The sequence below is a fragment of the Salvia hispanica genome, chromosome 1 (genome assembly GCF_029641045.1).
Source record: "Salvia hispanica isolate PSC_SH4W2 chromosome 1, Shi_PSC_v1, whole genome shotgun sequence".
NCBI lineage: Eukaryota > Viridiplantae > Streptophyta > Magnoliopsida > Lamiales > Lamiaceae > Salvia > Salvia hispanica.
The window spans coordinates 59,881,994-59,952,067 of record NC_142692.1 but is presented as its reverse complement, the minus strand read 5'-3'; the positions used below and the strand labels follow the sequence as shown (position 1 = coordinate 59,952,067).

Sequence of the window (70,074 nt, the reverse complement as noted above, 5' to 3'; positions counted from 1 at the left end):
TTGGGTTGGGTTATTTTTCCTTTTTGTCCTTTGTTTTTGCTTTGTTTTGTTGGGATGATCGGATTGATCAATTGTGCTTAGATTAAGCTGAAATTTGGTGTGTATGATCTACATTATGTGACCTACGTACCTGAAAAATTTCATCAAAATATTCCTTCGTTTGCCTAGTTAACCGTGGAGATTAACATCATTGCCCTGTTTCGGCATAGTTGGGGAAAACCATACAAAACATATCCAATCATCAAATCTGACTATATATGGCCATTTTTCCCTTGATCTAGACTTGTTTGGGAATCTATCCACCAAAATTCATCCAAATTGGGCACGGGAATCAATACCAAAAAAAATCATAAAGATCAGCCAAATTTCAGCAAAAGTGTCACCCCTTGTTTGTTTTTCTTTGACTTGCATCTTGCTAATATGTGTTTATGGCTTTGTCTTCTTGATTTTGTTGACCAAGTAGTATACCTTGATTGATCCACCTCAAGCACTTAAATATTGGAATTGGATTTGTGAGTGTGAGTGAATCCACCTTTCTCACAATATTCTAAGCCTTTGTCGAGAGTTATTGGGGAGTGATTTGAGGGGGGTTTGGGACATCAAGGTTGAGTTCATCTTCTTAAATTTTACTTTCTTTTATTACTAACCTCTAGGACTAGTTCCTAGTGTTTGTTTGATTTGTAGGTACTTACTCTATGCCTCCTCGCACCCGGTCCAACAAAATGGCGGGGACAAGTGCGGAAGGGGAGGAAACAAGCATGACTCACCCTATACCCGATGGGGACCTTGTGAGCATGATGGCCTGCATGATGAAGGAATTCAAACAAGAGATGATGATCCAAATGGATGTGCGAGCAAAAGAATCCATTGTTCAATCAAAAGAATCCGAAGCCCGCATGCCTGCCGCCCAAAACACTTTATTTGAGGAGTTCAACACCTTGAAGGGAGGCCGCACATCTAGGACTCCTACTTCTAGGGGTAACAATCTACCTAATGTTGCCGAGGAGATGATGGAAGAAGTGGTGTATGAGGGATGGCAAAGGGGGAATGATAGAAATAGAGTCAATCACATGGAGAATGATCGGTTTGGGGGAAGAAATGGTGCCCGTGGCCGTTTTAAAGGTGACTATGAATCAAGGTACCATGGAGATGGGCTTGATAGAGGATATAGTGGGAAAAGAGCTCCCAAGTCTCATGGAGAGTGGTATTTTAGGAGGGTGAGAGATCAAGTTAGCCATAAGGGGTTTGAGAGGCCAATTGAAGAAGAAGTCTCATATAGAGCTCGATTGAGGCCTACCTACCCACATGGTGGTGTTGACACAAACCAAAGAGGTAACTCATCAAGTAATTTGGCTACACCCTCTTCTTTCCATTTATCACATAAGTCTCTTGATGTATATGGAAATGTCTCCTCTTCGAAGAGCTTAATCCAAATTAGTAGAAAAAAAGAACGAGAGAGAGAGAAAAGGCTTGAGAGTGAATGTGAGTCTAAAAAGCCAAGAGAGCGTGATAAAAGACAAGAGTGTGAGGTGCAAAAGTCAAGAGAGAGTGGTGGGGGTGAGAGAAAAGAAAAATATCAAATGAGAGAAAAACCACAAGCACAAGTGAGTAAAGGGTGCTTGTTAGATTCTAAGGTCAACCTTGGGTGGGCACCAAATGATCCTTTGCCTCTTGCCCTTGGTGAGGAAACTAAACCCTTACCCACTAACACTTCTTCTATGTCTTTTTGTGTTCATGAATTTGTAGGAAATTTAATTGAAGGCATGGAAGTGAGGCATCATGTTGTACATGGCTTGGAAACTACTCACCCGGAGAAGGAACAAGAGGAACGAGGGCAAGTGGATGAACTCCTTGCCCAAGGTTCAAGTGCACTATCCTTATCTCCTTGTGATGTTTCATTGAATGAGATTATATTAGAGAAACCCCTTTGTGTTGATAAATTTGTTATTGATGTCTTGTGTAAAAAGTGGTCTCATGAGCTTGAAACTTTGAATGCTAAATCTACCTTTGCACCATATATTGATCCTTTCTTGGTAAAATCAAGCATTGAGAGACATGACATTTCTCTTGTGGCTTCTACCTTGAATGTTGGAGTGACTTCCTTGTATGCTAAGATGCCTAATCTTTCATTTGTTGGTAATTTTGAGCTTCATGTGTATGTGGGTGAGGATAGTAAGACCAAGAAGAGTAACGTGGATAATGACTTTAGAACTTGGTGTTTGCTATATCTTCATTGCAAAGTGGTTAAACCCTTCAATGAGATTGGAGTGTTCTATGGCCGTTTTGTGAAGGATTTTTCCACTCATATGTCTCTTGTGGATGGTGTTGTGATTAATGACATAAAATTGCATCGTTCTCATGTTTGTGATATTATTTTAAAATTGTTGGAGCATTTGTGTGGGGGTAATTTGGAAACATTTCTCTTGATACTTGATGTTGCTTCTCATAAGTTCCCCATGCATGATGTTGTTCTTACTCTACATGTTGTGCATGAAGGTATATGGATGCATTGCTCATATATTTTTGATCATTTCTTGAAATTGTTGGGACAATTGAGTGAGATCCCTTGTAATAAACTTGGTTTGTTGGTTGAGACACTTTCTTGCAAACTTAATGTGAATTATCATAAACCTCCTCTATATCCTGACCTAGAGTTTGTCAATTTATGGAAGAGAACTTCTTATTTGAGCAAGAATGGTGTGTTAATGATTGAAAATGATTGTTCGTTGCATGAGCATGAGAATAAGATTTTTGTGCTTAGGCCTCTCTTGATAACTTTCCATTTTGCACCATATGAGGACCCTTTCTTGTATATGCCTTGTCTTGATGAGAATGTCAAATCTTTTGTGAAGATGTTGAAGGACATGGGTATAGATAATGTGGAAATGTTTGAGGCAAAAAGAGTCAAATTGTGTGAAGCTTGTGTCTGGCATAATACTTGTTTTCATTGCATGACAATCAAGCCGTTTAGTGGGGTTGGTATCTTTTATTGTCATTTTGTCAAAGACTATGCATCACATGGTTTTGTTTGGGACTTCAATGTAAAAGATTGCCTGGGTATTTGTTTCAACATAGCTTATGTATTAGTTTTGAGCATGTTAGAGTGTGTCCACCGTCGTGGTATGGTGACTTCTATTAGAGTAGTTAGTGGTCTTAATCTCAATCATCCTACATGAATATTTGATTTGATCTCGTGCTATTTTATAGGTGTACGGAATCCGGATTTGAGGGCAAATCATTTCCAAGAAGGGGAGAATGATATGACCACGGGTGCTCGACGTCAAGGGTCCTCCCTTCGGCGTGAACCATGGGTTGATTGGGGCCCAAGGATGAAAGAGAAGACATGCCAAGGATCCAATAAAGCTAGAGGGCCTCCCGAGGGTGCAAGGAATAGAGAAGGCTCGGATTTGAGGACAAATCCTTTCCAAGAAGGGGAGGATGATACGATCATGGAGGCCGTGCGTCGAGGATTTCAGCTACAGCTGGATTCAACCAAAAACCGTCCTATATAGATGATATCCGAAAGCTATGAAACTGCAACCATTGTCTTCGTCTTGAAAACGGCTTCGCGTGGGTATCTTGCACATCCCAATCGGAGTCCGAATGAGGGAGTTATGGCGGTTTTACGGAAGTCGCGCAGAGAAGGCCGGGAGCTTCGGGAAAAACGCCCGGCCGGGCGTTTTTTACTGTGCAAAACGCCTGGGGACAGGGAAAACGCCCGGGCCGGGCATTTTGGCATGTGAAAAACGCCCGACCGGGCGATTATGCCGCTTTTTTAGATTTTGTGGGCCAACTTTCTATTTTTGGACCCATAGTATAAATACCTCTTGATGTCATTTCTTTTCCTTAGACTTTGATGAAATTAGATGCTTGAGAGCTTTGTTTCCTCTTGGAGAGGGTTTCTATCCAATTCCTAGATTTAGGTTGCTTGAATCCATCAATTGCTAGTTCAAGCATGGGATTTCCATCAATTGCTAGTTCAAGCATGGATCAAGTAGAGGTATGCTTTGAGGTTTGTGGTTCCCTTGAAGATCTAGCCATGGATGCATGTTAGTTATGTTGTAAGTGCCTTAGCTTGCTTCATCAATGACTATGTATCCCAATTTCCACCCTATCCAATGTTATTTCCTTCTTTGTTCATCTTAGTTTCCTTATTTGTTGTTGGGTTGCCATTATTGACACAATAGAAAATCTACTTCACAAAAATATTAGATCAATCACCTACAAATTGGGTAAATCCTTGGGAAATGGATCACAAAATACATGGATTCACATCAACAAGCAAATCAGCTAGACAAACAATTTCATGAGTAAGAAGCATTGGCTTGTGCTCATGGATAGTGGCTGTGAGTTTCTCCTCATCTCAAAGAAACCAACAAAAGACTACCTTTGGGCCCGTCTGACCAAAAACAGCATTATCAGCTGCGACTGTTAGATCACAGACCATGTGAAGCACATGTCCACCCCCTACTGCATAGCCTGCAACCTTATCATTCACAAAAAAAGACATAAATTAATAACATTGCAAGTTACGTTGTAGTTAAAAACAGGTAAGTGGAGTTTACCATTGCTATAACTGGCTTAGGAAGGCGGCGGATTTGAACCTACATTTCAGTCATGATCAAGATAATGGGAAAATAATGAACAAGATTAGTATACTAATCAGGCCCTGAATCGATAAAACTCTTATCCTACCTGAAGGTCTAATACATTGAGACGTCCGAAATTATCATAATCAACATAACCATCTTTGCTTCTAAGTGCTTGATCCCCTCCACTGCAGAATGCCTTTGTGCCCTGCACAATAGTTTGTATGCACAAAATGAGTTCATTTCATAAAGTGATGACTAACACAACATTAAATAACAGCGCCTGATGTTATTGATTAGTAGTAACCAAACCAACTATAACCGAAACCTTTTTCAGTGTTTGGACCTAAATCTTCGTTCAAGCAATGCATAGACTAAATATCGTAACACTATTTTTTCAAATTGAGTATAATGCCAGTCAATAATACTCTCCAAAAACTTCATGATATTTGGTAAATCGAAAAACAACAATGCTATTGCTACCTTCCCGGTGAGGATGATCACTCCGATTGAGTTGTCATCTCTGGCATCATTGAAAGCACGAATCAGCTCCTTCACCGTTTCAGGCCTAAACGCATTTCTCCTCTCCGGCCTATTGATTGTAATCTACGCAATATACATATATTAGTCAATAAACGAAACTATTAACAAAATTTGTGAAAGCGATCGTAGTTAAAAATTAGAACTGAGATTACCTTGGCAATGCCTTCTCCAACTGCCTTCTCGTAGATAATGTCGGCGAAATCCTTACCGTAATCGTCGATCGCCGCTTTCCACAACGGGATATGAGTTGGTACGGCGCCGTGCACCCGGTGGTAGGTGTCATCGAATCCGGAGCTGCAGGCGGACATGCCGAGGCAGTGAGTGTGATTCGAATCCGGAATGAGATGCCTAGAAACAGCAGACATTCTTCGATGGATTGCTTTAGCAGCTTCTGCAGAAATTCCCGCCATCGAAGATTCCGTTGGAGAAATTGGTATAGTTGAAATCAGGAAATGGAAAACGGTGTGTGTATAGAGATAAGATTAGCTTTATTCAAATAAGTTATGGGAGCCAAATTACAGTATTGCCCTTGTTGATATACTCTTATTTACGAAGGTGGTGTTCGGTTTCCTAGATAAAATAATACCAAGATACAATATAGAATTGAGTCGTAAGATTATTTTAGTCCTAGGGGGTTAGCTATGACTAATTATCCCATGATTATCCATCTAGGATTGAATTGTAGGATTGAATCTCATCAACCAAACATACCATAAATTTATTCTGTTCGGTTTCCTAGATAAAATAATACCAAGATACAATCTAGGATTGAGTCGTAAGATTATTTTAGTCATAGGAGGTTAGCTATGACTAATTATCCCATGATTATCCATCTAGGATTGAATTGTAGGATTGAATCTCATGAACCAAACATACCATAGATGAGAGCAAATAAGATAGTAGTAGCTCCGAAAAACAAGGCAGCAACAGCAATTTTGAGGGGGAAAGGGCTCATAAAAATACATCCTAGAAGCATATAAAACATTTTTCATACAATTGTAGTGCACAATTGCCACAAATATTCTGTAACTGAAAAATGAGAATATGAGGTGATACATCAGAATATTGTCTGTCCTATTGAACTTGGCTCTTCTTGCCCTCATCTCTGCCGATTTCACTGCTTTTACATAATCACAACCATGCTTCTAAATTGCTTCACGCTTTAACATAATCCTTGATAAACTGCTCTAACTGAGAGATGTCACTAGTTGAACCAGACGCTTCTGCGACTGAGATTTTGTTGAGGCACTGATGAAATGCAAAAGCTTCTCCAGGTACCCCCAGTGAGTATTCATTAGCAATGTCGGCTGAAGATAATGCTATTCTTGACGCACGGAGCTTGTCGCTGATCACAAAATGACAAGTATAGGAGGAAATGAGACATATGATTCACAATGAAATGTCATTAACATATGTTGTAAGACAACTATAGAAGCAAGCAATGCAATGGCAATTGTATGTTCAAGCAATAACTTAAGAAACATCTAGTGGAAGCTACTACTATCATCCTTCATTAGCTCTCACAAAGTTAGAAAGATAAAAGAGTGTAACATCATCCAGTTACACGCTTCATCTTCATCAAAAACTCGCGAAATGTATATGCAATGATCTAATTTAAGCCCATTTGCCTCATACTTATTGGGTTGATTCGACGTGTATGGAATTTTCCAGAGTGTGGACAAACACCAGCATTCATCTACTTTTATACTACCACTTAATTAGTTTAAGATGATATTTCCTGACGACTTTCGGGGGCAGGGGATTTCTTTATCACAGAGACATCATGACATAGCAAGAAGAAGAGCCAATATAAAAGATGCGTGAAAATAGTTATCTTACATTTCCTTCTCGAGTTGTTTTCTGATGAAATCTTTTGTATGTGCTGTAACTTTGTCTACCTTGTTGCACAAGAGTAGCAAAGGGATCTTTCTCTTCACGACACTAGCCTTTGTCAAAATATCATAGAGGTATCTGCATTAAACTAAAAAAGATGAGATGTCATCATGATGAGCCTATGCAAGTTAATGTATAGAATCCAAATATAGTACATACTCTGAAGCAGCACGAACATTAGGTAAGAATTCCACAGCATCCACTACAAAAACTATTCCAGCCGCATGAGGCAAGAACTCATCTAGTTTGGGTCTAAGACGTGAGTGCCCAGGAACATCTACAATGTGGACTGGCTTCACTTTTCCCTTCTGCAGCAGGTCACCGAATAATATTTAGCTCAATAAATATAATAATTATTTTTAAGGGAAAAAAGAGAGTAAATGGGTATATTGCAAGCTGCATACAGTAACAGATTCTGGAGTAATTTCTGTATGAAAAATGATATTGCTGTAAGAGACACTACTTAAGAGACCCTTTGATTCAACCCCACTTTTCAGAAGGACCAAAAAAAAGGTACATAACCTTAGTTGTCTCCGAATGTAGTACAAATGTTTCTTCATTTGGTTCCATTGATGTCACAGTACCCTGATGGGAGGAGCCATCCCGAAGCTGGAGTGGGATGAAAATTAATATATCAAACTTATAACGGTACTCAGACTCGAGAAAAGAGGAAAAGAATCTAAATCATCTAACACTCTTTCTTGCATATTTACCTGGTAAAAAAGAACCGTTTTGCCACTTCCACTTAACCCAGTGAGCACAATAGTATTTGAAGCCCTATGCTTGAAAAGACGAACTGCACCCAGGTGTATTTCATATAAATGAAAAGACTGCTCATACCCAGACACATTCAACTGAAGAAACAACCAAGAACATGGAAAAAAATTAACATGTTTGATGTGCATTACAAATTTTCAACCAAAGGTTATTTTATGAGGCAGTTCACACCTCAGACAATAAACGTCTTTTTCCGTAAACTGATTAGCTGTTTTACATTTTCCCTATTACAGAATGCAATCAGACTCGAAGCACAACTGAAACGTTGTACAAGAGATATCTACTGTGTCCTTTCTTGAGGATCACAATTGAACTATTTTATAAAAACTGTCAGTTGCCCAAATCTCATTTGAGTTTGATTCATGAAGCATAATGAACTAAGCTTTGACACTCTTTTTAAATTGATTAAATTAAGATATCAAGTTCCACTCTGTTTGTTAGGATATCCACAACGCATGTCCTTTATCAGTCCCTTAGCTAGCCTCAACTACCAAAGTGGATGATTGACTCATTCCATACTAGAAATAATCGCAGGAAATCCTTGGATAACGCAGATTCCTATTTCTCAATGATATTCCACAATCAAGACAATTGGCTGAATCCCGTGAAACCATTCCATAGAAGTTCCCCTTACTTAAGAAAGGGCATCCACAACACATCATCCATTCCTCGAATGCGTTCCATGCCCCCGGGGCGTGACCCACTCCCGAAAATTCAAACCAGGCTCAAAGCATAGTACATTGATTCAACTCAGTTCACATATTCAAGCTGCCTAAAATTGGCATGATAGTTTGTGCATAATGCAAAAGCGCAAGTATGAAATCAATTGACTACTATACACAACTAATGGAATCAATCATAATATCGGTCGCTAAACAAAGGAGCAAACAGAAGATCGATTACAACTTATAGCAAAACAACATGCACAAACACAATGAGCAATAAGGGGAAAAAACAGAAACAGAACGCAAAATTCACTTCGAATCTAAAAAAAGGTTAAGGTTAATGAGTCAGCTTACTGATTAAGAAGACCGATATAGTGAAAATGACTACGCCGATAGCACTGTAGAGCTGCGTTGGAGGAATACTCTGCACAAATTCGTGTGCATCATTGTGTAACTGCTGCAATTGGATCTTCAGGTTCTCCAAATTCTTCTCATCCATGGTTTCTAAAATGAAAATTGCTAATTGTTAACGGCTAAATTCTATAAATGGGGTGGTCTGGAAAAATGCTTCCACCAATAGGCTAGTTTTTTTTTTTATTATTTCTGAGAATGGGTGTTACGCATTCTTAGAATGCGTGTTTAAATACGCATGCGTATTTAAACACGCATTCTAAGAATGCGCAACTAAGTGATTTCGGCAGTCAAAACACAAAGTCAACAATTCAAACTTAAAAACGCATTCTAAGAATGCGTATTTCACCTAAATATAATTCTCTCCCAAAACAGAATCGGGCAGAAGCATTCTGCCCTTGCGCGAACTCCAGCCTCCTTGCCCGCGAATCTCTTCCAAGAATGCCACATTTCCGTCCGATTCTTGCATAAATCGCCCAAATTCATCTAATTGTTTCTCCCTCAAGGTAAGTTACTTGCTTTCTTCTTAATTTAGCATTATATCCATAGTTTATGGTGAAAATTGTGATTCTAGGGTTTGTGGCTAAAAAAAAAATTTAGGTTGTTGGTATAAATTGTATGTTCAATGTGTGTTATTAAATACTAAGATTTGGTAAGTAGTGTCTTTTGAATTGTTAATTCGTAAGATTTGGTATATAGTTTATTTTTAAGTATTTAAATTTTGAGATAAAGTTGTGTATGTATTGCAGGATTATGGACACAGAATCTATTTGTGTCCTTTTATATTGGGATGGAAGAATAGTACAAATTGGAGGAATTGGTTTGTCTTATGAGCCACCCGTGGCAAATGCATATCTTGTCTTAGATGAGTTTCTTCCATATAATGAGTTGGTTAGCAGAATATGTGATTGCATTGGAATCAATGTGAGTGAGTATATGATTAGTTTGACATGGAAACATGCAATTCAAGTGGGTAATGGATATCACTTTGTGGGCGTTCGACTTTGCGATGCATATATGAGGGATATGTTTGCAACAGCTATTCAATCAGGTCAAATTGAGTTATTTGTTGACTATCAAGCTAATTTAGCACAACAACGTACTCCACATACGGTCGTTGTCTATCAATCTAGAAGGGGACAACGACAAGTTCAAGATAGAGTACAATATGATGATGGGTCATCTGGACATAATGAAGTTAGTCGCGATCCGGATAATGTTGGTGATGATGGGTATGGTTTTGGGGATGATGGGTCTGGCTTTGGGGATGGTGGGTCTCGTTTTGGGGATGGGGGACTATCTCCCCATAATGAAGTTAGTGACGATTCTGAATCTGAAGACCTTGTGTCAGAAAAATCAACAACCCCACCTGAATTGAGTGAAGAATCAGAAGCAAACCAAGATGCATCCGACAATGAGACATTGAATGTGCCTCGTAGGTACGTCCCAGTAGTCCCGCCAAGTGAGCAGGAGTATGAGCATCCAGGGTTATCTTATTTTCGTACTCTACCGACGACAGAAGGTAACTACTATGAAAGTAACCATGATGATTCCGAATCTAGCAGTTGGTTTTGGGATGAGAAGAATCCTACACGGATTGGGTTAGGAACCAAATTTGATACCAAGCTACAATTGAAGACTGCTGTTACTTTGTGGCATTTGGAGTCATCCACAAAAGAATACTACGTGGTGGAAAGTAAACCAACAAAGTGGAATGTGGAATGCAAAACTCTGAAGCCACCCAAAGAGTCGGAGAGCACGAGCTCAAATAGGAGACGACACAATCAAACAGGTTGTATTTGGAAACTTCGGGCAATATTGAGGAAGCACGACCGCAAATGGGAAATCAGACAATGGACTGATAGACACACTTGTGTAGGTAATCCCAACTCCAGGGACCACGCCAACGTCTCATCAGATATGGTGGCTTTGTGTGTTAAGCATCATATTCTAAAGGACCCCGGGTATACACCTAATTCCATTATTGAGGATGTGAAGCAAAAGTATCATGTTGAAATATCCTACAAGAAAGCATGGTATGCCCGGAGGATGGCTATAGTGCTTGCTTTTGGTGGATGGGAGTCATCATTCGAAGATTTGCCTAGTTATATGATTGAGTTGCAGAAGCGCACCCGTGGAACAATTGTTGAGTGGCATCATGATGAACGACATAGTACCGAGACACGGAAGTTTTTCAAGTATGTATTTTGGGCATTCGGGCCGTGTGTGGAGGCTTTTCAGCTTTGCAAGCCAGTGCTAGCAGTTGACGGAACTCATTTGCGGGGCAGACTCAAAGGTAAACTTCTTTGCGCTGTTGGATTTGATGCAAACAAGAAGTGTTTACCTGTTGCTTATGCAATTGTTGATAATGAAACAAGTGATAGTTGGAATTGGTTTATGAAGTTAATCAAACTTCATGTTATGAAAGGCGATAGAGATGTTTGCATTATATCTGATAGACACCCGGGAATGTTGAATGCAATGGAGTCTGATATATGGGAACAACCACCCCGAGGAATACACCGATTTTGCTTAGTACATGTACGGAAAAATGTGTTGCAGCATCACAAGGGTGTGAGGGTGAAGGGTCTAGTGTGGAAAATGGGGATAGCCACAAAGGTGAGAAAATATTTCAAGAAAAGACGCCACCTAGGAAATGTTAGCCCAGAGGCAGTTGAGTACCTTGGGCGTATTGATGCAGAGCAATGGACAATGGCATACGACAAAGGTCGTAGATGGGGTGAAGCAACGACGAACATGGTAGAGGCATATAACAACGTCTTGAAAGGAGCCAGAGATCTACCTATTAGGGCTTGTATCGATTTAACATTTTGGAGAACAATTAAGTGGTTCCAGACAAGATCAACAGAAGCGGCACAATGCCAAACTGAGTTGACTCCATGGGCGCATGACAAATTGACTGAAAATGATGCAAGAGGCCGAAAACATGTGGTTAGACGAGTCAACACTCTGGCGGGCAGGTATGATGTCTTATCGGAGGCACGATCCAAAGGGAAGGGTGGAAACTCTTATGAGGTCAAGTATTTGAGAAAAAAGTGTAGTTGTGGGAAATGGCAGATGTGGAGGTTGCCTTGTTCTCACGCTGCGGCAGTTGCTAGAGATCGAGGAGATAACATTCTACGCCTTGTGAGTAAGAACTACTTGAAGTCAAATTGGGTGAAACAGTATTCTTTTGGTTTTCGTTCACTTAGGCACCAGGACTACTGGGAGATACCACCATGGACATTGGAGTGTTCAGTGGGGCAATTTGTTCCTCGTTCCCGTGGTCGGTATAGAAAAGTAAGAATACAGAACCAGATGGACGAAAATGAACCTGATCAACCCAGGCGACAGAGGAGTTGTAAGATCTGTAGACAAGTAGGGCATGACAGGCGTAACTGCACAACGGGGAGCACTGTGTGATTTAGTTGGACATTATTTACTACTAGACTTTATTTGGTTTGTAACTAGACATTATTTACTAGTATTTGATGTTGTTGGACTTTATTTACTACTAGACTTTATTTAGTTGGACTTTATTTACTACTAGACTTTATTTACTACTATTTTCATTTAGTTGGACTTTATTTACTACTAGACTTTATTTACTACTAGACTTTATTTAGTTGGACTTTATTTACTACTAGACTTTATTTACTACTATTTTCATTTAGTTGGACTTTATTTACTACTAGACTTTATTTACTACTAGACTTTATTTAGTTGGACTTTATTTACTACTAGACTTTATTTAGTTTGACTTTATTTACTACTATTTTCATTTAGTTGGACTTTATTTACTACTATTTTCATTTAGTTGGACTTTATTTACTACTAGACTTTATTTACTACTAGACTTTATTTAGTTGGATTTTATTTACTACTAGACTTTATTTACTACTAGACTTTATTTAGTTTGACTTTATTTACTACTATTTTCATTTAGTTGGACTTTATTTACTACTATTTTCATTTAGTTGGACTTTATTTACTACTAGACTTTATTTACTACTAGACTTTATTTAGTTGGACTTTATTTACTACTATTTTCATTTAGTTGGACTTTATTTACTAATAGACTTTATTTACTACTATTTTCATTTAGTTGGAGTTTATTTACTACTAGACTTTATTTACTACTAGACTTTATTTAGTTGGACTTTATTTACTACTAGACTTTATTTACTACTAGACTTTATTTAGTTTGACTTTATTTACTACTATTTTCATTTAGTTGGACTTTATTTATTACTATTTTCATTTAGTTGGACTTTATTTACTACTATGGAAGAATGGATTAAAAATTAAACAAAATGTGGTTAAGTTGAATATCACAAATGTTTACGTCTAACAAACAACCACAAACTACTTGTAACCACTTGGTGTAAACTTGTTTGCAGCTACCCCTTTGGATGTACGCGAAGATGTTCTCCTAGTAAAGAATTTTGTTATAGTCCGCGCCAATCCTTTACTGGAGGAAGCTGCCTCTAAGTCCTTACGAGCCGACTCCCCAGAGTCATGATGAGCCTTTGTGCGTGACTCGCGCCAAGTATCATCATCTGAAGCGGCCTCCTGTGCCTCATCTTCCTCAGCATCATCATCCACTTCAGCCTCATCCTCCTCCGGTGTTTGTAATCTGACTCCAAAATATTCATCCAGGTTAACATCAGCATAACAATCGGCACCCCTCATCTGTGAAGAGGATCCAGCATGCCAAGAAGCACGAGGTGGGTCACTGCATCCCGAGCCCAGCTGCGATAAACCTGCATCCCGTCTAGACCCCGGTCCGCCCATACGGACACCTCTCCTTCCTTCGCGCCTACCCTTTTGAATGATTGGTCTTGTAGTGTCAATCGCTGATCGCTGGGTAGGCACAAAATCAAGACAATCAGCCTCCCCACATGTTCTCATACAAGACGACACCATGTTCAGAGCACGTTGGATGTCCGGATGATATGCCGTCTCAAATCCATTAAGGCAATGGTAGACATTGACCAACGTCTCCATCTGCACATAACAAAGTCATTTTAGTAATGATAATGCATTATAAACACAATGTTAAAAAAAAAAACTTATTACCATCATCGTATGTGTAGAGGCGGTCTCATGGATGCCTGGCTGGCCATGGATGCCGGGTCTAGTAATGTAAGTTACAGTGATGGTCCGAAACCAATTCATGTAGTCCGTATTCGAGGCTTCTGGATACACTCGCTGTTCTATTTCTCCCCGGTTACTCCAATATTGGATGTAGTTAGCATGATGAGCTACCCAATTTGTGGTTGACTTACCTCGCCGCGTACTTTCCCATCTCTCAAACACGTGGAATCGAGTCTCATTAGGAAAAATATGTTGGGGGAAGCCAAACTGTCGCGTAACTCGATGACCCCAATGCGGCTCCACAATATGATAGCAAATGAGGTAGTTAGTGCATCCCCAAACATTCATCCCACGCTTGCACTCATCTGGTAGAGGACGACCCAAATACGGCTCCCAAATAAACTGAAAGAAAAAAGGTTAATAAAAGTAAAATTTTCAAGAAAGGAGATTATGAAATATTTTAAAAGTGGCACCTGATTGTCATGCAAATGAGCCAACTGTTCCCTATAATAACTTTGGACATGTAGCGGCGCTCTACTCACATTCAATCGTCCCCTCCAACTAATTATTCCAAAACAATAATTCATTATTCCAAATAATACGAAAAAATTATAATCACGTGATATAGCTAAGTTATTGACAAAGAATAAAGATTTAACTTACATTATGCCACAAGGTGTCGTACCATCATACTCAACCCTATCAACAATCTCGGGTCGAATATTGGGTATCCTCTCCCAAGCCCACATCTGTAGAAGGGCCAATGGGCCACCGATATCTTTCCTCTTTTGACATGAAGCTTCACAAAGATAGTGATATAAAGTGGCAAGCGCTGCTGCACCCCAACTCAGTTGTGAACACTGATCCTCGTCAACTAGTAACAAAATATGGTGGAAGGGAATTTTTCTCCCCGAAGTGTCTGGGATGATCAAACAGCCTAGCAGGAGTAGTACAAATATACGTGCATGCTGTATGTAATAATGCTCAGGTAGATCGTCGTCAAGACGGTGGCTAACAACCTCCTTCAGTGTAGAGGTATTAAATCCTCCCAACTTCAACTCAGCCTGACTTGGTTCAATACCCAAAAGTGACAAACACGTTTCCATCCAGTACTGCCTCGGGTAGTTCACTTGTGGAAGGATAACTGGTTCACCATCGACCCTTAAACCCCAAAGCACCTCGATATCCTGAAGGGTCACTGTAGCTTCACCAACTGGAAGGTGAAACGTGTGTGTCTCAGGACGCCACCTCTCAATCAATGCCCCGATAAGTGAAGCGTCCAACATTTTCGGTTTTCCACAGTGGTATATGCCACCAAACCCCATACGCTCTATATGCCCCAACACACGGTCATGCATTTGAGCTTGAAAAATGTTATTATCCAATTTGCGCGGTTGGAAGGGGTCTGTATCATTCTCAGAGATTATGCTTTCGGTTATGTGATACGGTTGCAAGTAAAGTACGCTCGGGTCTTCGGGACCACAATACAAAGGATCCTCACCAGTTGATGATGATGCCATTGCTATATATACATTAATTAAATTTTATTAGCATTGAACATGCACAATAACATACTACTAGGCAAATCTAAATTGAAATAAGTAAATTTATGCATCAATTTAATTTCCAATTCCACCATTGTTCTATTTGCATTGCCTAATAAAGAATTAATGCATGATAATGTGTCACAATCTACATGCTACAATTAAAGAATCAATTCATAATTCATACATACAAAAGAATGCACAATAACCCAATTCCACCATTGTTCTATTTGCATTTGCATTTCTTGTTTCAATTCTTGCAAAAAAACCCAATTATATACAAACCCTAGGGCAAAGGGGAAACATGGATAGAGAGAGAGATATAAATACCGTGGAGGAGGCGGAAGGTCGGCGGCGGCGGCAGAACGTCGGGGGCGGCGGCAGATCGGCGGGAGGGGCGGCGGCAGATCGCTGGTTCCGTTCGCTTCTGCCCGATTCTGTTCTGGGAGAGAATTATATTTAGGTGAAATACGCATTCTAAGAATGCGTATTTCAAATACGCATTCTTAGAATGCGTTTTTAAGTTTGAATTGTTGACTTTGTGTTTTGACTGCCGAAATCACTTAGTTGCGCAAGAATGCGTATTTAAACACGCATTCTAAGAATGCGTATTTAAACACGCATTCTAAGAATGCGTAACACCCATTCTCAGAAAAAAAAAAAAAAAAAAAACTAGCCTATTGGTGGAAGCATTTTTCCAGACCACCTCATTTATAAAATTTAGCCAATTGTTAACCTCGAAAAAGAGATCAACCAGCAATTTTCTGTCTAATGAAGGAACAAATCGCGAAAGTATTGATTTATCCCCAAAACTATAGAACCCTAATTGAGGAGATCTCAGGCGATGGAAATCGGAACTTTCACCGGCCAGTTAAAACCAGGATAATTATAATCTACGAACAAAATGTTTCGTCAATGTTTCAATTGAGTACACAATGTTTTAAGTTAACAAATGTATCATACAAAAAGTCCTAATTAATTTTTCAAATTAGTACATTCCATCTAAAATCACTAATACTAGTATTTTTTCTTATTTTTCTCTAAAATTAAGCCCTTAAAAACATGATATTATTTCTCTAAATAATACTTTATGCATTGTCATACGAGCATTTTATTAAATAATGAATTCTATTATAGGTTTTGAAGAAAAAATAAATATCTGATTTAGAGTATATCAAAAACACTTTTCAAAGTTTGAATTATTGCATTTAAATCTAAATCATTTCATATATATTAAAGTAGAAAAAGAGAAGGAGGAGATATTATAATACTGAGATAGAAAAAGAAAGCGTCGTGTGGAGAAGAAGGAAGATTTAAAATATAACCTAATTTAACTCTATTTGTAATATTTTATTTATTATTAAATAATGGACCCAATTTATTATTTAAACGCATATTTTAAATTAGGTTTAGGCGTTTAGCAATGAATGCTTCTATATTTTGCTTAGTTGTTTAATACTTTTACGTATTGTGCAACCAACTCATGTGGTTTTTATATTTTATTTAATTATTTTGACTTTTGAATTATATTATTGGTTGCTTCTATAGTTATATTAAATGAAACATTAAAGATATTAGTCAATTTAAATATTTCTATATTTATTTTAATTTATAAAATTTGATTTTTTTTATTAGTTAATAACACTTGTAAAGAATTGGGTATTTGGGTACCCGATACGTCGGGTATGGATACCCGGGGCGGGTATTGGAGAACCCGAAAATATATCGGGGCGGGTTTTGGATAGATATTTCGATGATTTGCGGGTTTGGGTATCCGGTTTTTCCGGGTCGGGTATCCATGGATACCCGTATTCCCACCCCTAATGTTTAGATCATTCATTCATCTTTTTCCAATGTGTGATACAAAACTTCCTTTTGTCTTCTACTAGTCTCTAATTTTTGTATAATATATAAATAAAATTATTATTTGATTATATTCTTCATACATAAGAATAAGTAATTATTATCGAGTAATATGATTTGTATATACAAAATAATTATTTGTATAATAGTTATTGATAGATTAATCCAATTTGTATAATATTTATTCTCTTGTAGTGTGGTATTTTTGGTTAGCATATACTCCTATTACATATACACATAAACGGATCGATAATGATAAAGAATTAATGAATAATACTCTATGCAATAAATTTGATGTTAAATTATAATAATAGAAGATAGAGTACTAATATAGACAAAGAATAATGGAGATCTATCATGTAGTTATAAATAATGACTTTTATCCCACATCGAAAGAAAGAGCAACACATCCAAAAATATGTAGCTATAAAAAAATCGTCCAATACACTTTCTTCTTACTCAGAAATTGATTTTTAAAGTAAGGAAAAGTTGATTTAAAAATCAATTTCTTAAAAAATATTTTTTTAAAAGAAACTGACAAACTGCCGGTTCCGGCTTGAACCGTCGCTAGAACCGTTCGGACCGTGAATCGGAACAGTCAAATTTTATTGCAAGCCGGTTTAGGTGCATGTTTTTATTGAACTGTGAATCGCTGGTTCCAAACTGGAACCTTTCGGCACCGGCAATTTTTTTACCGTGAACATGTCTAGGTGAGGATTATAGGCTAAAGAGTGACTAAAATTTTCAAACATAGAAAAGATAATAAAACCACCGGCGAGTACGGCCGTCTACAAAATATTGTTTTCCTTGTGAATGACACGATTTTTAATGCAAAATCGATAAAGTAAAAATATAGAGAAAAAAACGTAATTGAAGTGTTGTTAGTGGAAAGTGAGACTCACCTTATTAGAGAGGAATCAATACTCTCCCTCTGTCCCGTCGCATGTTATTGATTTCGTTTTGACACGTGATTTAAGAAAATGATATTTATTGAGTTAAGTGGTAAGAATAAATTAGAAGAGATGATAAAAGATACTCCATAAAGAGAGAGTAAAGATGATAAAGGATATAGATATATTATTTTAGCTAAAAATGGAAATCAATCACTTTTAGGGACAATAAAGAAAAGGAAATCAATCACTTAGACAAAAAGAATACTATAAATAGATAATGAAAACTAATATTGGTGTACTGCCAAAAATAGAAAAATAAAGACTATTTTTCATAGATGAATACTACTATTATATTTTGGTATACTACTATATCATGAAAATACCTCCAACTAGGGGTGGCAAAATCATGCGTGTCGTGTCGTTATCATGTCGACACGATAACGACACAACACGATAACAAAAACACGACCCGTTAAGAAACTCTAAACACAAACACAAACACGACCCGCTACTCTCAGACATGAACACGACATAAACTCATTAACGACACGAACCATTTCGGGTCAACACGACACGATAACAACACACATATGACACGACACAATAATAATAATAATATTATAATATTATTTTTCTTAACATGTAACACGAACACGACATAGAATTTTGTTGGAGGTAGGGCTGACAATTTTTGGTACGACACGAACCCGCACGAAATTAATGGGTATGTGTCAAGGCTTATTGGGTTCGTGTCCTTATCGTGTCGTACACCATAAGTGCACGAACCTAATAAGCCTTGACACAAATCCATTAATTTCGTGCGGATTCGTGCCGTGCCAAAAATTGTCAGCCCTACTGATAAGTCGTATTCTAAGCCTTGGTTACTGGTCAGTATGTCGTAAAATGCATGTATTATCTGCAAAACAGTTTCTCAAGTGTCCAGGATTAAAGGATCCAAGTCAGTAGGAGACAATTCAGGTGACGCAAGTGAAAAGGGCGCTAGAAGGGTGCAATACTGACCAGGATGCATGCCAGAGAAAAGGCTCGAGATGGAGAAGAAGGATAGCTGGGATGATCATTAACAAGGGCATAAAAGTCAAAACTTGAAGGAAGTCTACCCTAAAAGCAAGGGCAAGCCTCCCTATAAAAGAAGCCACTTGGAGAGAGAGAGGGAGTTCGCCTTTAGAGTCCAGCCACCATACATAGTTAGAATCCTCTCTAAAAGATCAGTTCCTTCAGCATTATCCAATTTCTCGTTCCTCACCACAGCCATGGTCACTTGACGTCCAGAAGTCTGCCGGAGAAGTCATCGATCCACCGTTCCAGCCAGTTATCGTAGTAGTATAGTAGTATCATCGCCCGGAGTGGCCAAAACAATCGTTATCTGCTTTTTAGTTTAATCTTTACTTGTTTTCATCGTTGGTTTGTTGCAAACACTCATCCTTGTTGCCTTTTGAAGTACTTTGTTATTTTCCAACATTTACGTTATGAAGTTTCTATTTCGCATGTCGCTTTGGTTCGAGTTTGCTTCATTCTGCCTAGGGAAGTTAGATCTAGTTATTGCTTTTAATTTCTGAGTGCTTTCTTATCTGGAGTTGTTGATTTGAAGTTGCAGTTATGTTTAGTCAAATTTTCGTGCATGAGTTTCTTTTCTGCGCCGTGATTACCACCTTGCATGTCAGTCAGTAGAAGTAAAATTGCAGTTTCACCGTTTAATTTAAGTTTGAGCATTTTAATCGATGAATCTTGAGTTTGAGTTTATGAATCTGAAGTTTAGTTATGGTGTTTGTGTCCATATGATTTTTGTCAATACTTGGTGAAGAAGAAAACGTCAAAATCAACTTTAGTTTGGACCGCTTTTACTTTTAAGTTACTTTTGTTTTTGTTCCCTACTTTTCAGTTGTACTATCCAGAGAGCCCCCAGCCACCAGATATACCTTGTTGTCTAATTTTCCTCTTTTAGTAACTGTCTACTTTACATATGTCTCTGAGACACCTTGTCCCCTATTTTCACGAACACCACCACATGCCTGTTATTTTCACGCCTACTAGTCAGTAGAGTACCCACCTTTATTTCGTGTCTAGGTAAAATCTCAACCCAAGCGTGGTAGCTAACCAAAAACACCCAGGAAAGTCACCGCAGTTATCAAAACGTGTCCATCCTCGTGGGATTCGACCCTTACCTCCATTATACTAATCAGTAGAAGTGGGTTGAGGAAACTTGTTTGAAGCCAGGTCTCGGTTGTCGTACCAACGACTCAGCTGGGTCAGGAATCTCTTCCTGATCAGTTGGATACACATAAATTTACATACGAAAACCCGAGGAATGTACCTGACCAGGACCTTCACCTACCTCCAACAAAATCCCAATTTGAGTGAACTACAAAAAACACCCCTATGTATTGTCATTCGAACGTTGGAGGTATCCATGTTTCAAAAAATGCATCAGACACCTCTATGTATGCATATAATATCATTTGGAGTCCTTTTTCACTTTTTACGGTCGGTCATGCCCTTCTCACTCTCATTTTTTTTCCAAAATGCCACCTAGAGCATTTCAGTCTTTTCAAATAGAGTAAGTTACAAATTTGGGACCTATGTATAGGGGTTCGAACGCTAGACACCCCTAAGTTTAAAAAATATCGTCACACACCTTTATGTATGAACCTAATATCATTTGAAAGACCTTTTCACTACTCACATAATTTTAAGCTATTTTTCCACTCAAATTTAACCAAAATGTCAGTAGAAGGGTTTTTTAATCTTTAGAATGAACCATTCTCTTTTCCACTCTGCCACTTCTGCCTATTGTCTATTTGAACTTCACTCTCAATAAAAAGGACCGTTCACTTCTTCTCTTCTCTCTCGATGGAGGGCTTAAGCCCCTTTCGAGAACTTTTTTTTTCTATTTGAAAATTATTAAAAACTCTTCTTCAGCCTTCACCAAGTTAATATTATTGGAGAGTAAATAATCAAAATTGGAATGGTAGAATGGGTTGAACTGCACTTTTGTATCAAAATTGCAGAAGTAAAAAATGGATGTCCTTGTTGGAGAGGATAAAGAAGAGTAAACTTTTTAAAAAATAATAATATAATATTATTATATTAGCTTTCGTGTTAAACATGTAGACATGAAGATAAATTATTTCCTTGAAAATTGTAAAGTGTTAAATTTTATATCGTTTCAACTTTCAAATATCAATAGTATTAAAATTTCATTTGAGGTACCTCTATAAGAATATTAAAATATCATCAAATGGTACCCTTGTTTTAGAAAGACCAGAATGCCCTTAGTGGCATTTTGGTTAAATTCAAGTGGAAAAAGGATTTAAAAGTCCATAAACATTGAACAAATCCTTCAAATAATATTAAATTCATACATAGAGATGTGTGGCGATATTTTTAAAACATAGGAGTATCTAGCGTTCGAACCTCCATACATAGGTACTAAATTTGTAATTCACTCTTTTTTAAAATCATTGTAAACAAAATCAAAAACTCGAATTTATGAACCAATAAAACAAAAACCAACCACATGGAAATGAATGATGAAATCATTTGATTTATGGATAAGCGCCAGTTGGTGGAGTTGGTTTGACACAGAAAAGGAACCTTCCAGCCCTCAACCAGCACATTCCAGTGATTCCAAGTTTCAAACGATACTCTAAAATCTTGTTACTCTACTCCCACTTATTTAAAAAGCACCAACCACATGGAAATGAATGATGAAATCATTTGATTTATGGATAAGCGCCAGTTGGTGGAGTTGGTTTGACACAGAAAAGGAACCTTCCAGCTCTCAACCAGCACATTCCAGTGATTCCAAGTTTCAAACGATACTCTTAAATCTTGTTACTCTACTCCCACTTATTTAAAAAGCACAAATCACACATTAATTCCTTGTTAGCAAATGTAAACAACCTTTTTCCCGCTGACGTGGCACACTAAAACCCCAATATTCTTCTTTCCTCTCAGAATTTCAAATCGTCTGGATTCTGGAACAATCTTGTCTCGTTCCAATTTGTGTGGGGTCAGCTCAATTGGGGAAATGTCTCTGGCACCCGATAAAATAAGGGCACGTGGATGAAGTAGCTTTGACGATACAAGAAATTGGTGAAAGGTAGGTTATGAGAAAATTTGGGAGCTCAATTTTGAAAAGTCTCAACAAATGGAAGTAAAGAAACATTTTTTCTGCATGCCTTAAATATGAAACTCGTTTCATCCCACCACCACATTCTTTTAACAGGAAGGGTCCCTCAAGAAATTACTCTCACCTCTTTCTCGTTCATTTCTTGATTCTTGAGAGTTGAGAGGGCCTTTTCTTGATTAAGGATTTGATTTTTTGATGTTTGAGAGCCTTCTCTTGAATTTATTCTTGTAGAAGGCTCAAAGACATTGCTTTTACTTCATCTGTGTGTCGATTGGCCACACACATAATTCTCTTTTGAGTGAGAGAGAGATAGGGGGGAGAGAGAGGATGTTTAGGTGGTGGGTGTCAAGTCTCCAATTGTTGGAGCTGTTTGTGAGCTCCTTGGTGCATTTGTTGTTTGGATTCTACATTTTTAGCACGGCTGTGGCTGGCGATCTGTCTCAAACAATAAATGATTTGTTTTTCAAGCCTAATTTGGCTAGTGGCTTGCAAAATGATGAGGTTGAAAAGCAGAAATCCATCACTTCTGTAGATGATTTGCCCCCAATTGTGCTAGTTCATGGCATCTTTGGCTTTGGGAAAGGGGTATGTATGCTGCTGATTGGGGTTTCCATTTTCTTGAAGGTTTTTGTGAAGTTTTTCAAGATTGAATCTTTGTAACTGTTTTAACAGAAATTAGGAGGCCTGTCTTATTTTGCTGGAGCTGAGAAGAAAGATGAGAGGGTGCTTGTCCCTGATTTAGGCTCATTAACTAGCATATATGACAGGTTGGTTTTGTCTCAAAAGTTATTTTAAAAATGCCCCTTTTTGCACTTATGTTTGTTGGTTTGATTGATTGTTAATTTCTGCGAATGATTGAATGTCGGGTTTAGGGCTAGAGAATTGTTCTATTACCTTAAAGGAGGGCAAGTTGATTATGGTGAGGAACATAGCAAGGCTTGTGGGCACACTCAGTTTGGTAGAGTTTATGAGAAAGGTGAAAACTTTGATCTCATATTTGATCTGTGAAAGAAGAAGACGTCCTCGTCTTTAATCTCTTGTTTGATGTTTCTACTTGCAATTTGTGATGTGTAGGGAATTACCCTGAATGGGATGAGGATCACCCCATTCACTTTGTGGGGCATTCGGCCGGTGGGCAAGTTGTTCGAGTCTTGCAGCAAATGCTTGCTGATAAGGTACAGTGTTCGATGAATTTGTTGCGAGTTGAATACTAAAACAATCTCGAATTTGGATTTTTGATGAGTTTTAGTTCAATTTCAGGCATTTAAGGGATATGAAAACACTTCTCCAAACTGGGTTCTGAGCATAACGTCCTTGTCTGGAGCATTCAATGGCACAACCAGAGCCTATATGGATGGAATTCAGTAAGTTCTCATCATTGTTGAAATATTGAACACATACATTAGTTATCATCTCTTTATGAACTATGTTGCCTTTGAGTAAAATAGCAATGAGATTGATTTTGTCAATTTCTACAACTTGGAATCATGTTGAGTTGTTGATTGCATAAGGGTGTATGAAGTAGATATGTAAACATTGAATCCAATTCTTGGTCTGATTTTGGGCAATAGCACTTTGATGAATAGAAGTACTGGCCAAGCAGTTCCTGATTTCTCATAAACGTTGATTGTTTTTAGGCCAGAAGATGGGAAGTCACTGAAGCCTGTCTGCCTGCTGCAGCTGTGCCGGATAGGAGTGATTCTCTACGACTGGTTTGACATCCCATGGCTGAAGAACTACTATAATTTTGGGTTTGATCATTACAACATGTCTTGGAAGCAGATAGGTATTTGGGGTCTTGTCAATTGCCTCATGGGGAAGACCGGCCCTTTTGCATCCGGAGACTGGATTCTTCCCGATCTCACAATCCAAGGGTCGATCAGATTGAACAGCAATATTCAGACGTTCCCTGACACATACTACTTCAGCTACGCCACCAAACAGACAACGAAAGTCATGGGCATCACAGTCCCATCTGGCCTTCTTAGAATACACGCTCTACTATTTATCCGAGTTTTGCAGATGTGTGTGTGGCGTCACCCTCCTGATGTCCCCCCTCCTTACAAGGGATACCGGTGAGTGTTAAGCTGATCTTGGTCGTCCACTCTCATTTCATGCCATTGCAGTATCAAGATTCACACAATTATGGCCCTAATGCGGCGAATTTTTCTTACAGAGACGAAGAGTGGTGGGACAATGATGGAGCGCTCAACACCATATCCATGACACACCCTCGTCTCCCAGTTGAGCATCCTAATCACCTTGTGGTAAAAGATTCAGAATGCCAGCTTTTACAACCAGGCATATGGTTCGTGCCTCTTTCCCCTCGTCTCATCTACAAGATGCATGCCCTTCTTGCTGCTGCAGATGCGATTATTCTTGAATAAACGCGTCTTAGCTTCTCCTGCATTCTCATTTGACATGACTAAAGCCCATTTCTAATTATTTTCATTCATTATCTTAGAGAAATTCATCCAAGAATAAAGATTCGACACACTACTACTCTACCTATCCTAGTTGCATTACATCTTGTTTCGATTAAGACGTGTATGAGACGTGGTCTGCAGGTATTACAAGATTGTGGAAGGTGATCACATCCTCTTCATTATTAACCGGGAGAGGGCCAGGCTTCAGTTTGATTTGATGTACGACAGCATTTTTGAACGATGCAGGAAGCACGCATTCAGGAAGAAGCCAACAATGCCAAATCAACTAAGTCAATAGCATATGAAAGAAGAGAATTGGTAGAGATTTGATACTATATTTTTTAATCTCTTATTTTTCTTTCTTTCTCTAGTGTAGCTGGGCTGGGAAAGCAAGTATAGTGCAGAGATGTTTGCTTGCCACATTAGCAGAAATTCTATCTTTACCATTGTACTACCTATACAGCCATTTTTTTTTCTAACAATATTGTTTCTTAGAGGATGTAACAGTATTGTTGAAATATTGTATCTAACTACATCTGTTGGTCTCAAATCCTATCATTTATACTTGTATGTAATTATTAACTGTTAATTCCAACAAAATATTGAATAACATTAGGTGCTGTAGAATTTTATTCTAAAAAATTCTCACCCTCATTATGTGTAATTGGTGTAAATCTTGACATTTTCATTCATCAATGTAGTGATACAAACAGATTTTAGTATAGATTAAACACTAACTTATGCATAGGCACAAAATTGCCAAGGATGTTGTGCTTGTGGGGAGGCTGATGTATGTATACATATCATATTTAAACCTATCTACAGCATCACTCAACTATAAAAAACAGGTAAAAAACGTGATTCAGTTTGAGAAGATCAGACAGGCAATGGAACCTTCCTAACGGGTCGCCACCAAATTCCCCATGAACCCTGCACCAATCTCATAGAACTTGGCCTCAGAAAAGCTCACTTCTCCAGCTAGCTTCTCCAACTCGTTTCCTGCATCAGAACACAACCAATAGTTAATGAATCATGTTTGATCTTCCTCATAACAGTGGATAAACTGATAGTGCAATTTGTTTTTCGTGGCTTTGCTTTGTGGTGCTGTGCTCACTGAAGTAGATTTTGCCAAACATCACAATTTCTGCTTCAGATTCCTCAATCCAATTTAAATAGTGTATGTAGACAAACGAAATAGGAAATATACCCGTCAGATATTCCTTGATTGAGTTCTTCAAGTAATGGTACTCGTTGGCTAGGCCATAGCCACTTGCAATAGGAACCACTATGCAGTCAATCATCCAATCCTGAAAAAAGAAAGATATGGGCATGGCCTAAAGATGTTTAATGAAATTCAAACACACACACATACACATAACTGTAACTTAGTTTAAGTGGTTGTTTAAGAGAACCAGAGCTAGATGTACATGCAAGAGACATAATTTGCTAGCTTATTGTTGGAGATAGATGCTTGGAGAAATTGATGCAGTTCTGCCAAGATTTACTTTTATTTAGGAGTTGTTCTTTATTTATTTCTTCATTAAACTCTTCAATTCAGAAATAAAAAATAGACAGAGACTTATGATATCAGAAAGAATGAAAATTATTGGACTGGAAAATTCGTTTAGTAATTACACACCTGAATCGAAGAGTTTAATGAGCTAGTGCTTTTGTTGAAGTCAAGAATAGATACTTTTGAACCAGGTTTCAGAACTTTATACATCTCCTCCATAGCTTTTCTCCTATCTACAATATTCCGTAAGCCATAGCCAATTGTTGCAGCATCAAACGAGGATTTTGAGAATGGTAAATTGACTGCGTCTCCTTCAATCCACCTGGGATTAACCAAGTTTCATGAAGGGGGTTCAAGTAAAGACATAAAGCTTCAAGGCACACTTTGGTCATATTTTCCATCTTCAAATTTTAGCTGTGAGATAGGATATGCTTACTCGATGTTCTTGTAACAGGCCTTTGATCGTTCACTCTGGCGACTTGCAGCAATTTGTAACTGCTCCCTTGAGAAATCGAGAGCAATCACCTAACAGATCAACAGTGAAAGTGAATTTAAGACATGGATCCCAAAATGAGTCACAAGATGTCCCTAGCACGAGCTATCCAGCTCGACAGGCCAAAATGCCCGTAAATTTCAAGAGTCTAAATACTTCTAAATCTATTAACTATTAGGTTTGATGAAGATAATGACATACTACTATTATACAAGAAGATTTCGACCAGGCTTGGTATGCCAAGATCAAAGAGAAATTTAAAGACCTCATTGATATAAACAATATTTACATGTTGATGACATCTCAAAACAGTTCACCAGATTACATATTGATAGATCATCAAATCAAACCCTTCATATCCTGACAAAACTCAACCAACTCTATACGTAGTACCTCGGTCAAGTATGAGTCAGTCTGATCAAATTTCATAGCAGTTACACCTTAAAATCTCAGCTGACAAACAGACAGTTCATTTCGGAAAATAAGAAACAACAGCTAAATATACCTAAGGATTAGATTATTAGATTAAAAAAAAGTAGTTGTAAACATAAAGAAGGTGGACAAGATGGGGAGGAAAGCAAACCTTGCCCGTGATCCCAACTTTCTCAGATAACAGAAATGCCAAATCCCCACTTCCACAACAAACATCCAACACAGTATCTCCTTCTTTCACTCTGTTTTCACATATATAAAACCTTGCTTTTCATAACATCAAACTCAAACCAAACAAATTCAAACTTAATATTTTCAAATTGCAGTTAATTATTAACATATTGTAAACATGCATTCATCAATTATCCATATCTATAGCCTTCACAAATATACACAAAATTCAAAATTAGAGAGAGAGAGGGAAGCAGAAAATATACCCGCTCCAGGAAACAGTCATCCGCTTCCACACTCTATGCCTTCCTAAACTAAACAAGTCATTCAACTGCAAACGAAGCCCTCATAAACCAATATTCAATTTGAGATAAAGGAAAATATCACAAACTCGAGCTAAATTGCGGAATTAAACCAAAATAAAGCCTGTCAAAATGGAGGTGCTCACGTTATCATAAACAGGTGCAATGCGGTTAAAAAGCGCCTGCCGGTCAGCTGCGCACCTGACCGGTCTGATAATGGAGCGTGAATCCGGCCGCGGCCGGCGCCGGCGCCCAGCGATGGAGGGAAGAGCAAATTGAAGTGTAGTAGCCATTTTCACCTTTTTTCTGAAAAACTCTTCAATTTGATTGGCGTTTTATACGAGATCAGTTGCGGGTGTATGTACACCCGCCAATAATAAATTAGTTAGTTAATTGTTATCTCTATTTCAAATTAGCCCCTAGGGATTTAAATATTTGCATTATTAGACTGAAATGAATTATTTTATCTCAATGCTATTGCTTCCAAGTTGAGTGGGTTGTAATTATGGATTGAGGAATATAGGACTTATGGGAATATAACTAAAAGAATAACTAAAAAACATAAATGATTTCTATTCCTATGAATGTGATTAAATGCAAACTCTAAATATTGTACAAACTTCAAACTATAATCTAAACTGTTAGAAAATATCAACAGATGATAAAATAATAGCAACAAAAAATGTCAACACAATGTCAATGGTTCATGCTGTGTTGAAATTGTTTTGACATTGTATTGATATTGTTTTGACATCAAAATCTTAAAATTTTACACTGTGTTGATATTGTATTGACATTGTGTTGAAAAGTTTGGAGTTTGTACCATATATGAATTTGCATTTTATCACTACCCGCGTAGCGTGTGTGCATAACTCACGTCCGAGGCGAAGAAACTGTCTCATCTTTGTATACATTTAGATAACTTTTCTATGTATAAGCTTTTTTTTTAAGACGGCGAGTTATTCATTTTTAACATGGTGTTAGAGCATGCTCAAATCAATATGAATTACTTCCCCTCGTCCTTGAAAATTTGTCACCTATTTCCATTTTCGTCCGTCCCTAAAAATTTGTCACATTTCACTTTTACCATTTTTGGTAGTGGACCCTACATTCCACTAACTCATTTACACTCACATTTTATTATAAAACTAATATATAAAAGTAGGACCCACATGTCACCAACTTTTTCAACCCACTTTCTATTACATTTCTTAAAATCCGTGTCGGTCAAATGGTGACGAATTATTAGGAACGGAGGGAGTAATTTATTGTGTATGTGAAAGTCTGATGTTTATTCTGGTTCAGACGTATGTGGTGTGTTGAAAAATTCATATTCTTGTCTCATATTGACTTCGTAATCATCATGTCTAATTTATATAGTACTCCCCGCGTCTCATAAAAGATGTCTCACTTTCCTTTTTAGATGTCTCACTATAGATGTCACATTTTCATTTTTAGAAAAAGTTCTATCTCACAATATATAAATAATATAATTTCTCTTTGTGAAGTCTTTGAAAGGAGTGAATGACCTATTTCTACATGGTATCAGACCAGTGCCTAAGTTGATGTGGATCTTTTTTCCGCATGTGTTGAAGTCCGATATGCCTTTCGGCCTACATGTGCAGTGGCATGTTGAATACCCCTATTTGTGTCCCACTTTCACTTTGTGATGATCATGTCTTAATAATATATTCTAGGATAACTCTCTTTCTTATAAGGCATTTTAAGGGGATGGGTGACTCATTTCTATATATTATTAGAGCAAGCACAAATCAATATAGATTTCTTTGTTGAGCGTGTGGAAGTTTGATGTTTGTTTTGATCCACACACGTCGGGGCGTGTTGAAAAATCTCATTCTTGTTCCATATCAATTTGTAATAATGACTATGTCTTGTGTACTAATTTGATAACTTTATCTCCTTTTTGATATCTTTTAAGAAGATGAGTGGTATCATAATTACATCAATGAAATTTATATTTACATTTTATAGTTTAATAATGGATATACTTTGATAGTTCCTTTTATTTATTTTATGTCGCCTCGATAGCTTCATCTAGAGTTTATTTATGGATTACTCCCTCTTTGCCTTATTAAAAGTTATTTTTTGCTATAAAAGTTCGTCCCAATTTAAGAATCACATTTAGATTTTTTTATATTTAATCATACAATTTTACCCCATTGTTCATCAAAATTACATCAAAATGACATTATCTACATTAAAATAAACCAATAAATATCTTTTAAATCCAAAAAGTCAAAAGAGATCCACTTCAATCAACTCACTTCATTTATTACACACTCCACCATCTTACTTCATTTATTACACACTTCAATTTTTTTTAAAACCGAAGCCATAACTATATTTAACTCTTAATCTGGGACGGAGGGAGTATTATTTATACGGAATCATCTAGTTGGTCTAGTGACTATTCATGATCAAAATATCATGTGGTTCATGTATCTTGATAAAACTTAATTGTTATAAACAGATCTAATGGAGTAGTATAATTATACGTTATGTTTTCATGTATCTATTTATTGATATGTGCTTCTACTTAATCTAATTGTAATAGAGAAATCAATTATCGTAGCCTGATTTTAGAGTTCGGCCTGCTAAACTAACCAGCTATGCGAAGCTAATCCTACATCTAAAACAAATCCATCATTTCACATATAGTAGACTTGCAACTTTACTACTTTCATTGCCTGCCACCAACGTTGTATAGTGTATAGTAGACCTTTTTTACTTTAATTTTTAGTTTTATTTTTATATTTATTAGGAGTTCTTTGAATACTGATATACATGAAAATGTAAAAGCACTCGGTGGACTAGTCTATTCGAAGTAAATCGATAACTAACCCATCCTCATAGGTTGCTAATCACCTACATACTTAAAACAGATATGATATTTTTATTCGAATCCAAATTAAACATAGTATCACACATAATTATGTAACAACTTGAACTAATGTTTAAAACTTGAACCGAACGCGAATTACCATATTGTTTGGTCTAATTAAGTCAATAAGGTGTACATATGGGCCACTATGGACCAGAATTGAAACCAATAGACATTAAATTGTCTGTTGCGAACCAAAAAAATGACTAGTTCGATCTCAAATCACCTGCCAATATTTAAATTACTGATATTATTAGGCATATGAGTTATGACTTATCTAAATTCTAATTATAGGATTTTCCTTTCCTCACTTCCCCTCTTTCACCCACCACCATCTATCGTGCCGTCGTCTATCACCCTCTTTCGCATCACCGCTTTTTGACACATCCGCAACGCTTTTTGACACGTCCGCAACGACACCTTCACCATCTTGTCATGATCACACTTTACTAATAATGAAAAAACTCAGAAGACCGCAACTAGGGGTGAGAGCACAAGAGGGGAAAGAAAAGAAGAAATAGTATCAAAAATAGAAACCACATTTTTATCACAAATGGTAGTAATACTTTGGATAAGACATATTGTATCATGAAGACACAAGTAGAATATATGGTCATACAATATCATATCATCATAGTCTTTAAACAAAGATAGAACTAAATCTTGTTTTAAAGCACAGCGAAACCAATGAACACGATACCGTATAAAGAGACATGAACCTCTAAGAGTTTATTATGACTAGATCAATATCTTCTCTCAACGACACCACTCAACCACTTCGTTGCATCACCTGCAATTTTAGAAATACATGTAGGGCCGGGTACGAAGGTAATCAATAGACACATCGCCAAATGATACAATAATATCTTGAAAATATTGTCAAGTCATTACAATACCACTTGAGTGTTTTCTAGATTCAAGTTTATTAAATTCTTTGTGAGATAAAGTTCGACTGATAAGTCTAAATTCTTAAAAGACTTAGAGATTACTAAGTTATTTAACTAACGAAGATTAAATTCTTGGACTAATTAGTCTGGAGACTATTTTCTTGAGGCTTATAGTTAATTCAAGAGATTTTCTCATCCTCGAGCTTTATTCGGCTCAGAGGTTTGGTCTTTAACTAATTATACAGGAAAATTTTAATTACGATAGAAAATTCATCAAGGAATTAATTTATTCTCATAGAGGTATTAACTCAGAGATTACATTTTATTCTTCATAAATTAATCCGAAGATTAATTCCAAAAATTAAATCAAAATATTTAATTTTACATTTCTCTTTAGATTAAGTCTAAGATAATTTGTTGCTTAAATTCAACTATTTAAATTTCGCGGTAATTAACTAATCTTTAATTAATTATTTAATGAAATCCAGATATTTAATATGACGAGCTTAATTTGTCCAGAACTAGTGATTTAATTTAAACTAGCTCAATTAATTAATCGAACCATTTAGCAATTAAAATACAAGCTAGACATCAGTTAAAATGATGGCTCCAAAAATTTTATGTATTTAAGTTAAAGGAGCCCAACCCTAAATATAATTTTAAAATGAAATATTAGTATTTTTTGTATTCAAATACTCCCTCCGTCCCACTCCAAATGTAACATTTATATTATGGCACGAGATTTTATATAGTGTTATTTTGTAAGTTTAGTGCAGAGAATAAAATAACAGAGAGAGAAAAAGTAAAGAGAGTGGTGGGACATCCCAAAAAAAAAAATGATTCACTTAAAGTGGGACAAAGGTAATAATTAAAAGAGTGAACTACAAAAATGGTCCCTGGACTATGAGTTTATCTCGCCCATAGTCCCTGGACTTTAAAAATATCGTCAGACATCCCTGGACTAAGGGTTTATCTCGAAAATGGTTCTTTTTCACTGTTTTCGGTCGAAAATCCCCTTTTGGGGGTTTTGGGGGGTTTGACAATTTGGTCTTTTTACACTTTTAACATTTTAAATATGATATTATTTCACTAATGTACGAACTAAACCTGATATTATTTCAAATTATCATTCTTCTTCCCTTTTGTTATTCTTCACTTTGTTTCTTTGTTTCAATATTAGATTTAATTTTACAAAATTAAATTTTAAATTTTAATTTTTAAATATTAATAAATTTTTTATTTAAAACAATTATTAAATAATAAAAATTAATAGTCATAATCAATATTTGACAGTGTCTAATATTTAATCAATAAGGTATGACAACGCCTTAGTTTTAATCAATATTTAATAGTTTTAATCATAAATACATCATATAACACAATTTATTCTGAAATAAATATGCATCTAATGTAAAACTAATATAATTTTCGTTTATTAATTCGAAAACAATCAAAATTTACTAGAAAATTTCAACAAAAATACTCCTATATAAAATTTTTAGTAGGATCAAATTTTTAGTCAACTTCATAATATTCAATCACAAGAAATTATAACAACCAAACGAAGGCTAAATAGAATAGCTCTTATTTTTCCATCATGATTAATACTCCCTCCGTCCCAAGTTACTTGAGTAGTATTCCATTTTGAGTTATCCCAAGTTACTTGAGTCATTTCTCTTTTTAGCTAAAAAACTAAACATCTAATCACACTTATTTTATTCTTTCTTTTACTTTATCCTCTCCCATCTCTCTTACTTTATTCTCTTTTCTACTTTATTTAAATCACTAAACACAACTTTCTTAAATCCATGCCGAAAAGAAACGCCTCAAGTAACGTGGGACGGAGGGAGTATTATTTTTCGGTACTTCTTTAATTCAGCTGAATATTATTTTAAATAACAAAAATTAATAGTTTTAATCAATATTTATAGTGTCCATGAATTAATAGTTTTAATTAAAAAACTTTATTGATATTTAAAAATCAAAATTTAAAATTTAATTTTATAAAATTTAATTTAATACTGAAATAAAGAAACAAAGTGAAGGATGACAAAAGGGAAGAAGAATGATAATTTTGAAATAATATCAGATTTAGTACATAATTGAAATAATATCAGATTTAAAATGTTAAAAGCGTAAAAAGATCAAATTGCCCAAACCCCCCAAAAGGGTATTTTCGACCGAAAACAGTAAAAAATGACCATTTTCGAGATAAACCCTTAGTCCAGGGATGTCTGGCGATATTTTTAAAGTATAGGGACTATGAGCGAGAAAACCCATATAGTCCAGGGACCATTTTTGTAGTTCACTCTAATTAAAATGGTATTATATTATGGTATGGTGTACCAAAAGTCGATGTATCGTAAATACGGTATGCTGGATTTCTGTATGCTATATCAAAAATTTGGTATGGTAAAAGTGTTGGAAATATTATTCTCAAGATAGTTGAGTCATATTCCTTTTTGGTTTGTCTCAAGGTAGTTGAGTCATTTCTCTTTTTTTTAGCAAAAACTCTAACTCCTCTCATACGTTACTACATCTCCCTTCTTTTCTCTGTAATCTTTAACACCTAAATTTCTTAATTCCCTTGCCAAAAAAATGCCTCAATTCTTATACCGACATTTTCAGTATGATTTATGATATGACATTTTCGATTTAGTTTATTGTACCTTCCTACTCCTATATATGATAATGAAGCACAACCTTATTAGTAATGCTTATACGATCATATGTTCGAGTCATCACGATAGGAACTCATTATTAATTCTCTTTTAAGAAAATAATACTTTCTCTGTTCGCCTGTAATTGTCACAAATTGATTTGGCTCGAAGTTTAAAAAAAATTAGTACTAGAAATTGGATGGAAAAAGTTAGTAGATAATGAGCTAATACTTTTCATATTTGTTTTATGCAGTAGTACTAGTGATAAATAAAGATAAAGTAACACTTATTAATATTATTGAATATTATTCCTTCCGTCCCACTTTAAGAGTCTCGGTTGAGTTCGGTACGAGTTTTAAGAAATGTAAAGGAAAGTTGGTGAAAAAAAATAGTGGAATGTGGGCCCTACTTTTATATATTAGTTTTATAATAAAATGTGAGTGGAAAAAGGTGAGTGGAATGTAGGGCCTATTATCAATTATAGAATATTTTAACCAGGACTCCTAAAGTGGGTCGGAGGGAGTATTATACATCGGTGAATATGATGTAAATCAATAGATATTGTGACATTCAGTAAGGTTAAGTATTGCAATAAAAAAAATTATGCTCCTTCCATCCTATAGTAGATGACATACTTGAAGAATGACACAAGATTTTAGGAGATATTGTTTTATGTGTTGAGCGGAGAGAGAAAACAATATATTTATATTAATGTGAGTGAACTTTTTCCAAAAAAGGAAATATGACATCTTTTGTGAGACACACTAAAAAGGAAAGTATGACATCTATTATGGGACGGAGGAAGTAATACTTTTATAATCTCAGTGCAATACTTTTTATTTGGCTCGCAATGTTATACTCACTCTGTTCCATTAAAAATTAAACATTTTTTTAGGTTGTCCATTGAAAATGAAATGTTTCCTAAAATGAAAGAAACAATATCTCTACTTTTTCACCTCACTTACTTTATTTTCTCTTCATTAATTCACAAAATAACATAGCATACAATCCTGTGCCGAAAACTAAATACTCCCTCTGTCCCAAGTTACTTGAGTCGTATTCCGTTTTGGGTTGTCCCAAGTTACATGAGTCATTTATTTTTTTGGCTAAAAACAAAACATCTAATTTCGCATACTTTATTCTTTCTTTTACTTTATTCTCTCTTCTCTCTCTTACTTATTCTTTCCCCTACTTTATTTAACTCACTAAACACAACTTTCTTAAATTCCGTACCAAAAAGAAATGCTTCAAGTAACATGGGACGAAAGGAATACTATTTTATATGGCCTTCGTCCCATAAAAATAAGTTAATTGAGGATGGCACAAATTTTAATGCGTAATTGATAGTTGTATCTGTTTTAAAAAGTACTCCATTCGTCCCCAAAGAATATATAATTTAGGTTTGACACGTGTTTTAATATAAAATTGGCAAAGTAAGAGAGAGGTAGAGAGAAAAAGTAAATAAAGTATTCAGTGGCGCAGGATTTTGACGTTGGGGGTCCAACTCTAAGATATTTTTTAAATGTCGGTGTTGCCAAAAGTTCTGACATTATAAAGATGCGAAGGTGATGAGTAATGAGATAGAAATAATTAAATGATATGGAAACTAGAGAAATTTATGCTTTTAAATAAGTTAGTCGTGGAGGAGGAGTGCAAAACATAAACTTTTTTGTGCCTAATAGCTGTAAGAAAAATAAAAAACAATACAAAAAATAGCAAAAAAAACTAATAGAAATATAAAGAGTAAAAGTCAAAATTGGTCCTGAACATATGATCATTTTACCTTTTTGGTCCTAAACTTTATCTTTTGGATTTTTTGGTCCTGCACATATGGAATTTTGATCATTTTGGTCCTCCGTCAATAATTCCGTTAAAAACTAACAGTCAACCCGATTTTGACCAAATTAAACTCTTAATTCTGATTTTTGATTCACTAATTAATCTCCTAATTATTTTAACAAATTTCAAGTTAGATTACAGACACTAATTGCAGATCTAAACACTCGAAAATCATCAAACACCATCACCCCAAACTCAATCATCAATGCATCTTCGACAACCGCGGCGAGCGTCTGATTCCGGCGGCGGCAGCCACCACCGCACCCCCAATCGTCCTCCCTCCCTTAACCAATTTCCTCTTCTCCCCCCCTTTTCCATTCACCACCACTCAAATTCGCCTTACTCCTCGTCCTCGTCGCAGCGCCGCCCCTAATTTTTCCGGTGGAGCTGCTCGCCATCCCGCTCTCCCTCGCCACCCTCTCGAAATCATCCCCCAATTTCCTCACCGGACCTTTCTTCACCGCCACAACCTCCTCCTCCTCGACCTCCTCATCCTCGTCCATCAATCCGACGACTCGCCACCGCTTAATCGCCACAGGAGCGCGCGGTGGGGAGGGGGTTGTATCGATCTCGACATGGATCTGGTCTTCTGCGGCCAATTTTGTGGCGGATTTCTTCGGAATCGGAGAGCGCTTGAAGATCTGCTCCTTCTGCGCTCGGAGCTTCTCGACGCTGCCCTCAATCCGCCCCCGGAGGCAGTGGCACTTGACGTTGAGGCCGCCCATGGACCAGTGGGCCTCCTGCGCCCACGACATGAGCGGATCGGTGACGGAGGGCAGCAGATCGACCCTCTCGGAGTTGAGCTTGACGTCGGTGTAGAAGCGCTGGCTTTAAAAACCCTAGAGTTAAAATCAATTAGGAGATTAATTAGTGAATTAAAAATTAGAATTAAGAGTTTGATTTGGTCAAAATCGGGTTGACCGTTAGTTTTTAACGGACCAATTGACGAAGGACCAAAATGATCAAATTTTCATATGTGCAGGACCAAAAAATCCAAAAGATAAAGTTTAGGACCAAAAAGATAAAATGACCATATGTTCAGGACCAATATTGGCCTTTACTCAAATATAAAAAGCCAAAAAGGGCTCAGTGGGAATCAAACTCAAGCAAGGAAATTGCCAAGCCTACTGATTAGCCACTTGAGTTGATGAGCAAATTTTAATAAATTATGACTATATGTAGTATAAATAGTGAAATTGTTGGGGGTTCCATGAGACCCCCAAACCCCTTAGTAGGTCCGCCACTGAAAGTATTGTTATTGGAGAATGGATCCCACCTCATTATAGAGAAAAGAGTTCCAAAATTAGAAAGTGTATATTCTTGTAGGACAGACTAAAAAGGAAAAAGTATTCTTGTGAAACGGAAGGAGTATGTTATTTAAATTGAACCATCCATAAAGGAAAATATATGTTTCACTTAGAATAAGATTTAATCAATAATACCATAAAATATCAACATAAAATAAAAAGTACATATGACACACAAAAATTAAAAAGAAAATAATAATAGATGTAATAAATATACTCCCTTCGCCCTACAGAATATGGTAAAGTAATGTATCCACAATGGTTGTGGACTAGCAATAGCCCAACCAAAACTCTTCCTGTGGACTAGCAACAGCCTAGCCAATGTCATAGCCAAGTAATAGCCTAGCAAAAACCCAGTTGATGCCCTTGCCCAACAAATTAAATGACAAATACGAAATTAAATTTGGGATAAAAAAACATAGTTTGTAGTATTGATTCGAAAACCTTCGCTGTATTACAATTTCTGGAAAAAATAACAATGATTAAAACAACCATTGAACCCGGATTACAGCAACGACTTCGAGGATAATTGTGGGACTCTTGCCTTTGAACCCGGTCGTGTACATCTCTTTCCACGCGGTTGGGCAGTTCTTCCATTCCCGTGCAAATTCATCAGACCTTGATAGTCAACAGGGGCAGGCTTACGAAGATACGCATGCCCAAATATGTAACGCCGCGACAAAAATGCATCAGAAATTCGCGGGCAGTCGTTTCGCCGATGTGAAGGTACTCGTCGAACATGTCGGCCGCGCTTCCATAAGCCAAATGCCTAATTGCAGCGGTGCACTTCTGTACCGGCGAATGTCCGGACTTGCCACCGCATCGCATCTCATCTTGAAGTACTCGTACTTGGCCTCTAATGCCAACACAATATGCAGAAATAGGGGTCAGTGCATTCTAAAACACCGACAGAAAAAGGACTACCCCCACCGTGGCTCATCAGCAAAGTAGTTAGCAAACAACCGTTGGTGGGCAGCGGCGTGGTCTCGGGGGATCGTACATCAATGGTGGATCGACCGAGGGACAACCAACTGCATCTCTTCCTGCAAGCGCCGTTCCACCCACTGGTCTATCTCCGCAGACGTACGTGCCCAAAACTCGTCTTCAGTTGCTGCATTGGATCCTCATCACCAGTGTTGGGATTCATTTAATAATAGAGAGAATTGAGAGAGGAAGAAAAGATACTCGTTAAAATAAGTGTTGTGAATAAAATGAAGTGTAACGAGTTGTATATATAGAGTTGGAAGAATAAAAAAAAATCGGCTAGCCGATTTCGTCCATGTACGACCTCTACGGCACATTTTTTCCGTTCGTCGTGTTAGCCGCACGCAGTGGTGGATGAGCCCGCGGCCTAGTCGCTTGCCGGCGGGTAGGGCGTGGCTCATCCACCTCTGTGGATGCTGTAATAGAGAGGTAGAGAGAAAAAATAATTAAAGTATTGTTAATAAAGAATGAGTCTCACCCCAATAAGAGAGAAAGGAGTTTCTACAAGTAGAAAATGTATATTCTTGCAGGACGTACTAAAAAGGAAAGAGTACGAACATAGTTAATTTACAAAAGCGGGTTTTAACGGGGTAATTACACCTTACATACAAAATGTTTCACCAATGTTTAAATTGAGTACAAAATGTTTTAAGTTAACAATTATCATACAAAAAGTTTGATTAGTGTTTCAAATTAGTACATTCAGTCTAAAAATCATTAACATCGTTACTTTTTTTTATTTTTCATCCTTTCGACTCTAAAATTAGGTACAAATATTAGCTGAAAGTTAAATGTGAATTCTTCGTTTTGCAGTTTTTTTTATATACTATTATTAATAAAATTGGATTCTATATACTACTCCCTTCGTCCCGGCTAAGATGACATATCTCTTAGCCGGCACAGGATTTTAAGAGTTATTGGCTAAAATATTTAATTGGAGAGAGAAAATGTGGGTGGAAGTATTAAAATAGAGAGAGAAAGAAAGATGAATATTTTAATAAGAGTGAAAAAAATTGGTTGAGTGTATTAATCGGAGAGAGAAGGTTTCCTAAAAAGGAAATATGTCATCTTAGTTGAGACAAACTAAAAAGGAAAACGTGTATCTTAAGCGTGACGGAGGGAGTATTATTTATAAATCTATCTAATATTACAATTCATACTATTGACAACGTATATACTACTATTATTTATAAATCTATCTAATAAAATTGGATTCGTGTAAGTAAAATAATAAAAGTTACGCATTTAATATAACTATAGAAGCAACCAATAATATAATTCAAAAGTCAAAATAATTAAATAAAATATAAAAACCACATGAGTTGGTTGCACAATACGTAAAAGTATTAAACAACTAAGCAAAATATAGAAGCATTCATTGCTAAACGCCTAAACCTAATTTAAAATATGCGTTTAAATAATAAATTGGATATTCGGGTAATACCCGATACCCATTCGGGTTATCCAATGCCCAATTTATCTCAGATTTCAATACCCAATCCCATAAAATTGGATATTGGGTATCCAAAACCCTGCGGGTATCGGGTCGGGTACGTGTAAATCCAATACCCGATATCCGTATTCCCACCCCTACTAAACATGTAGTTATAAAAGAAAATACTCCCTCCATTTATTCATAGTTGAGGCGGAACTTTTCGGCATGGAGTTTTAGAAATAAATGTTGTGTGTGTTAAATAAATAGATAAAAAAGTAAGAGAGAGGAAAATGTAGAGAGAATAAAGTATAAAGTGAATAAAGTAGAAAGAATAAAGTAAGAGAGAGGAAAAGGTAGAGAGAATAAAGTATAAAGTGAATAAAGTGAAAGAATAAAGTAAGAGAGAGTAAAGTAAGAGAGAGGAAAAAGTTACCATATAAGGAAACGACTCAACTATGAAGAAACTTCCCGAAATGGTAAAATGACTCAACTATGAAGAAACGGAGGGAGTACTTTAACATATTTGTCCCATATTGAAAATGAAACATAAAACAATCAAGGGTGTCTCTATAAAATGAAACAACCAAGAATGATTTTTCAGAACTCATAGGCCCAACAAGTAAATAAGGGCTATTATGAATATCTTGTATTTATTTAATTGTGAAAATTAATTTTTAAATTTTAAATATAAAATTATTTTTTATATATAATAAATATAATTTTTAAAAATTTTATTTGAACCGCTAGTTAAATCATTGAACTGGCGATTCCGGTTTCGCATTTCATTGAACTTAATCGGACCATGTGAACTGCCGAACTAAAAGCACATGATAAATGACAAACTAAAAAAAAATTAATAATTTAGGTTGATTATCAATTTTAAAAATTAAAGAATATATTATTTGGTAGAGAAAAATAGATTTTTTTCTTTTTGCAAAACTATAGTAAATGTGGTATTGTTTTATAGATGATGAAAAATTATGAAATATGATATAATTTTTATAATTTATTAATATAACCTATATATATAATAATTAAATTCTAAATAAAATCTTGATTAACCAATGAGATAATGCCATTTTAGCATAATATCATTGTTTGACAAAAGAAATATGGAAAGAGACCTATGGTCTCATATTGCCAAACCACTTGACTGCTGTCTTAGACTATGTTTATCGGTCTCATGGGATGACCTGCTCCCTCATTTCCATTTTAAAAAAGAAAAATTAAAGGAAGTGGTCCTTCTCTCTCCAAGACAGAAAAATTAAGGAAGTGGTCCTTCTCTCTCTAAGAGCATCTCCAATAGCGGCTAGCCCACCGGCTAGCCGATTCGTGTCGCTAGCCGGTCGCCTAGCCGAACCAATGGAACCGGCCAGTGCAATTTCGGCGAGAGAATAGGCGAGCGCACGCCGATTTACGAGCGCTCGCCGATGCGCTGGCCGCCATTGTGGCGTGCCGATCGGCGAGCGATCGGCCAACGCTATTTTTTTTATATTTTTTTTTATTTTTGAAAACCTATATATACGCGATTTTAGTTTCATTTTCATTTGCACCACTTGTTTTAACGAGTTTTCTCTCTCTCTACATTTCTGTGCAAGAGCAACATCGAGCGATGAGTAACGCGGGTGGTAGCAGTGTGGTAGTGGTGGTAGTGGTGGGGATGCTGAGGAGTACGAACGGTGGATAAACGAGGCTATGGAGGCCTACATGAACCGCGAGATAGAGCGGTACATGCTAAGGGTCGAACAGCAGGCGGTACCTCGCCCTCCACCCGTTGTCCACTTGATTGATCGGGATCACGTAGCTGCACATCAGCGGCTATATGACGACTACTTCGCTCCGGACCCGCGGTTTCCCACAAACATGTTCAGGCGGCGTTTTAGAATGCGCAAGGAGTTGTTTATGCGTATGGTTGACGCTTTGGAGCGTCGATATCTGTATTTCCGCTTCAGGCACGATGCGGCTGGCAGACCCGGCCACACCCCTATTCAAAAGTGCACGGCGGCAATCAGGCATTTGGCCTACGGAGGTGCAGAAGACATGTGGGATGAGTACCTCCACATCGGTGAGTCGACAGCCCTGGAATGTCTGATGTATTTCTGTCAGGGCGTGATTGAAATATTCCGTGATCAGTACCTTCGAAGCCCTACCCCCCAAGATTGTCAGGATTTGATGCAGATGCATGGGGAGCAGCATGGGTTCCCCGGGATGTTAGGCAGCATAGATTGTATGCATTGGGAGTGGAAGAACTGTCCGACTGCCTGGAAGGGGGCCTACACGACCGGCTACAAGGGAATGAATCCCACGATGATCCTCAAGGCCGTAGCTGATTACCGGCTATGGATCTGGCATGCGTATTTTGGGGTAGCCGGGTCGAATAACGACCTCAACGTCCTCAACTCGTCGCCCCTCTTCAACGAGCAGTGTCAGGGCATCGGTTCGGCCGTCTCATTTGTGGCCAACAGCAACCGACATGATATGGGCTACTACTTGGCGGATGGGATATACCCTAGGTGGCGCGTCTTTGTGAAGACGATCAGGCACGCAAATGATGACAGGAAGACCTACTTTGCGGAACGGCAGGAGTCGGCGCGCAAGGACGTGGAGCGCGCATTTGGTGTGCTCCAGTCTCGATGGGCAGCAATCAAGGGTCCAACGCGTTTGTGGGATGTCGGCTGCATTGCTGATATAATGTACGCCTGCATTATCTTGCACAACATGATCGTCGAAGACGAAGGCGTACAACTGACTAATTGGGCCAATGACGATGAAGCCGGTCCAAGCCACGGAATGGGGCCCTAAGGTACGATGTGGGATACCTCACGATGAAGCCGGCCGCCTCCAGGCACATGCAGACATGCGCCAAGTGAATGCTCATATTCAACTCCAAAAGGATATAATTGAAGAGTTGTGGGCACGGAAGACTGCACGGCGATAAGTTTTTTTCTTTATTATGTAATTTTTTTAAAAAATGAATGTACTTTTTTTTAAATGAAATTAATGAATTTTCCCGTATATGTCTTGTAAATTTAATTCCGTAATTTATCGTAAATTTAATTCCGTAAATATAGTTGTTTTTGAATTATTTTTATTGCGGCTAGCCTGTGGCTGGCCTTAGGCTAGCCTATTTGATTAAAATGATGATGTGGCAGGTGGATTTTTAGTGCTGATGACGTGGCAGGGAGAGAGAGTGGCTAGCCTGTGGTTGGCCTAAAGCCATTGGAGATGCTCTAAGACCATGGTCTCTTCCACACCCACCACCAACCACTCGATCTCCTTTCATTTATCCAAGTGATTGTGCCACATGGCATAATCTCTTTGATTGATAATTTTTTAGTTTTAAAATTTATTTATCTTAAATATATTATATTAAATAATTATAAAAATTATATCAAAACTTATAATTTTTCATCCTCTATAAATAGAGACTACATTTGCTATAGTTTGCATTATTTTTTTTTTCTCCTCCTATAGTCCTTATTCTTTCATATAATTTCATATTCCTTTAATTTCTTTTGTAGCTACCTATAGAGGAGGATTAGAGGAGGATTAGAATAATATGTATTTTTATGTAGTAATAATATAATTGATAATTGATATAGAAATAAACATATAATCATGTGGTTGGAATGTCATGGATAAACTATCAAAAATAGCAAGGTTGAGTCGGATGAATATTGATGATGTAAAAGATGATGTGGATGAGATATAAATTAGTTAAATATTGAAAAAGTGGATGGTTGGATTGGATGGTTATGATAAACATAGTCTTAGAGAAAGAGAGAGACTATAATTCAATTGTTCTTTTTCAAAAAAAAAAATTGTAATTACCCACATGGCAATAAACCTGGTTGCCGATAATGGTGGTCTAAAAGCAGCCCCGAAGGTTAACCATTTCCCAGAGATGTCAATGTACGAAGACCAACTGAGTACTACTAGTATTCAGTGCTTCTCCTATACAGAGAGTATTAGTGTATTTTCAATCCAAAACTAGCACTTTGATAGGGAAAAAATGTTGACCAAATGAACAATGTGACACTAACGAAATATTCCCATGATACAAACAGCAATAAGATGGAACAACTCCCAAATGATGAATGATTTTCTGTAGGCCACTTGTTGGAGACACATAGCTGTCCATATGAGTGAAGTTCAAAGCGTTGCAGGATAGGCATATATCCATGTGGAGAGGCAGCAATCAAATAAGTCTAAGCTCATATTCACCAGCCATCGTTATATACCTCACCCATGGGAGAGCTTGGTACCCACTCTTTTCGATGATTTTCAAGTAACGTACCTACAAACGAGGGTTCAAGGTATAGCTTATCAGCATATATGCTTATGGCAGTAATAAACACCAACACTTATGGCAGTAATAAACACCAACATACTGTAAAACCTAGTAAATCATTAAATGAAGTATTCAACTCCATGAGTTTCAAAAAGAGCAATGCCTATCAGGTATGCATTGATTCATCTGGTTTACTTGAAATGAAGCTTTTAACTTGTTCATTATGGAATTTTTACAATTAGCTTAAAGAGCTACAGTTGAACTTGGGAATGCTAGTACAAGGCCTCTAAGTGTGTTTTGGTTAGTGCAGGAGCAAAATACTCCCTCTGTCCCATTAGAAATGCAACGTTTTCCTTTTTGGGTTGTCCCACTAAAAATGAAACGTTTCCTAAAATGGAAACATCACTCTCTCTACTTTTCCCTCTCTCCTACTTTACTCTCTCTTCATCAACTCACAAAACAACACTGCATAAAATCCCGTGCCGGAAACCAAATGTTTCATATTTATCGGGACGGAGGGAGTATATGTTTATGTATATGAATCTTGTATGAAAAGGAAAATAAGATCCGGGTATGGTAGAAACAAAAAGAAAGCTAATTAATTGTAAATTTATAAAGACTAATATTGACGTGCTACAACTTCAAAAATACAAGATAAATTATAAGGTGCAAAAAATTGAACCAAACACTCAATTTTTTATAATCCTTTTATGAAGAGAACAATAGTTTTCAACTTTTGCAGAGGGTAATATGAGGATGCAGTGATTGTTGTTTATGTGGAATATTTAAAGATAAAATAACTCAAATTAAAATCACAACATCCTTCCAACTCTATGCTGCCACGTGGCATATATAAGCAACAAAACAACGTTATTAAGCAACAAACTTAGTGGATGACTTAGATGAGCGGATTGCATAAAAGACTATTTATGTTGCATTAATGCAATTTATTTGCATTATAGAATAAAATGCAAAATAAATTGCATTTAATGCAACATAATCTGTCTTTTATGCAATTCGAGGTAATTCTTATGTGTCATCCTTTGTTGCTTAATATCGTTATTATGTTGCTTATACCTGCCACATGGCAGCATGTGGTTGGAAGGATATTGTGACTCTAAGGGTGAAAGGACACTAGTGCTTCCCCTCAAGTTATAAACAAATATTTTTGCACGCAAGCCATTTCAGCTCACCTGTATTCCTGAAACAGTGAAATATGGTATTTCAAACTTCACTCTTATGGGAGCCTTCCTTTCTGGAGCTGCTTCCTCTGATGTGATACTGGGAAGCCTAAACTCTGCTCTCAACATGTATTCCTGAAGACACAGAAAACATAAACATCGACATCAACAACTAGAACAATGGCAAGCAAATTAAGTCCAAACACCATAGACCATCATCAGGAGCAGAAAAACAGAAGAAAATCTGAGTCGAACTCCAAATAAATATCCAACCTTGCCACCTGGAAAAGATTTTATTTTCCAAATTAGTGAATCGTTTTCTGGAGCATAAGTAGCAGATCCCATTGAAGTACGAACATTTGGATTAGTGGCATCAGGCGGAACCGGTAACTCAATTTCAACATTAGTTGCGGTGCTGAAATCAAAAATCACGTTAGTGATGAATTTGACATTCATAAAACAAGGCAAGATGGATAGGAAAGGAAATAACATTAATTTTACAACAGATGCAGGTACTATACCTACGCTCCTTGAACTGGCTCCTGGCTTTTACCATAAATTCTATACGGCTCCTAGAGTGCCTTTCTACCTGAGCCTCAACCCATATTAGAGGCTTTACCTGGAATAAAAAATAAGTTCTTTGAATCATTAATAAACATAAGATAGAGATAATATCACTGCATCAGAAAATTGTTACAATTTAGTCCAAAAATCCAGCAGACAAGAAATTGATTATTGCGCCATCCTTGAAAATTTCCAATATTCCGTTTTTTTTTGCTTATGATTAATAATTGCGTATGAAAATTCACACTCAAAGGGTATATTCTACTCTTAATTGGAGAAGCCACCAAGTAGCTATCTCAAAGGGGTATGGATCTCAGTCCCAATTTGAAAAACCAACCTGAGTGCTGAGCCTGTAAGTCATAAGATCAAACGACCCATCAGGAGGTATGAAGGATATGGTTCTGTCGTTCTCGAACCGAGCCAAGCGCACACACCTGAATAAACATCGAGAAGCCAGAACACGTAAGACCAATGAAGCAAAGTGAGTAACATGGGCAAACATGTGCATCATTTACAATTTGTTACCTAACAATCAAAAGAAATCATATAGAGGCAACATGACAAGGTTAAATAACATACTGATGAAACTTGATGTCATCAAGATCAATGGCTTTTCCCTTGGTAGCTCGCCCTTGAGCCTCAAGAAAAACTCTGTCATTTAGTCCAAGCTTACACTCGGGCATACCACTGCAATTGATACAGTTTTACAACTGGTTATCAACTTATATTAATTTGATAGCAATGAAAATCCACGTAAAGGGCATCAACTGGTAATATAAATTAGCATAAACAAAGGTGGAGTAACAAATTAAAAACAATTATAAAGTGACTTATGTGTTTGAACACACTGACAGAATAGTTATCGGTATATGAAAAGTATACATTCCTTGAAACTTAATTATTTCAAGTATACAAATTGAAGATGCTAAATTAGGCTTTGAAAATGTTATACTCACTCTATCCCTGAAAAATATGAACATTTGGTTCGGCACGGGTATTAATGTATAATTGGTAAAGTAAGAGAGAGAGAGAGAGAGAAAGGGTAGTGTAAGTAGTGTTGGTGGAGAGTGGTTTACACATCATTAGTAGTGCAGTGTAATGGTATAAGTTGTAAATAAAATGAGGGCAATGTGTTGTTTACATAATCCAAAATTAGAAAGGTCATACTTGTCAGGGACGGACTAATAAGGAAATAGTTCATACTTTTCGGGGTCAGATGGAGTATGAGGTTTTCTTGATCATAATGCATGTTATTCTAGTCCATGAAAGGCAACAGCTAATATCATATCGTTCTGCATGAAATAAGAGCAGGGAATACATAAATATCATAAGAGCGAGAACTAACCTCAAATATGTTCGCATCTTTAGTGCCCCAACGACATCTGACCGAATTATTTGCCCATTACTATTGACTAGTATATTGACACTCTCCACAACATCGAGAAAGACCTGCACAACAAACAAAAGCCTATATAATCTGGATTTCAAAAGATTACAGGTTATTCGAGGAAAAGTGGAAAACTCACTTCATTCTTTTTGTAGCGTATCCCTTCGCTGCGCCATGACACTGCATTTGTGACGGCCATCGGAGGCCTCTGTGCCACTTCCATCCTGTAAGCATCAGTCTTTATGAACTCGCTCAGAATTTTGGCTTCAGTGTATTGCGGGTAGCCAAAATCCATAATTTCATCCAGTAGCTCATACTAGAAATATCAGATAAAAGTTGTTGAATTCTTCCGTCGAGATTGTGGTATATATTTTAAAAGGAAAGAACAATGAACTTTTCATACCACTACAACAAAATTATCTCTAAGTGATTCCTCTTCTAATTCTTCAAAGTAGTGCTTGAAGACCTGTTAAGGCAAATATAATTGTTGAAGTTAACAGATACAATGACTGGGTTATAGACCATATATCAATAAAGAATGGGACTTTGATTACCAATAACGCTTACATCAACTACTCTGTGTAGGAATAAAAGAAGGCTAGCAGCATTGCAGTTCTGCCGAGATGCAGTCATGAGATATACATTGTTGTGTTGTATAAACATGTATGTCACACCATTATCGTAAACAACAGGATCCTGAGTCTCTGGATCACCCTATAACATTAAAAATTAAGAAACATATTAACCACCTAGTTCACTTTATGTACAAATCCTCAGTCATTAACTGCTAACTCGTACAAACAAATTAAGTAAACAAATAAATTAAAGATAGTCAAAAATAAAACAGAAAAACATTTGCAATATTACCAATTAATCAACGTCTCGCATAAATCCACTAGCCATGAAGCAATTGTACAGAAAAATGGCACCTAATGATAAAAAATAAAAAGCACCCCCATTTTACAACCAAAGTAACAGAAGAAGGCCCTTCATAACAATTACAGACAGTTCGACCCCTTGGACTAAAGTCTGCGCCATCAACTAGGAACCTCCAATTCCAATCACATCTAAGTTACTACAAGACGAAGCAATATCAGAAATGAAATCTGAACTGATTATCCTCTTCATAATCATTATTTTCCAATCCAATTAGTTTGCCTCTCTGAAAAGCAAAATCAGAAAACACAGAAGATTCTGTTACATCAAACAACTGCCAACCAAAGCCAATTAAACCCAAGGTCCACGTTCTCATCATCAAATCCGCATATAGCTAAATTCACTAAGTCACCCAATCACACACCAAAACCTATCCAGCCTCACCAGAACAGAACATTAATATCATCAAATGAAATCAATTATAAGCACGAAACATCAGATCAAGCTCACGATTGGCCAAATTGAACCTGATTCATCTCACTACAGCTTCAACCACGAAGCGAATAGACCATTTCAAACATTTTAAGTGACAAGCACAACCAATCCAATCACGAATCACATAGAAATCTCACCTCTTTCTCCATGAGCTTAGCGAAGAAGCGTTCGGCCTGGGAGGCGGAGACGTCGCCGCGGTAGTCCCGCCAGACCAGAACCCTACCCTTAATGTCCAGTAGGAACAGCGCCGATGCTGCTCCCGCCATTTCTGCGGTGAATCAGTCGATTTCTGGGGATTCCACTCAATTTCCTCCGGTCCAATTACATAAAAAGAGTCGCAGATCACGAGCTGCTGGAATCAATGGCGGCGAGATCCGGTGCTGATCCCGTAACTAGGTGGAAATTGAGGGGTGAAATGGCCGTGTCATTGCTGTCGGAGTGTGTGTGAGAGAGATTTGGGAGAATATTAAGTTCGATCTTCTTCTGCTTTTCCATTAAAATTCAGCTAAAAAATGAGAAGGTAGTAAAATATTTCCAATTGCAAATCAGATTCAACTGCAGTTGATGGCCCAATTAATATGGGCTTTGCCCATCTACATTCTGTATTATTAGAAGGCCCACGTAGCAATTGATATAGATCTTTCACTACCATAAATGCAAAAAATATAAACTTTAGATTCGGCATGAGTTTTAATGCAAAAATAGTAAAATAAGAGTGATGTAGAGAAAAAAAAATAATTAAAATATTGTTAATGGAGAATATGTCCCACCTCATTAGAGTGAAAAAAAAATTCAAATTAAAAAGTGCATATTCTTATGCAACGGACTAAAAGAGAAAGTGTATATTCTGTGGGACGTAGGAAAAACCTTTTTAAAGTCTCAATTAGATTCAGTTTTTGGAAAATGATATGAATACTTTCAGATAAGTTCATTGAGTAAATAGAATGTATGTTTATTAGGAGTATCATCTATGTCCATAAAAAAATAATTTTAGTAGTAGTATCATATATGTCAAAAAAAATCGAATCTATTTTTTCTTCTTTCTTTCTCACACTCTACTCACATTTTCTCCTTCTATTTTACTTTACTTATTTCTCATTTAAGTCTACGTCAACCACCTATGAGACATTCAGTAGATTTGCAATAAAACTTAATGAAGTGAAACAGTGACGGATCCAAGATACTCAAATTGTGGTCTAACAAATAAAGAGTAAATACCAAATTGAATATTTAAATAATATTTTTGTTATACATCAACCTAAAAATCGGCAAAATGGACCGTTTGAAGACATAGAATATGGACATCCATATTTTCTTATCAAACTGTCGAAAAGGATCTCCCATCCAAGAAAGAAAGTACGTTCTCGGTTCCTTAGGTAGGCAGGAGATGCTAGTGGACTTGCAACAAAAGAAAAGATGCGTGCTTAATGGTATCCACTTCATCCTCGCATAAAGCACATCGATCATCCATTAGCTCTAAATCCGAAAAATCTTTCCCTGGTATTGAGTCTTCCTCGAAGGATGAATCACAAATGAAGTTGTGCCCTTGCAAGGGTGAGGATCCTTCAAGCAAGTCACCCCAGCTCACTCGAATGATTCACCCTCTCCATAAGCTTGGTAACCTGCAAAACAAAGTTAGAGACCGAGAAGGAATTTGACTTGTCGTTGGACCACACTCTCACATCTCTCGTGTTTACCTTCAAGCTCATGTGATTCACATCTGCAAGGAGGTTTCCAAGCGATTCATCTTCCCAAGCAAAGAGATTCCTTCTACAATGAAGGGCCCATCCCCACTCTCCATTGTTTCATTCCCTTCCTTAATTTGATCTTCTTTTGTGTTGAAAGTATTAATAATCTAGGAAATAAATCCTTCAGACATTCCTCGCCGATCCACTCACCAAACCAAAATTTTGTTTGGACCACATTTCCCACTTTCAGTAGAATATCTTTTCTTGCTACTTTTTGTACTCTTATATGAAGCACTCGAAGTTTATGATCTGACCCCATATACTTCTTTGGTTCCTGTCTCATCATTTGGGGACTTCCAGAATTAGTGATAAAATGAATGGATTTGACAATTTCCTTCCAAAGTGGTTTCTGTTCATTTGCAAATCTCTACCACCACTAAGAGCAAAGAAACAGTGTTGATGAATATGCCTCCATCCCTAGCCCTCCTTTATCCAGAGATCTTTGAATATTCTAGTTTGCCTTCATCTTCAACCGTGGGATGCAAGTTTTTTTTTAATGAATACTAGTATCATGCTTATGCTATGCGCATATTAATATATTTTTAAAATATTAATTTTTAATTTAAAATTAATTAATAAAATTAGAATTAATATTAGCAATGAACAATATGGGTAACAATTTTAGTTATATGAGAATAAAAAATCTATACAAATCAACATTGAAGCATAATAAATTTGAAACAAATCACATAATATAATGTTTAAACGTTAAATCAAGGAATAGAAAGATAAAAATCTATCACAATAAAGAATTAAACATAATAGATAATTACTCATCATTTTTAAAACTTCTTTATAAGCTACATTAACTTTAAAATTAAAATCAATCTCTTCATTATAAACTAAATCCTTCAATTCTTCAAAATTCGTCACTCATCTTTAAAGACGTCCGCCTTACCTAAAACTACAAAACTTACTAAGTGAACAAAACCATCAATTAGAAGGGGAAAAACAAAAAGAAACTAAGACACTTGTATTGTTATCTTGCACTTTCACTTCGGACTGCAAACAATTAAAATCACTTTATCCAACAGCTGAGCTAGATAGAATATAAATTGACCACAAATGCACAAATCCGAGTTTCAGATCCGGAAAAATTTAGTACAAACATACCAGCATGAATCGCAACGCTGCCATCCAAATTTAAAAATAAGCGTATATATGCTTAGGAGAATCGTCAATTTGGACGTTTTTGCCGTCACAGCATGGATCCTTCACAGGAAGGACCCCATTCGCAGCACCTGTCTCAACCGGTGCTGCAGCAGCGGCGGCCACGGCTGCGTCAACAGCCGTAGCCGCTGGGGTGGGAGCCGGCGCGCCATGGTTGTTTGACCAAGATGCCGCCGCGACGATTTGAGCGACGCCAATATTGTTGCAATTTCTCAGTGTTATTAAATGACATAGTAAAAGTATCGTAACCTCTCATTCCTTACTCCCACGTATCTCAGTATTATTAAATGACATAGTAAAAATATTGTAACCTCCCACTCCTTAATCCCACGTAAAACCAACTCACTCACTCCATTAATCACTTGTTTAATAGCCTTTAAATTATAGTATATATTTAATTTAACATAATTTTTTAAATTAAATGGCAATCTTGTAAATTTCTTCAAAACTCCCCTTTTATATACAGTATAGATAGATGTGTATCAATTGTGCACTAAACTCACTACTATAGAATCCTAATTTGTCCTATTATTAAAATTCTGAACTTTCTACAATTGCTCTACATACTTTAATTCAGTTTCGTATTTATTATCATACACAATATTAGTGTGTTACTTATTTATGAATGCACTAGACTTATTATTTAGTAAGTAGTACAAGACTAAATTATTATTACATACATTTTATTCATATTATTTCTTATGCCAAGTAGATATTGCTTCTTTTTTTGGAAAAATTAGATAAATATAAAAATAAATTAATGCTTCGTTTAAGGATGTTATACCAGTAAACAAGAATGTTGAAGATCGTAGGCAGCTAAATTCACTCCAAAATGGCAAAATCCAACAAAATCAATTACTCTCAGTTGAAGCTAGTGTGGCCAACTAAATCACATAGTATATAAAGAAGGCGTTACATTTGTAAATAACTGGAAAAAATCTGAAGCATTTTGAGGTTCCATCCGTTTCCAAAGCCTGAAATCCCTCTCAGCCTCATGACCTACTTATATATACTCATGAACCAAGCAGAACACACTTATGCCTCACAAATTCACCATTTATATGACCCAAAAAAGTTATAGGGAAAAGAGTTAATTTGACAAAATGATGGCATCCAGAATAGGAATCCTCAGACTAGCATTCCTTTCCTATGCAATGCTGGCATCCGGATATTTCCTTGATTTCACCAGGATATTCTTGCCGGCCCGCGGCTTTAGACATCTTCCTGTGGAGCATCGAGTTTACGAAGTTCCAGAGGAGCATCATAATGGAGACGGTTTTGTTGATTTATTGAACCCTTTTACCAGCGAGCAGCAGGCCGATCATGTGATCCCTGTGCAAGATCCCAACTTCGAACCTGTGCAAGTACCCTAGCCCAAACCTGTGCAAGACACCGAGAATATGCCCGTGCGAGGAGGGCTGCGAGATATGTTTTACGAGCAGAGTTGTCCTGAGGCTGAGAAGATTGTGAATCAGACCATTCACAAACATTTTCAAATTGATCCAACCTATGCTGCTGCTTTTGTTCGCCTCTTTTTCCATGACTGCTACGTCACCGGTGAGACCTTCTATTTCAGTCGTTTTGTATTTACATGCTAAAATTTCTTTAAAAAATAAATTTCGATATAACCATAATGATAGTGGAGATATTAGCTAGTAAATTAATTTCAAAATTATCTAGTTAGCTTTCAAAAATTCGGCAGAATTGCTCCCTAACTACTTCGAAATCATTTCGCAAAGTTTTTCTAAATAGGAGTATATTATAGTATCATGCTATACTCTCGTGTGTTACTAACTAACGATTGCATGCAGGGGTGCGACGCTTCACTTCTCCTCGACAGGACACCGACGGGCGAGGAGGTGGAGAAAAAGGCACGGCACAACGGGCCGCTTGTGCGGGGCTATGAAGTCATTGATGATATAAAGACCCAGCTCGAGAAGGCGTGCCCAGGGGTGGTCTCCTGCGCAGACTTACTCGCATTCGCCACCCGCGATTCCCTTGTCTACTCGGGCGTGCCCACCTACGCCGTTGAGGCTGGGCGACGCGACGCGCGTGCCTCCCTGGCTGCGAACGTCGAGGGCAACCTCCCACTCCCGGACGCCACAGCCGAGGACAACATCCGCCTCTTCCAGAGGAAGGGGATGACGCTGGAGGAGCTGATTGTCCTTATGGGCGCGCACTCCATCGGCAGCGCCCACTGCAGCGTCGTCGCAGGGAGGTTCCACAACAAGCAGAAGGCGAAGGACATCGACAGAGGGTACTGGCTCAAGATGCAGACAATGACAGTCTGCCAGAGCGAGGACCAGGATGTGCCATTCGATCCCTACTCTCACCACAAGATGGACTCGCGCTTCTACAAGGAGCTGCTAACCAACAAGGCGTTGATCGAGTCGGATCACAATCTGGCGAAGGATCCACGGGGGAACGCTGTGATGAAGAAGTTTGTAAACGATCAGGCTGTGTGGATTGCGAAGTTCACCAATGCGATGAAGAGGCTTGGGGAGACGGAGGTGCTCGTGGGAGATCAAGGAGAGGTCAGGAAGCAGTGCAGGGCAGTAAACTAGGATATTGGATTGGTTTTGCATCTATTTTTCCTGAGTACGATTCCGGAATTCTCTCTCATTTATTAATGCATGCAAGATCCATCAAAATGCTAAAGATAAGGGAGTTCTTATTGAAGCTGAATTCTGATTGAAAACACTGAAATTCTATTCATTACAAACCTAGTTTGCAGTATCGAAATATTTCAACTTACATCACCACGTCATCTCCTAACTGGCTAATGACATGCTCTACTGTCGCCAGCAGCTCTGAAATATTGAAGAAAATGAATCAATTTGATTACTTGTTAGTGAATATAGCAATAGTAAGTCAGTTAAGAGGCGAGAGAATTATTTGGTTACCTTTGAAAGGAGTTCCTTCCAGATATTGCTGCATGGAAGTGAATGAACTAAAATTAGTGAACAGAGGCGATTTGAAAACGAGAATTGTGGGTTTGAATCAAGGCTTTACCACAAATTCAGTGCTTAGTTCTCCAGATCCTGTCTTTATTGCTGCACGTAGGTGATCAGTGATGACAGATGAGGGCAAAGAATCTTTAGTAACTGCAGGGCGGCAGCTATTGACCAACTGTGCGAAACTTGGAGGATATACAGCCTCAGGCTTTACACCTTCAAGTGTCTTTGAATCTTGAGTTGCTTCAAATGCACTGCTTGTAAGCATCAGTTGGGTACTCTGACCTGGACGGAAAACAGGCTCCATCTTTGGTGCTTCATCGAATGAATCTGTGTACATCAGCTCACCAGCGCAGCTGTAAATATATCAACATAATTTTTATGTCTCCTTTTCATCATTGGGTTCTAATTTCATCTCCGTTCACAGAAACATCGAAAAGGTAACAAAATCATGTGATACTACTTACTTGGGTATAAGAGCGTAAGAGATGGCCTCAGCTTGAGATGACATTTCAGAGTTCAATTCAGGGCATTGAAGAAGTGGACGACTTCCATATCCCAAGATTTCCTGGATGGATATTAATAATAAAATGAAGTCTCTCCTTTGCTTGATGCAATAGATAAAATAACTGAATAAATTTTGATTGTAAGATCATGGCAAGTAAGCACCTTAACAACTGTCATGAATTTTTCTGCTTCACAGATATCTGAAAACCGCAAGGCAAATTTCTGCATCTGCAGAGAAATGCAAAATTCCAGTTTAATGATGTCTAAAGGCACTCATAAAATAATCTGCAGTCAGGTTTATTATGGAAAATAAGTTTAGACTGACACTAAATAGAATCTTATATGAATAATTCTCAGATGCACTATATAAATGCTCACTCAGATAACTGAGCTAGTTATGCATAATTGCATAGCCTGAAGCTAGTCTTCTCTATGACAATCATGCACATAGTGATATTCTCTGTGCGGATATTATGCTGTTACATCCGAACAATGATCCATAAATGGAAGCATAGCCTTCCTAAATTATGAACCCTATACACATGATTAAAAATCAACACTGATAATCATTTCGAAACTTCAAAAAACAATGTGGCCTGTTTCGGTTAGTAATCCAGTTATCAACAATACTCCACTGTCAGAGGAAATCCTATTCCTCTCAAATTGTCATCCGCATGCGCTTCCTGTTTGACTCAGTGATTCAAATCAGAAAATAAGGATAATGAGGTTAACAAAAGTTTCTGTTGCTTGCCTGGCCAGCACCGTCTTTATAGCTCAAAAAAACAGCCCTGCTTCCCCTGGCTGGAACCCCCGACACACATGATATTTGAGGCCATGAGAAATACATCTTCGAGATGTAATGCACCTCCTGTAAATTCATATTCGGAATGAACACTAAGCATTTAGAAGTAACAGGAACCGATTAAACGACATATTCTCAAACAGGACCAACGCTTCAACGCATCTAGTTCGGCAAATAACGCATGATTTCCTATTACTTCAGCATCGAACTACATTAATGAAGAAATGCACGATCTCTCTACTCACAAACGACAGATTTACCTTCACAACATGATAACCTGCTATATCTGCGAACATATACGACTACTTTAAACTGCAAATGCTCGATTAGTCTGATTACAGCACGATTCAACAAACAGAGATAAAATAGGAACCAGATCGAGCTGATTCGAGCACAACAACCAACAATCAGTAGTTAAAACATATCGATATACGCAACCGGTGAATTTTCACTAGAAATTAAACACGATGAGCTGATTTTCAAGCTTACAAGGGTTTTCGACTGGAGAGAGAGGACGAGAACCGCATCATCCGTTCCGGAAGAGGTTCTCTCGTAGATAAGCTTCACGGAGGCGGAGATGGACGAGGAAATCCAGGCGCCGCGGAGGCGACTCTTCGGAACCGGCACCAGAGAAGGATGAGTGCTGTTAAAAGCGGAAGAGCTGCAGTTGACGAAACGCGCGTATTCGATCTGCCATTCGTCGCATGCGTGGTTTTCACTCTCCTTGTTGGTGGTGTTTATGGCCAACGCTGATCCCGCCATTTTCGACTTTCTGGAACTGGTAATTTTACGTTTCGTCATTTGTACGAGTAAAAGTAGAGATGGAAAGTTAAAAACAAGGGTATGGAATTTACAGTTGGGTTTTGCTGGGAAGACGATCATAAAGTTTTTTTTTCTTTTTCTTTTTACTTTTTGAGGAAATTAAATAAAATGTCATGAGCATATAAAATCTCTGTTCCATTACAAGTCACATTTAAAATGAAATATTATCTAAAATAAAAACAAGTACCTCTATACTTTTTATCTCTTTTATTTTATGTTTTCTCTATTAACTCATAAAATAACACTACATAAAATCTCTGTGCCTAAAAACAAATGTTTCATTTCTACACATATTACAATCATACAAAACTACCTGAAATTTCAATTAACGAATTGATTAGAGAGAAGCTCGTGTGCTCACAATTCACGGGGATCCGGCCCGAGGGAGGATGAGGCGTGGTGGCAGTGCAACTATGCAGTAAGGGGAGGTGGCATCTATACAAGAGAGGGGCAGTGAAGGAGCAAACGGTCAATGACATATGGAGGTGGGCTTGCACGGGTCCACTGACCCCACCATCAGCCCGCGAATATCGTAAATCTCTATCAAATTCGGACTTTTGACCTGCCATGGACCTCACGTATGACACTCTTCATCTCGAAATTATATCAGATTTGAACCAATTGTGCTGAAGTTGGCAAAAGAACCAACCCAATAATTGGGATAGAGTCGTGCATGAACCCGACTTCCCCATTGCAAAACCGAGCCACTAAAGATTTGCACTGATTTTTCTTTCTTTGATTAACCAAAAATCAAAACGGTACTAGAGGAACACCCGCAAAGAGTAGAACCCAAAAATAAGAGGACGAAGGTAGGAAGAAAATGGAGAAGGTGTTGGAAGTAGAGAACATATTTGGCAGTTGGCACCTTGAACCTTTGTTCAAAAGATAAAAACAATCCTATGACTCGTGTCAAATAATAAGCAACCATCAAAAACTAAATTCATATATAAACTCAATCCAAATGAGAAGAAACTCGTATGTAAGATCTTAAAATTCATGTTGTAGATAATACTGCTATGGTCGAAACATTCAATGGTTGGATGTTAGATGCAAGGACAAGTTGTGAGTGACACGTTGGAAGATTTGATGATATTAAAATAAAGTTATGTTCAACTTGGATATGAAGATATGTTGTATTTGACCAAGACCCGTAAAAGAAAGTGCTAATCTATTCCCAATTTATAATTTCCACAATTATTAATTTCGAAATACTTAGTAGATTATGTTTAGTCAATTCATATAGGTCATCGAAGTCGACTTTTCATAAATGACAAATTAGTTAATGTATGTCCATTTTTATAGTAGTTTGAGAGTATTTATTTATAATTAGAAATTTAGAATTAGAACTATAATTTGGTATTCCATCTGTCTCTCATAATTTGTCATTATTTGATCAAATTTTAAGAAATATAATAGAAAGTGGATTGAAAAAATTAGTGACATGTGAATCTTATTTTTATATATTAATTTTATAATAAAATGTGAGTGAGAATGATTTAGTGGAATATGAGGTTCAGTATAAAAAATGATAAAATTGAAAGGTGATAAATTTTTAGGAACAAGACAAAAAATGAAATAGGTGATAAATTTTCGGGACCGAGGGAGTAGATATTTTGCAACAAAATTTGCATTCGCGTTCAACTCAAACATACAGCACATGAACACACTATGCTCGTCTGAACACAGCTGCATCGCCACCTCTCGCCGTCGGCCGCCTATCTCGCCGCCGTTGAGCTCCCAGCGATGAAGCAGATGACGTGGCCGTGCAATTCCGACGGCCACCACCACTTCGCATCGCTTCCCTTTTTCAGGAAACCCCAGGAATCCCCAATTCTGGCCAAACCCTCCAAATCGCACCTCTCCTTCTTCAATTCGGCCCCGAAATCGGCGCCAAATCCGCCGCAGGGGTCGGATTTCTCGGCGCTTCCGTACGATGTGCTGGCGAGGATCGCGGCGTCGTTCTCGCTGCCGAGCCTGAAGACGGCGTCGCTAGTGTGCAGGGCGTGGAGGGACGCGCTGAAGCCGTTGCGCGAGGCGATGGTGTTCCTCAAGTGGGGGAAGCGGTTCAAGCACGGGAGGGGAGGGGTGAAGGCCAATTCGAGGAAGGCGCTCGATTCCTTCCTCAAAGGGGCCGCACGTGGCTCCACGCTCGCGATGGTGGATGCCGGATTGATCTATTGGGAGATGGGGAAGAAGGAGGAAGGGATTGCTTGGTATCGTTTGGCGGCGGAGCTCGGTGATCCTACTGGACAGTGTAATTTGGCCATTTGTTATTTTCAAGGTATCAATTTTTTATTTATGATTTATTTTGAATTGATAATATTATATATGCATAGTGCATCTACCTTAATCATGCTAATTGTGATTAGTAAATTCTAATTGAAAATTAATGAACCCTAATTATTGATTAATAAATCCAATTTGGGGAATGGTGAAACCCTAAATCGATTTAATCAAGGTAAAATCAGGCATAATTGATGGAGACTATAGTTTTATTGCTGTTTGGTATTGTTAGTGTGAGGAGTTTAGTGTTTGATTTTGTCTATGAATAAATGGATAGATATTTCAAATTGGAGATGATAGTCTTAAACATAAGGAGAACTAATGAGTAAATTCAGTAGGCAGATGATGATGTCGAACATAAGAACAATGCTTCTAGGTGTTACTATGAAATAGTAATTTATAAGTGACTTAAGCCTTACTATATTATGATGTGTGTTGAAATCATGGGGTTTTGTTTTTCTGGTCTATACTGCCCAGCTTCTGCGTCTTGTTACTTTGAAACAGGGTCGTACGAGATTCACCTAGTGCTATCAAATTCGTGATTTCTTCTGTTTAGGATGGAGAAGCATAAGCTAGTGTGCTGTTATCCAGAGAAAAAAGGACTGCTTTAAAGGACTGAAAGAATACGATCTTTTTACTTTTCTAAATGTGTGTTGTTGTTGTATGTATGCTGCAGCTTATCCTTCAAAGACCATGGAGGCAATTGGATGGTTATACCAGGCTTCCTTTGCTGGCCATGTTCGTGCCCAGTACCAACTTGCACTTTGTTTGCACCAAGGTCGAGGAGTAGGACGGAGCCTCCCAGAAGCGGTATCTCGCAGCTTTTATTTGCTTCACCTTTGACACGCTCTTATAATTATTCTTAGTCACTACAAACTGCTGTATCACATTTCTCTCGTTTTTCTCTCAAGAAACGTCACTGCTAATCTTATACGTGTATTGAGGTAATTTTTTTTTTTTCTTGATCCAAAATGGGATAATGGGATTTTCTACCTTCCTGATGTGATCTTAAGCTTATCATAGTTTGTTGGGGTTGTAGCTAACCTACAGTTAACTGGCTTGCAAGAAAATTTATGACTACTATGAGAGTAAGAGGTCTTCTTTTCTTTGGTTCTAAAACTTATGACAGGCTCGTTGGTACCTAAGAGCAGCGGAAGGGGGATACGTGCGTGCAATGTACAATACATCTCTTTGCTACTTGATGGGCGAAGGTTTGGTGCAGTCCCACCGATTGGCTAGAAAATGGATGAAGAGAGCTGCTGATCATGGCCACAGCAAAGCTCAGTTCGAGCACGGACTGGGTCTCTTTTCAGTAAGTATCACAAACTTCTTCTTGTAGTTCTGCTAATTTTTTGTGACAATCCATTGCTCTTCATGAAACAAGGACTAGACTCTACTATGAGGTGGGCGTTTATTTTGTGTGATTAATCAAATTTACAGTACACAACAAGATTGAGTGTTTGAAGGGTTACGTAACCAAACAAGTTCGTAATTATTCAATCCATCAAAGTATTTGGGGCGGGGGGTATCTATATATCTGAGTTATCATATTGATCTGATGCTAGGAAGGAGATATGATGAAGGCTGTGGTGTACTTGGAGCTGGCCACCCGAGCCGGGGAGAGAGCTGCTGCTCATGTGAAGAATGTGATTCTCCAGCAACTTTCAGCATCCTCTCGTGATAGGGCGATGCTCCTTGCAGATACCTGGCGTGATCTACCTGCCCACCCCTCTTGATGTCCTTGCTCGTTATAATGCAGCAACATAACCTATGGTTTCCTCATCTCGGATCGGTATATATCTGGCCCTTTGTATAAATGCTGATCTATGTATGAATATATGCATCCGATCAGCGATAAGATGTATGTTTGTAACTATTTTTTATGATGTGCTGACTGTAAGTAGTATCTTTTAAATTCGAATCACACGGGTTGTAGAATTTGGAGTTAATCTTATTATGATCAGACTATAGAGAAATGATGTGCATATCAAAAAAGTTACTGTACGTCTCATTTTGTAAAAAACTGATAAAAAAATGTGTGACTAAAATTGTCTGAGAATGGCCGCAAAATTTATTCTGTATTCGTCTTTCTACATAGTATAACTATCCTAGCATTGTAATCCACACTAGAGCTGTCACCAATAATCAAACAACTAGAAAACATTGTTATCCTGCTTCTTCGATTAAATCGAGGAAACTAAATTAATCCATCTTTATATGTCACTGTCTTCAACACTAGATATAGAGCCATTTTTTCCCATAATATCAAAACCCAATGCCCGATCAAGCAATGTGCTCGTGTTTCCGCCCAAAACTCGACATCGGAATCGCGGTAGCAGGGAAGTCGGATGCGCCGCCAGGCAGCCCATCGTCGCTGAGCATCAGCGCGCGACTACGCAAAGTTGTTGTGCGGGTGGTCCATGCCGGAGGCCGCATCGAGATGTACGAGGCGGCCGTGCCAGCGGCGAGGCTGATCCGTCGCAACCCAGGCATGTGCATCGCCACGCCTGACGTCTTCCGGCGTCCAGACGAAGCTGTATTGTCCCCCGACGACGTGCTGCTGCCGGGGAACAAGTACTTCGTCGTCCGGTGCACCACTGTCGAGAAGCTCCGTCGGCGCCAATCCCAGAAAACCCCCACCCCCACCGGGAACGAGTTGGAGGACTCCGTCTCCAGCAAGGATTTTGCGGTGGCTAGAGATGGATGGTCCAAACTGAAGAAGCATATGAAAGAGAAGAAAAAATTTGTGCCTCCTATTCAAAGGCCAAAAATTTGGAAGGAGAGTGATTGGGAACCAAGTTTAACTTCCATTAAAGAGCTCTCTCTCTAACTATCTATGTACTTATCTTTTTCTTGTTCTAGATATAATAAAAGTTAGATCAAGTGCCTTTATTTCTTATTTCTAGCAGACTTTGTGTAACAAGATTCAAATCAGTTTTTCAAATAAATCTTGGAGATTGTGAACATACACATATTGCACCATACTATAAGACAACATCTTTGTCAAGATGGCAGTGTAGATAATACCAAAAAGTTGCACCAGCAGGGATGGTGACTGCCCAAGAGGTAACAAAATCCTTCACCGGCTCACCCGGGCGCTATTGAGCCCTCGGGCAAAGCCCACCCCCATCACCGAAGTAGGCGAGACAGGAAGGCCCAGTTTGGAGGCCACAAGGACCATGGAAGCAGCAGTAAACTCAGCAGCGAATCCCCAGGTTGGTGTCAGCTCGGTGATCTTCTTCTCGGTGGTTGCTAACACGCGATGGCCCCACATCACCAGCCTGGCCACAATCCCGAACCTGCCCCAGGCAAGCACATCATTAGGTATTACTCTCGGCTCTGCTCTGCTCATCCCCCTTGGATGATCGACAGGACTGCAGCCAACGGGTGTAAGGCGTTGGAGACATTGTTCCCTCATGTGCTAACGACATGAAGCAGGCAGACAATGTGTCGTCGAGAACAGGCCAGCCCTAGTATGATACAACCTGAACAGAAATAGTAAAATTTAACTTAGGCAACATGATGTGATGAGATTGCCTTCTCAATATTTCATCAAAAATTCATATTGAGTGACCAATTTCAAGGTTATGCAGTGTAAAGAGTAACTCCAGCTGCTTGAATCTTGGTTTATAATCAAAAGTTCACAAATTATGAACTACCCTGAGGCTTATCAAACAAAATTCACCAAGGAATGGTGAATGGATACTTAGTTTGGACATCACTCCAAGAAGCCTAGAGTCATGATCTAATCAAAATATGTACTGATCGCTGCAAAAATTTTGAGAGAAATTTGATGGTAAGCGAGATTTTTCGAAGTGAAAAAAATTACGAGTACGTATAAAATTGAATAGAAGTCTGTTAGTGTATGTTTGATGGCATGGAAAAGCTTAGAAAATGACCCATTTCGTGGTTTTTTCCATTGATAGTTTCACCTTCAGTTCTTTCTCAAAGCCCGCAAATTAACACCGGCCTACAAAGGCCCAGAGTGTGTATCAGCTTTCGGGTGGTAACTTATCGTTGCTAGTGTGGAGATTTGTTTTCCATTCTCGAAATCTGCATTAAGAAACAAAATTGCATTCCAAAATTAGCCCTCCTTGGCCTAATACTCACGCTCAATCCTCTCCTCTACATCCATTTCTCTTCCCTTTTTCTCTTTGATTTTCGGTGAGATTTGCTGCACCACATTCTTTTTTTCTACACAAATTTATCTCACTAAAATTGGCCTCTTGTTTTTGTGCAACCCTATTCTCTGGAAGTTTTATTCACACAACCGAAGGTTCTGCATCGTTGAGGAACTCTATTTCCATCCAGTGGTGGAATTATAGACCCTGTTGGTAAACCCAAATTTCATGATTCCACTTTGGTACTCCCTCCGTCCCACCATAAGTGAGACGCTTCTTTTTTTTTGCCTTTGTTTTAAAAAAAATATACTTCATTCTCTCTCTTACTTTACATTCTCTCTCCCTTAACTATTCAATATTCCCTTGGTCCCGTAAAAATAAGTGCATTTGAAATGACACGAGAGTTAATGCACAATTGATAAGTACGAGAGAGAGATCAGATGAGAAGGATAGTTGATGCACTATTTTTTAGCACTATTATTACCTGCAAGTATACATAGTAGCAACAGTATAGCTAAATGTCAGTACTAGATATCGAACACAGGGAAAACAAACACAGACTGTCTATCTTATACTAGAATTCAATTACTATTTGGAAAACCGAACTATTTTTGAAAACTTTGAAAACTGAAAGCAATTGAAAGCAGTTAACACCTGATTGCAGATAAATCACAGAGATAAAATATAAAGATAAGGGAAATCCAGTGATGTGCGTTCACAGTTATGGTTATACAAATTCTAACTACAGTACCCTAGCACAGTTTATACTTTGATAAAACGAGTCACCTAGCTTATGCTCATGCGATGTAAACGTTGATTACTAACATTAGGGTTGTCAATCCTAACACGTAACTCCAAAAAGCTCCTAAGACCCTTGAAAAGTCCTCACTCTCAATTAACAGTGTCATTTTAAAGGAAGCTAATTGTAGTGTCTACTAAGTGGACCTAACTCGCTAGAAACTCTCTCACAGTTATTAAGCAAGTTATATTTGATCATGCACGATTGTGTCACTCAATCATGAAGCTTCCCGAACAACTTAGGGAATAAACAAAGTAAAAACTAGAAAAAGGAATTGTATAACCAAAGTCGTTATTAACACATCCCTAGAATCCTATGAATTTAGTTACACATGACGTAATAATCTAAACACATAGATTAAAGGGAAAACAATAGGAACATAGAACTAAAGCTAATAAAACCCGTAGGTTGAATCCTTGTCGTTCTTGATGTTCTTGAATCCTTCTTCAACTTCTTGCACAATGAAGTACTCTAGCTTTTAATCTCTGGAAATTATATTGCAAAAAGAGGATCTAATTTGATGAAGCTTGAGGGCTTATTTATAGGGAAAAGTCATTCCTCATTTTAGAAGGAAAAGATCTTCAAAATATGGTAAATCTTGGATTGAAATCTAGGTTAAATCTGTTGCGCCGCTTTTCACGGCGGGCCGCCGCACGTCCTCCGGCGATCGCCACGCGGTGGTCCAGGGAATCTTTGTCTCCTCGGTGGCGGGCGCGGGCCGCCACACGTCCTCCGACGGTCGCCGGGCGAGACTCCTTTTCTAGCACAGATTTCCGAGGCGTGCCGCTGCATGTCACTGGCCGCCGGGCACCGGCGGTCGCCGGTTGCCGTCTGAACTCCAGATTTCCAGACTTTGCGTTTTGACTCCCTTTTTCGGCTCAAATATGCACATTTCTCACAAAACACGTCATAATACCAAAATGTATAAAATATTCAAATAATGGACATGTAATGCGACTTTGACATTAAAAACGGACCAAATAATGGCTTTAAAACAGTGCAAAATCCGAGCGTATCAGTAGTTAGAGTAGTGTTAGTGTATAGTGAGACCACATTATTATTAGTATTTAATGAGTTGTAATAGTAGGCCATACTGGTATAAGTTGTAAATAATTAAATTGATATATATGAGATATTAGTTTGGGACAACTTTCCATAAATAAAAATGCTCATATTTTTATGGGAGGACCGGAATGGAAAGTGCACATATTTTTATGGGACGGAGGGAGTATCATTTTCTATGACGAGTGCAAAAATGAAGCGCCTCACTTTTAGTGGGACGGATGGAGTATTTATCAAAATACAGTCCGTCTAAATTTAGTCATGCTTCAATTTAATGGAAAGATAGATTGAATGAGGTTGGGTATTCAAAATGACATGGGTGAACTCCATTTTATTGTCCAACTAAGAAAACTTCTTGTGTATTGAAGACATACTACAAAAGTATCACACACTGACCATGATCATTATCCGTAAATTCTTTTAGCTTAATAATGGTTCTAAGCGGATTAAAAAGAACCAGACACAACGTTTATTTCGCCGTTTAGCCCGCATACATACCCAGATCAGTCATCTTACTAGATTGATAGGTGTAATTGATCGCGACTGCATAAATAATCTACGTATGGACCGGAATTGTTTTAGTATATGTATTCTTCTTAGAAAAGGAGCCGGGTTGGTAGATGGATCCTTTGTTAAAGTAGAGAAATAAGTGGCTATTTTCTTATGTGCTTTAGCACACAAAAAATGAACTAGGTTGTTAGTTTTGATTTTTGGTGGTCCGGTCAAACAGTTTCATACTATGTCTATGTTGTCATCCGAGCGATCATAATGGTGCATACAATGTGTATATCTAAGCTAACTCTGGTACCTGACAACTGTGTTGACCATAGGTGGAAGTGGTTTAAGGTAAAATGTCAAATATTTACTCACATGAATCTGATACTATAGATTTATTCATTGATAATTATATATGTGTTCACTTGTAGGGTTGCTTAGGTGCGTTACATGGGACATATATTAATATCCGAGTTCCATTGGATGACAAACCAAAATATCAAACTAGGAAAGGGCAAATAGCCACAAATACCTTGGCAGCGTGCACAAGGGACATACTTTTGTGTATGTTTTACTGGGCTGGGAAGGGTTCGCAGGTGATGCACGTATCCTAATATGCTTTATGTAACAATAAAATTTTCTTGTGATTAGAAAAATGCATTTGTTAGAGCATATACAAGAAATGAAGAACCAGAGTTCAAGTTGCTCCTAAAGTCGTTTAGTGGTGAATTCAATGTAAGAGAGAACAATATAGAAACCATTATGCTCTCGGACAACACCATTGATCTCAATCCGGATATTTATGAGGGCCGAGGTGAAGAGCATGTAATTGGAGATGATGTCTCCCTCAAGCATAAGCAACAGAGCTGGTGGTACTATCACGCAAGCGGTTCGGTGAGAGTGCACACTCCAGAGACCGTGGGTCAACAAATTCCGAGAAGATTTGAGCTTACGCACGTTATAATGACGTGGAGCCTGAACAATGACCTTAAAATGTCAATTACCACAACTTTGACAACGCCTCAACAAGGACAGACTGGACAGTAGACTCCTCGAACACCATCTCTTGCTTCATCATAGCCAACTTTATGGTGACGCTACCATAATCATGATGTGAAATGCCCAATGAACAACATATTCATGAATCTTATCTATTGTGCTGTAAACATTCGGCTTCGTAATTGAAGCCGTGGGAGACACCATAATAATTGAAGCAATGTTAGCTCATAGCCAACGTATAAGCTTAAAACATTATCCTATAGACCTGCCCAAGGTTTACCGAATCGGCGGTTAATACCGAAACCATAACCGCCGGTTACGGTTCCGAACCGAAACCATGAGAATTTATTCGAACCGAAACCGTCAATTTTTGAACCGTGGTTCGGTTCAGGTTCAAAAATTTTCGAACCGAAACCATGCCGGAACCGCGAAAAACCACAGAAAAACCGTGAAATTAAGCCGGAACCGCAAAAAAAACCGACGGTTCGGAATCGCAAAAAACCGACGGAAAACCATCGGTTCAGAACCGAAACCTAAACCGACGGTTTTGGAACCGGAACCATAACCGCGAAACACCCTCGCGGTTCGGTTCCGGTTCAACAATTTTCAAAACCGGAACCGGCGGTTCCAAACCGTAACTGCCAGTTCCTGAACCATGGGCACCTCCATTATCCTATAGCGAGCAAATCTGCCAGGTATTAAGTGAAGATACATTCTTTTGAAAAACAAACATCGGTTCTGGATGGGTATCCCAAGTAAACTTCAAATAACTATCTCCTAAACTCTGAACATTCATATACACCATTCCATTTAGTTTTTTGTTGGGAATCTAAGGGATGAATATATTGTAAACTAGAATGTAAGCTATATTGTTTCCACACATGAAAAAAGTTCTTAAATGTGTCAAAAAACATTCAATATCTGCTCTCAGAATGTAAGGTAATATAGAGGTTTGAAATCAATTTTGTAAATAAATTCTAGTCAAGACCATAATATGGATATTTTTCAAGAAAATGATTCATTCAGCTCGATAGTTTGAATAATTATTTACTATCTAAAAAAAATTAGCTTGTTCTTGGTTTCCAGCAAAATAGTTTTAAAAACTTAGGAATAAATCATACTTTGAGGCGATGGAATTGAAGACATACCTGTTTGCACAAGTTTCGTCAGGAGTCTTCGAGCGCACAACTGTGAGATGTTGGGGAAGATAAAATGAAATTATATACTCTCTCCGTCCCAATAAATATGAAATATTAGGTTTTTGACATGAGATTTTATGTTGTGTTATTTTGTGAGTTAATGAAGAGAGAGTAAAGTGAGAGACAAAAGAAATTGTAAAGATGATGTTATTTCCATTTTAGAAAATGTTTTATTTTTAATGGAACAATCCAAAAAGAAAAATGTTTCATTTTAAATGGTACATATGGATTATATTTTAAGCGCCATAGCAGAATGTAGTATTTTGGAGAAAAATAAAAAAAGGTAGAGGGCAATAATGTCTAAACAATCTATATCCCATTTATGTGTTGGTGTATCAAACATGAGGTGTAATTACGGAACTTACCTAATTTAATGTATCAAACAACGACCGAGAAATACACTATCTGAATAATTTGGATTCTTTTCTAATTTGATTCTCCCGTGTATTTTTCAACTTATGCTATCAAACGTACCTTAGCTAGCAACTATACTTTGAATATTGAGATAAAATTTGTATTTAAAAATAATTTTCTCATTTTTTTAAAAAAAATTTAAAATTTAAAATTCAGATAAAAAGAAGTCCATCTGAGTGAGCTTTTTTTTTTAGACGTCATTGGTGTGAGTGAGCTTCACACCGAGACATCATTGGATTTGGATTAGGGTTTTTTTTTTGAAGAGGATCGACAATGGTTCCCCATCTACCCCCTGAAGAGAGTTCGAATTGTGGCAAGCCAACTAGCCTTCCTCAAACTGGTCCGACCGTTAGGCCACCCTGGCTTGAGGTCTCAAACTGGTCCGACCGTTAGGCCACCCTGGCTTGAGTACAGGCTCGTAGACTGCCTAGTAGACTCATCCGTACACAAACTGGTCCGACCATGAGGCCACCCTGGCTTGAGTACAAACTCGTAAACTGTCTTGCCTAACAACTAGGTCCGCCTCCCCAGCCTGTCAAGCCCATAGGGAAATTAATTTCAAGTTGCAATTCCTAGGGGTCGAACTCGTGACCTCTAGGATGCCATATCCTCCTCCTCTTACCATTAGGCTAGAGGGCTTGGATTGGATTTGGATTAGGGTTTAGGATTTAGGGTTTAGGGTTCACACTGAGTGAGCTTCACACCGAGACATCATTGGATTTGGACGAGAGGGGACAAGGCATGTGACAGAACGACCCTTCCTTCTCACAATTCACGACGACTCGACAGTCACACACACGCAATACATGCCAATGCCATTTCTATCCCAACATGGAATACATCGGTTTTCGTCATGAATTCTCTTCAGACTCAAGAAATGTAAAGAGACTAATTATTTCTAAAATAAATTTGAAAAGAGTTATCAAAAAGAGCTATCCTAGTTTAGCAGGCCATTTCATTTAGGGTTTAGGGTTCGCTAAATTTGGGCTTTCTATTTTGGTAAAACCCTCAAAATTCAATCCACTAAATCTTCCTTTTCCGAAACCCCCAAATTCCGGTTCCTTTCTCTGCGGCGATGGCGGCAGGGAGACGCACGGTGACTCTCGGCGGAAAAGGCTCTTCCCTGACGTCATCCTCTGTATTCGACGTTGCAAGCGGCTTAGCTCGCGTCACCATTGATTCCTCAGCACTCTCTCGTCGCTCCTCTACTTCTACCAGTTCCGCCGCAAAGTTCTCGTTTACGATTCCCGATTATTTCACTGCGAAGGAAGCTAGGGCTTCTGTAATTCTCCTATTGAACAAGCTGTTGCTCTCTTCCTCTTCTTCCACCTTCGCCTGTGCTCATTTGGTCGAAATTCTCGAATCGAGTGCCCTGGGTTTGGATTATACACTCGACAATGTTGCATCAGATGAATTGGCTACGGTTGATTACTCTGCTGCTGCGATCGCCGGCGTTTCTGCAATCCTGGATCACCGCTCTTCCGCATTGGTCCCTATTGTCGATGCCATTGCAGCTTTATCGTGTGAGGCTCTGCGAGCTGACGTGTCGCCTTTTAACTTGATGGACTCCGGAGATGGTTCGACGGCCAAGGACGCCGTTGCTGTAGCAGCTGATTTCAAGGTATTTTTTAACGGTTCGAAGCTGGTTAATTCGGAGAAGAAGCTTTCGCACTCTTCCATGGCGGAGATTCCATCGCTCCATGGGGATTTCAGGGATGTTTCTCGATCGCTCCACTCGAGAACTAGAGTTCAGTTGAATTCCGGATTCGGAGCTGGCTCGGCGAAGGTTTTGTCGATGTCATTGGGGAATTTGGCTTCGTCTCTGTTGTATTTGGGGATTAATAGCACTCTTCGCACCGAGCTTCTTCTCTCGGGTTCAATTTCTGACGTCGAATTGTGTTCTCGTCTGTCGGCAATGGTGGCAGCCAAATGCCTGCGCCCTGCTCTGGAAGAGCTGTACGCGTCTTTTCAAGCTGCTCGTTTGCAAGAGGATTATCTGTTGTTCGTCCATAAAATTTATGAATTACTTGATATGGTGAGGGATATAGTTTCGTGGGAGGCTACAGCTGCGTTCATTTCACTTGGGGGAAGCGAGATTTTTGGTGATAGAATTCTAGGAGACAATGGGA

At 37.9% G+C, this 70,074-nt stretch overlaps 9 protein-coding genes and 2 pseudogenes across 9 annotated transcripts in view; 5 read left to right on the top strand and 6 right to left on the bottom strand.

The window, feature by feature from the left end:
* The window catches only part of LOC125223951 (1,4-dihydroxy-2-naphthoyl-CoA synthase, peroxisomal-like), a 7,204-nt gene extending 1,662 nt beyond the window's left edge, over window positions 1-5,542 (bottom strand). The window contains exons 1-5 of the mRNA XM_048127273.2: window positions 5,285-5,542; window positions 5,073-5,195; window positions 4,696-4,797; window positions 4,566-4,604; window positions 4,388-4,486 (exon numbers count right to left, since the gene is read on the bottom strand). Coding sequence (XP_047983230.1) covers window positions 4,388-4,486; window positions 4,566-4,604; window positions 4,696-4,797; window positions 5,073-5,195; window positions 5,285-5,542 — 621 coding nt within the window. The remainder of the gene's footprint in view (window positions 1-4,387; window positions 4,487-4,565; window positions 4,605-4,695; window positions 4,798-5,072; window positions 5,196-5,284) is intronic.
* Window positions 5,543-6,287: 745 nt separating this feature from the next.
* Window positions 6,288-8,966, bottom strand: LOC125223953 (uncharacterized). The gene is made up of 6 exons (XM_048127274.1): window positions 8,822-8,966; window positions 7,739-7,821; window positions 7,548-7,634; window positions 7,185-7,333; window positions 6,972-7,103; window positions 6,288-6,477 (listed from the first exon to the last, which is right to left on the bottom strand). The coding sequence occupies exons 1-6, from the start codon at window positions 8,964-8,966 to the stop codon at window positions 6,288-6,290; spliced, it is 786 nt and encodes a 261-aa protein (XP_047983231.1).
* A 665-nt stretch (window positions 8,967-9,631) lies between these two features.
* On the top strand, window positions 9,632-12,301 carry LOC148934245 (uncharacterized). The gene has a single exon (XM_089062251.1). It carries the CDS (start codon window positions 9,632-9,634, stop codon window positions 12,299-12,301), a length of 2,670 nt encoding a protein of 889 aa, XP_088918377.1.
* A 9,678-nt stretch (window positions 12,302-21,979) lies between these two features.
* LOC125223235 (uncharacterized) lies at window positions 21,980-25,401 on the top strand. The gene is made up of 8 exons (XM_048126282.2): window positions 21,980-23,010; window positions 23,098-23,192; window positions 23,298-23,401; window positions 23,500-23,600; window positions 23,686-23,789; window positions 24,063-24,500; window positions 24,602-24,733; window positions 24,993-25,401. The coding sequence occupies exons 1-8, from the start codon at window positions 22,753-22,755 to the stop codon at window positions 25,147-25,149; spliced, it is 1,389 nt and encodes a 462-aa protein (XP_047982239.1). The 5' UTR covers window positions 21,980-22,752; the 3' UTR covers window positions 25,150-25,401.
* A 104-nt stretch (window positions 25,402-25,505) lies between these two features.
* On the bottom strand, window positions 25,506-28,084 carry LOC125207533 (2-phytyl-1,4-beta-naphthoquinone methyltransferase, chloroplastic-like). Its single transcript, XM_048106917.1, has 7 exons — window positions 27,909-28,084; window positions 27,727-27,791; window positions 27,441-27,531; window positions 26,801-26,889; window positions 26,491-26,686; window positions 26,059-26,158; window positions 25,506-25,850 (listed from the first exon to the last, which is right to left on the bottom strand). The coding sequence occupies exons 1-7, from the start codon at window positions 28,053-28,055 to the stop codon at window positions 25,750-25,752; spliced, it is 789 nt and encodes a 262-aa protein (XP_047962874.1). The 5' UTR covers window positions 28,056-28,084; the 3' UTR covers window positions 25,506-25,749.
* Window positions 28,085-36,252: 8,168 nt separating this feature from the next.
* On the bottom strand, window positions 36,253-38,185 carry LOC148934244 (uncharacterized; annotated as a pseudogene).
* Window positions 38,186-43,637: 5,452 nt separating this feature from the next.
* On the bottom strand, window positions 43,638-49,068 carry LOC125224349 (AP-1 complex subunit mu-2). Its single transcript, XM_048127734.1, has 11 exons — window positions 48,708-49,068; window positions 47,767-47,913; window positions 47,603-47,665; window positions 47,339-47,515; window positions 47,158-47,261; window positions 46,392-46,499; window positions 46,150-46,246; window positions 45,770-45,867; window positions 45,522-45,663; window positions 45,261-45,383; window positions 43,638-44,073 (listed from the first exon to the last, which is right to left on the bottom strand). Exons 1-11 carry the CDS (start codon window positions 48,834-48,836, stop codon window positions 43,975-43,977), a joined length of 1,287 nt encoding a protein of 428 aa, XP_047983691.1. The 5' UTR covers window positions 48,837-49,068; the 3' UTR covers window positions 43,638-43,974.
* Window positions 49,069-52,569: 3,501 nt separating this feature from the next.
* LOC125220297 (peroxidase 57-like) lies at window positions 52,570-54,158 on the top strand (annotated as a pseudogene).
* LOC125185204 (poor homologous synapsis 1) lies at window positions 54,140-56,619 on the bottom strand. Its single transcript, XM_048081704.2, has 7 exons — window positions 56,241-56,619; window positions 55,701-55,817; window positions 55,112-55,177; window positions 54,910-55,010; window positions 54,501-54,798; window positions 54,392-54,419; window positions 54,140-54,298 (listed from the first exon to the last, which is right to left on the bottom strand). Exons 1-7 carry the CDS (start codon window positions 56,550-56,552, stop codon window positions 54,240-54,242), a joined length of 981 nt encoding a protein of 326 aa, XP_047937661.2. The 5' UTR covers window positions 56,553-56,619; the 3' UTR covers window positions 54,140-54,239.
* Window positions 56,620-58,205: 1,586 nt separating this feature from the next.
* On the top strand, window positions 58,206-60,832 carry LOC125223887 (F-box protein At1g70590-like). The gene is made up of 4 exons (XM_048127198.2): window positions 58,206-58,854; window positions 59,533-59,666; window positions 59,986-60,168; window positions 60,422-60,832. Exons 1-4 carry the CDS (start codon window positions 58,317-58,319, stop codon window positions 60,590-60,592), a joined length of 1,026 nt encoding a protein of 341 aa, XP_047983155.1. The 5' UTR covers window positions 58,206-58,316; the 3' UTR covers window positions 60,593-60,832.
* Window positions 60,833-68,905: 8,073 nt separating this feature from the next.
* The window catches only part of LOC125222257 (histidine--tRNA ligase, cytoplasmic-like), a 5,496-nt gene continuing 4,327 nt past the window's right edge, over window positions 68,906-70,074 (top strand). The window contains exon 1 of the mRNA XM_048124773.2: window positions 68,906-70,074. This exon is cut by the window's right edge and continues 275 nt beyond it. Within this exon, the coding sequence (XP_047980730.1) occupies window positions 69,021-70,074 (1,054 nt within the window). The 5' untranslated portion in view covers window positions 68,906-69,020.

Excerpts from the sequence above, each read along its gene's own strand:
- LOC125223235 (XM_048126282.2), top strand. The coding sequence starts at position 22,753 with ATGTTTAGGTGGTGGGTGTCAAGTCTCCAATTGTTGGAGCTGTTTGTG. Across the intron at positions 23,193-23,297 it reads TTAACTAGCATATATGACAG|GGCTAGAGAATTGTTCTATT; the intron begins GTTGGTTTTGTC and ends TGTCGGGTTTAG. Across the intron at positions 24,734-24,992 it reads CTTTTACAACCAGGCATATG|GTATTACAAGATTGTGGAAG; the intron begins GTTCGTGCCTCT and ends CGTGGTCTGCAG.
- LOC125207533 (XM_048106917.1), bottom strand. The coding sequence starts at position 28,055 with ATGGCTACTACACTTCAATTTGCTCTTCCCTCCATCGCTGGGCGCCGG. Across the intron at positions 27,532-27,726 it reads ATGACTGTTTCCTGGAGCGG|AGTGAAAGAAGGAGATACTG; the intron begins GTATATTTTCTG and ends ATGTGAAAACAG. Across the intron at positions 25,851-26,058 it reads AATCAAGGAATATCTGACGG|GAAACGAGTTGGAGAAGCTA; the intron begins GTATATTTCCTA and ends GTTCTGATGCAG.
- LOC125185204 (XM_048081704.2), bottom strand. The coding sequence starts at position 56,552 with ATGACGAAACGTAAAATTACCAGTTCCAGAAAGTCGAAAATGGCGGGA. Across the intron at positions 55,011-55,111 it reads AATTCATGACAGTTGTTAAG|GAAATCTTGGGATATGGAAG; the intron begins GTGCTTACTTGC and ends ATATCCATCCAG. Across the intron at positions 54,299-54,391 it reads GGAAGGAACTCCTTTCAAAG|AGCTGCTGGCGACAGTAGAG; the intron begins GTAACCAAATAA and ends TCAATATTTCAG.
- LOC148934245 (XM_089062251.1), top strand. The coding sequence starts at position 9,632 with ATGGACACAGAATCTATTTGTGTCCTTTTATATTGGGATGGAAGAATA.
- LOC125223953 (XM_048127274.1), bottom strand. The coding sequence starts at position 8,966 with ATGGATGAGAAGAATTTGGAGAACCTGAAGATCCAATTGCAGCAGTTA. Across the intron at positions 7,635-7,738 it reads AAACGGTTCTTTTTTACCAG|CTTCGGGATGGCTCCTCCCA; the intron begins GTAAATATGCAA and ends ATCCCACTCCAG. Across the intron at positions 6,478-6,971 it reads AAACAACTCGAGAAGGAAAT|CGACAAGCTCCGTGCGTCAA; the intron begins GTAAGATAACTA and ends TTTTGTGATCAG.
- LOC125223887 (XM_048127198.2), top strand. The coding sequence starts at position 58,317 with ATGAAGCAGATGACGTGGCCGTGCAATTCCGACGGCCACCACCACTTC. Across the intron at positions 59,667-59,985 it reads GACGGAGCCTCCCAGAAGCG|GCTCGTTGGTACCTAAGAGC; the intron begins GTATCTCGCAGC and ends AACTTATGACAG. Across the intron at positions 60,169-60,421 it reads ACGGACTGGGTCTCTTTTCA|GAAGGAGATATGATGAAGGC; the intron begins GTAAGTATCACA and ends ATCTGATGCTAG.
- LOC125224349 (XM_048127734.1), bottom strand. The coding sequence starts at position 48,836 with ATGGCGGGAGCAGCATCGGCGCTGTTCCTACTGGACATTAAGGGTAGG. Across the intron at positions 47,262-47,338 it reads TACGCTACAAAAAGAATGAA|GTCTTTCTCGATGTTGTGGA; the intron begins GTGAGTTTTCCA and ends TTTGTTGTGCAG. Across the intron at positions 45,868-46,149 it reads CTTACAGGCTCAGCACTCAG|GTAAAGCCTCTAATATGGGT; the intron begins GTTGGTTTTTCA and ends TTTTTATTCCAG.